The sequence below is a fragment of the Arachis hypogaea genome, chromosome 5 (genome assembly GCF_003086295.3).
Source record: "Arachis hypogaea cultivar Tifrunner chromosome 5, arahy.Tifrunner.gnm2.J5K5, whole genome shotgun sequence".
Classification (NCBI taxonomy): domain Eukaryota; kingdom Viridiplantae; phylum Streptophyta; class Magnoliopsida; order Fabales; family Fabaceae; genus Arachis; species Arachis hypogaea.
In genome coordinates, this window is record NC_092040.1 from 86,795,317 (window position 1) to 86,866,650 (window position 71,334).

General features: G+C 34.4%; 8 protein-coding genes and 1 long non-coding RNA gene across 9 annotated transcripts; 3 read left to right on the top strand and 6 right to left on the bottom strand.

The window, feature by feature from the left end:
- The first annotated feature begins 13,810 nt into the window (after positions 1-13,810).
- On the top strand, positions 13,811-18,144 carry LOC112803638 (serine decarboxylase 1-like). The gene is made up of 5 exons (XM_025847121.2): positions 13,811-14,048; positions 14,134-14,365; positions 16,292-16,485; positions 16,675-16,811; positions 17,555-18,144. Exons 1-5 carry the CDS (start codon positions 13,811-13,813, stop codon positions 18,137-18,139), a joined length of 1,386 nt encoding a protein of 461 aa, XP_025702906.1. The 3' UTR covers positions 18,140-18,144.
- Positions 18,145-19,334: 1,190 nt separating this feature from the next.
- LOC112803639 (13-hydroxylupanine O-tigloyltransferase-like) lies at positions 19,335-23,937 on the bottom strand. The gene is made up of 3 exons (XM_025847122.2): positions 23,346-23,937; positions 20,026-20,480; positions 19,335-19,945 (listed from the first exon to the last, which is right to left on the bottom strand). The coding sequence occupies exons 1-3, from the start codon at positions 23,808-23,810 to the stop codon at positions 19,465-19,467; spliced, it is 1,401 nt and encodes a 466-aa protein (XP_025702907.1). The 5' UTR covers positions 23,811-23,937; the 3' UTR covers positions 19,335-19,464.
- A 3,978-nt stretch (positions 23,938-27,915) lies between these two features.
- LOC112801700 (13-hydroxylupanine O-tigloyltransferase-like) lies at positions 27,916-29,670 on the bottom strand. The gene is made up of 2 exons (XM_072237338.1): positions 28,536-29,670; positions 27,916-28,435 (listed from the first exon to the last, which is right to left on the bottom strand). Exon 1 carries the CDS (start codon positions 29,438-29,440, stop codon positions 28,787-28,789), a length of 654 nt encoding a protein of 217 aa, XP_072093439.1. The 5' UTR covers positions 29,441-29,670; the 3' UTR covers positions 27,916-28,435; positions 28,536-28,786.
- LOC140173221 (13-hydroxylupanine O-tigloyltransferase-like) lies at positions 27,964-28,701 on the bottom strand. Its single transcript, XM_072195999.1, has 2 exons — positions 28,580-28,701; positions 27,964-28,435 (listed from the first exon to the last, which is right to left on the bottom strand). Exons 1-2 carry the CDS (start codon positions 28,699-28,701, stop codon positions 27,964-27,966), a joined length of 594 nt encoding a protein of 197 aa, XP_072052100.1.
- A 540-nt stretch (positions 29,671-30,210) lies between the features above and the next one.
- Positions 30,211-31,594, bottom strand: LOC112803640 (cytochrome P450 704C1-like). Its single transcript, XM_025847123.3, has 4 exons — positions 31,328-31,594; positions 30,914-31,234; positions 30,591-30,794; positions 30,211-30,489 (listed from the first exon to the last, which is right to left on the bottom strand). Exons 1-4 carry the CDS (start codon positions 31,592-31,594, stop codon positions 30,292-30,294), a joined length of 990 nt encoding a protein of 329 aa, XP_025702908.2. The 3' UTR covers positions 30,211-30,291.
- On the bottom strand, positions 31,335-32,825 carry LOC140184711 (cytochrome P450 704C1-like). Its single transcript, XM_072237339.1, has 2 exons — positions 32,498-32,825; positions 31,335-31,939 (listed from the first exon to the last, which is right to left on the bottom strand). Exons 1-2 carry the CDS (start codon positions 32,786-32,788, stop codon positions 31,718-31,720), a joined length of 513 nt encoding a protein of 170 aa, XP_072093440.1. The 5' UTR covers positions 32,789-32,825; the 3' UTR covers positions 31,335-31,717.
- A 1,012-nt stretch (positions 32,826-33,837) lies between these two features.
- LOC140173222 (uncharacterized) lies at positions 33,838-38,511 on the top strand. Its single transcript, XM_072196000.1, has 3 exons — positions 33,838-36,111; positions 36,301-37,488; positions 37,723-38,511. The coding sequence occupies exons 1-3, from the start codon at positions 33,838-33,840 to the stop codon at positions 38,509-38,511; spliced, it is 4,251 nt and encodes a 1,416-aa protein (XP_072052101.1).
- Positions 38,512-60,300: 21,789 nt separating this feature from the next.
- On the top strand, positions 60,301-62,632 carry LOC112803641 (cytochrome P450 704C1-like). The gene is made up of 6 exons (XM_025847124.2): positions 60,301-60,591; positions 61,009-61,224; positions 61,329-61,616; positions 61,713-62,030; positions 62,132-62,335; positions 62,435-62,632. Exons 1-6 carry the CDS (start codon positions 60,301-60,303, stop codon positions 62,630-62,632), a joined length of 1,515 nt encoding a protein of 504 aa, XP_025702909.1.
- A 1,202-nt stretch (positions 62,633-63,834) lies between these two features.
- LOC112801701 (uncharacterized) lies at positions 63,835-65,058 on the bottom strand. The gene is made up of 2 exons (XR_011882190.1): positions 64,480-65,058; positions 63,835-64,396 (listed from the first exon to the last, which is right to left on the bottom strand). It is a non-coding gene; the product is annotated as an uncharacterized lncRNA (long non-coding RNA).
- Positions 65,059-71,334: the final 6,276 nt, after the last annotated feature.

Sequence of the window (71,334 nt, forward strand, 5' to 3'; positions counted from 1 at the left end):
GCATAGTTACTTGTACTATTGCGGGTGCACAATTTTTTGACTGCATGTGTGATTTAGGTGCATGTGTGAGTATTATGCCATTATCTGTATATGATTCCTTGAGGCTCCCTCCCTTGAAAAGGTCGACAGCACGTTTTTTTTTTTTGCAGATAAAAGCATAATCTCGGTGGTTGGAATTGCTGAGGACGTGCTAGTGAGCATTAAGGGGCTAACATTTCCTATTGATTTCTATATTTTAGAGATGCCCCCTAATGAATCAGGAAGACCATCATCCATCCTGCTTGGAAGGCCATTTCTAAAGACTTCGAAGTTCAAGTTGGACGCCTTCTCAGGAACTTACTCTTTTGAGATAGATGGCAGGATAGTGAGCATCAACCTAGATGAAGTTATGAAGCATCCACCGAAAGATCACTCCATCTTCCAGTGCGATCTCATTGACGAAGCCATGGCTACAGTTCATCAAGAAGAAGTAGCAGCGATCAACACGGAGCAAGGTGCAAGTGTGGGGAAACCCTCTAAGCTTACTAAAGATACCTTACCACCACAAATACCTGCAAATGATAAAGTGCCTAGCCAGGAGCAGAAAATGGAATTGAAGCCCCTTCCCCCCACCTCAAGTATGCTTACCTTGAGGATAATCAGAAGCTCCATGATTGCAAGGGAACTCACTTCCCAACAGGAGGAGAAGTTGCTTAGTGTGTTGAGAAAGCACAAGAGAGCCATTGGGTGGAGCTTTAGCAGGACATTACATATAACAGCCAAATTGATGGGAATCAACTAGCTCCTGTGATGATAAAAGCATCAACTGAAACTCTAGAATTCATTCTTAAAAATTTTGAAGAACAAAATAAATAAATAAAAAAAGAAAATTACCTAATCTAAGCAACAATATGAACCTTCAGTTGTCCAAACTTGAACAATCCCCGGCAACGGCGCCAAAAACTTGTTGCACGGAATTGTGATTCACACTTTTCACAACTTCGGTGCCACTAACCAGCAAGTGCACTAGGTCGTCCAAGTAATACCTTACGTGAGCAAGGGTCGATCCCACGGAGATTGTTGGCTTGAAGCAAGCTATGGTTATCGTGTAAATCTTAGTCAGGCAGATTCAAATGGTTATGAGGTTTAGATGATTAAAAGAGAAATAAAACATAAAATAGGATAGATATACTTATGCAATTCATTAGTGGAAATTTCAGATAAGCGTATGGAGATGTTTTGTTCCCTCTGAGCTTCTGATTTCCTATTATCCTCATCCAATCATGCGTACTCCCTTCCATGGCAAGTTGTATGTTGGTGGATCACCGTTGTCAATGGCTACCATCCGTCCTCTCAGTGAAAACATGTCTGCTACGGCTTCCCGCATGGCTAATCAGCTGTCGGTTCTCGATCGTGTCGAAATAAGATCCATCGATCCTTTTGTACACTATCACTGCGCCCAACAGTCACGAGTTTAAAGCTCGTCACAGCCATCCCATCCCAGATCCTACTCGGAATACCACAGACAAGGTTTAGACTTTTCAAATCTCAAGAATGCTGCCAATTGATTCTAGCTTATACCACGAAGACTCTGATCTCACGGAATGGAAGGTTCTATTGTCAGAAGAGGCAACCATGTGTCGTGAACCAGGAGGCCAAGAGATACACACTCAAGCTCTCGCATATATAACGGAAGTGGTTGTTAGGCACGCGTTCATAAGGGAGGATGATGATGAGTGTCACGGATCATCACATCCATCAGGTTGAAGTACGAGTGAATATCTTAGAACAAGAATAAGCATGAATTGAATAGAAAAACAATAGTACTTTGCATTAATTTATGAGGAACAGTAGAGCTCCACACCTTAATCTATGAGGTGTAGAAACTCCACCATTGAAAATACATAAGTGATGAAGGTCCAGGCATGGCCAAATGGCTAGCCCCCAAAACATGATCAAGAGATCAAAAGTGATCCAAAGATAGTCTCAAAAATGATCTAAAGATATGAATACAATAGTAAAAAGTCCTATTTATACTAAACTAGCAAACTAGGTTTACAGAAAATGAGTAACTAAGTGTAGATAATGCAGAAATACACTTCCGGGGCCCACTTGGTGTGTGTTTGGGCTGAGCATTGAAGCTTTCATGTGCATAGGCTCTTTTTGGAGTTTAAACGCCATTTTTGGTGCCAGTTTGGGCGTTTAACTCCAGCTTGGGTGCCAGTTCTGGCGTTTTATGCCAGAAAAGGGGTCTCTGACCGGCGTTTTGACGCCAATTTGGGCCATCAAATCTCGAAAAAAGTATGGACCATTATACATTTCCGGAAAGCCCAAGATATCTACTTTCCAACACAATTGAGAGCGCTCTAATTAGGCTTCTATAACTCCAGAAAATCCACTTTGAGTGCAGGGAGGTCAGAGTCCAACAACATCTTCAGTCTTTTCTCAGCCTCTGAATCAGATTTTTGCTCAGGTCCCTCAATTTCAGCCAAAAAATACCTGAAATCATAGAAAAACACACAAACTCATAGTAAAGTCCAAAAATGTGATTTTTGCATAAAATTAATAAAAATATACTAAAAAGTAACTAAAACATATTAGAAACTATGTAAAAACAATGCCAAAAAGTATATAAATTATCCGCTCATTATTACACTGGCTATTTTCAAATTCATATAGCTCCTAAAGATTAGGAGAAAACTACTTTTAGATGTCCCTTTGGAGCGTATGCATATAAGAGAATGCCTTTTGGCTTATGTAATGCATCGGCGACGTTCCAAATATGTATGATGAGCATTTTCTCAGATCTTCTTGAGACTTGTATGGAAGTTTTTATGGATGACTTTAGTGTGTATGGTGATTCGTTTAACCTTTGCTTGGATATTTTAGCTAGAGTATTAGACAGGTGTGGTAGTTCAAACCTTGTATTGAATTTTTTAAAATATCATCTCATGGTACAACAAGGTATTGTTCTAGGACATGTTGTTTCTAATACTGGTATTTCAGTTGATCCAGCAAAGGTAGATGTTATTTCTGGTTTACCTTACCCCTCCTTCGTGAGGGAAGTCCATTCCTTTCTTGGTCATGTAGGTTTCTACCGGCGATTTATCAAGGACTTCAGTAGGGTAGCACTGCCTTTATTCCGACCGCTGCAGAAGGATGTTGAGTTTGAGCTGAGTGCAGACTACATGGAAGTATTCGATAAGCTGAAGACCCCATTGACCCGAGCCCCTATTGTGAAAGGACCAGACTGGAGCCAGCCATTTGAGATAATGTGTGACGCCTCCAACCATGCAGTAGGAGCGGCGCTGGCTCAGCGCGATGGTAAGGACCCTTTTACAATTGCTTATGCATCTAAGACCTTAGACGTCGATCAGCCTAATTATACTACCACTGAAAAAGAGCTTCTGGCTATTGTTTTTCCTCTGGATAAATTCCGAGCCTACTTACTTGGTACTAAGGTGGTAGTATACTCAGACTATACGACTCTAATATATTTATTAGCTAAGAAAGAGTCCAAACCAAGGCTCATACGTTGGATATTGTTGCTGCAAGAATTTGATTTAGAAATCAAAGATAGGAGTGGTTCCCAGAATTTAGTGGTGGACCACTTGAGTCGCCTTGAACACATTAAGAATGACTCCACTCCTATCAATGATTCTTTTCCATTTGATTGCTTGAACGCAATATCTGAGGTAGTTCCTTGGTACGCATCTATAGCTAATTATTTGGTCAGTCGTACCTTCCCTCCTAATTTTACTAAGCATCAATGGGACAAGCTTAAAAGTGAGTCCAAATATTATATATGGGATGATCCATATTTATGGAGATGTGGTGCTGACCAGATAATTAGAAGGTGTGTGTCACAATCAGAATTCCAGTCAATTTTAGAGGCCTGCCACTCTTCAGTGAGTGGTAGACATTTTGGTCCTCAAAGGACGGCTAGAAAAATTCTGGACTGTGGATTCTAGTGGCCCACACTATTTAAGGATGCCGTTACTTTCTGTGAATCTTGCTTCCTATGCCAGAGGTTCGGAAATATATCCAAGAGGGATGAAATGCCCCAACAACTTATGTTGTTCTGTGAAATTTTTTATGTTTGGGGCATTGACTTCATGGGTCCATTTATGAACTCTCATGGTTTCTTATATGTACTGTTAGCTGTAGATTATGTTTCTAAATGGGTGGAAGCAATTCCTACCCATACTAATGATGCTAGCACTGTTGTCTCCTTTGTTCGAAATAATATTATCTATCGCTTTGGATCACCACGAGCAATCGTGAGTGATCAAGGCACTCACTTTTATAACGGGAGATTAACAGGTCTGCTGAAGAAACATGGGATCGTTTACAAGGTGGCCACAGCTTACCACCCACAGACCAATGGACAAGTCAAGGTGTCAAACAGAGAGATAAAGTGTATCCTAGAGAAGGTCGTCAAGCCTCATAGAAAATACTGGAGCACCAGGCTCGCAGATGCGCTTTGGGCATATCGGACTGCTACAAGACACTAATTGGAATGAGTCCCTTCCGCCTAGTCTATGAAAAGGCTTGTCACCTCCCAGTGGAGGTGGAGCACAAGGCTTCCTGGGCAGTGCGGGAATGTAACATGGGACTCGAGAAAGCGGGGGCTAAGCGGAAGCTGCAACTACAAGAATTGGAGTGCCTTCGCCTAGAAGCTTATAAGAACTCCAGGCTATACAAAGAGAAGGTGAGGGCTGTGCATGACAAGAATATCAAGTGAAGGGAGTTCAGACCTGGGGAGTTGGTTCTCCTTTACAACTCCAAGTTGAAACTCATGCCAGGCAAGCTGAGATCAAGGTGGGAAGGCCCCTACAGAGTGGAAAAGGCTGAGCCATACATACGGCGTCTTCCACTTGAGTCACCCTTCAAGCCTCAATATCCTCAAGGTCAACGATCACCACTTGAAGCTCTACCATGGTGAGAAGATGAAGGACAACAAGGAGCTGGAAATCCTCCTCTTGGAGGATCCACCAACAAAAGTAGACTGAGCCTGTGGACCGTCCAACTTACGGACGTTAAAAAAAAGTGCTAGGTGGGAGACAACCCACCATGGTATGATTGTTCCTTTTCATTCTTAGTTTTATTTTATTTTCTTTTTATTAGTGTTCATTCATTTATTCTGCATTGTCACCTACATTCTGCATAAAAAAAGAGGGGTATTCAACGTGCAAGCGTCTATGACGTGCTGGACGCGTACGCGCGCTGGACGCTTATGCGTCCCTTCTTTCCTACGCAACCTACGCGTCCACGTGCTGTTTGCATACGCGTCGCTTGCGCCGCCTCAATTACCTAGTACGCCACCCAGATTTCAAACCCCACCTAAATCTTAATTCTTTTTCCTTCTTTCTTCTTCCTTCTTCCTTTCTTCTTACTTCTTTCCCCTCTCTCTCTCTCTCTCCATCTTCTTCTTGAGGTTTCTTTTCTTCCTCTTCTCTCCTCTTTCATTCTTCTTTCTTTTATTGCATTTAATTCTTGTTCTCTTCTCTTCTAAATTTTCTTTTAGCTTAATTCTTTATAGTTTCTTTTTCATGCTTTTCTCTTGCATTTTTATGTTGGTATTGGAGCTTTATTTGGATGTTATTTTATTATATTTGAGTTTGTGGATATTATGAGGTGTGATTTGACAATTGATATTTTATTATGGATCCCATATATAATTGGATTACTTATTTTTATTCCTATTTTAACTTGAACACCAAGTGTTTGTAAAAAAGCCAACGTGGTATTTTGAATTATTTTCTATCATATTCTTACTACTTTGATGCCCTTTTTCACAACTCTTGCAATCCACATGTATTGAGCATATCTTTCACAATTGTCATCATACCAATGCTTATTATTTTCTTCCATGTGATACTTATTATTGAACTTTATGCTTGATCTATGCTTCTCATGCTTTTTCCTTGCATGCCATAACCTCTCTTGCATCTAGTTCTTCTCATATGCCCTCATAATCTTAATTGTTGTCCCATATGCATGTTGTAGCTACCATGCCCTCAAGACATTATTTTTTTTTTTGGACATTTATCATCACTTGGAATTCTTCCTTCCGGGTTTTTCGCTATCTATATTTAATCTTTTTCCTTTTTCTTTCTTCTTTAGGATGGGTACCCAGAAAGGAAAGGGGAAAGCTACTGATAAGACACCGGCAAGGAAAGGCACTAAAAGAGCGGCGGCCAAGGCGCAACACACTACAAGCATTAAGCCGCCCATGAAGCGGGTAAAATGGACAATCAAAGTTGATGAGGCGGATAAGGCATTTTCTGCGTAGAACTCTGCACGGTTCACTAACCGTTACTGTGAGCGAATGTTCCCCATCCTGGCTGAGCAAAATTATAATAATGAGCATTTACTCGTTCTTCCAACACACCTTGTTGATTTGGTGGAACCCCACATTGAAAGGAGACAGTAGGGATTCTTGAGGAGGCAGCCGCGGGAGGCCAATTTATCATGGGTAGTTGAGTTCTACTCCAACTTTCACTTTCCAACCCTGCAGTCTGTCTATGTTCGTCAAAAGCAAGTACCTGTCTCTGAAGGGGCCATTCAGAGAGCATTGAATCTTCCACCTGGTCCTGAGGGGATGGATGCCTATCAAGAGGCCTCCCTCAAGCGCCAGATATACCGGTTTGACTGGGATAGCATCCTTGGCGTAATAGCACAACCTGGCAGCACTTGGATCTATGGATAGCATCGGACTCGACCTAAGAGCATCTCAGCTCCTGCACTTACCATGGAGGCTCACGTGTGGGCACAGATTATATCCCACTATGTCTTTTCGAGCACTCATGAGTCCACCTTCATTACGGATATGGCTGTCCTCATTTGGTGCATTCTCATAGAGCAGCCTCTCAATTTACCAAGACACATTCGACAGGCCATGGGGCACGTTCAGATTGCGGGCAACCTACCCTTTTCCGCACTGGTTTCGGATCTTGTCTCTGCAGCTGGAGTTGCCTATAGGGCTAGGGACACCAAAGCCATGATCCCAATGGCTGATCAGTATGTCCCGCATGGGAAGTATATCAGACCCCCAGTACCCTCTGCTAGCCGACCTCCCAGCCTATCTGTAGACATTCCTCCTACTTCCGCCCCACTATCACCTACACCTCATACACCATCCCCTACTCAGATGTTCCTTCAGATTCTTCAGAGGTTAGACCAGCAGGATCGGCAAATGGAGCAATTGGAGCACCGCAACAAGCGCCGATACACCTAATCTCGGAAATTGAAAGAACTATTTCACGTAATTTTTTATCAAACGCGACTAAGCTCGGATCAGATAGTAAACGCATCATTCAATGAAAGAAACATAAAACTCATGATAATAATAAAGAAAATAAAATATGCAAATATGTAAATATAAAAATATGTACACCAACCAATAATTTAGCACACTGTTGCAACTCTCCAGCAACGGCGCCAAAAATTGACATACGAAAAATTACCGATTAAGAATTTATATCGGAAATAACATTGCAAGTACAGTTCTTAACCGTTGAAAATTTTGCGTATCAATTTAAAAAAGGGTTGTCACAAATTTAGAATAAAATATTGGGAGTAGAATTCTCAAGTCGTCTCCCAAGGAGTTGCTATGAGAGTGCAATTTATTGGTCAGGAGTTTTCTCAAAAATTTAGAGTTTGGGAAATGGGCAAATAAATGATTGTAAATTAAAGCAGCGGAAATTAAGAAAAGAATTTGATGTAATTAAAATAAAAGCCTTGACTCGAAGAATATTAATGGGAAGTTCTATTCTTGTTGGAAATTTCCAAGAGTAATAGTAAGAGGTTGTTGTTTTTACTTAGTTAACCCTTACCGAATAAAGAAAAGTCAAGTAATTGAGCCAATTCTTATTCACAAGTACTAATCCTCTCCCTTGGGAAGGATTAGCGTTAGTGACTAGAGAGCCAGCCAACAACGTCCAATTTCAAATTAACTCTTGAGTATTCCAACTCAAGGGTCTCCTATTAATCAACTCCAAAATCAAGTTGAGAGCCTACTCTATTGACATGGATTCCATTTTTGCATGCATGTAAAGGGAGTAGAAAGAAGACATGGTAATTAAAATTGAATTAAGATAATTAAGAAAATATGGAAATTAAATAGAAAAGTACTCCTTGCATTAATAAATTCCAAAATCAAAGATATCCATATGTAACTCTAAACAAAGTAAATGAGAATTAAAAGAGTAAGAAAATAGAAAACAAACTATAATGATAGAGACTTTAACGGAGGTAGTAACTCTTCTCAATATCCAATCCAAAAGCATGAAACTAGGAAATCTACGAATATGAAGAACCCTAGAGAAGGGGTAAATTCTCATTTTAAGATTCAAAAACTAAAATTAAAACTAATGAATGAGAATGTGTGAATGTCCCTTGAGTCCCTGCTTTCTCCTGGCTCTAGTATGTGTTTCTGGGCCGAAAACTAGGTCCAAACTCAGCCCAAAATCGCCCCCAATGTCTTCAGTAATTTCTGCACGTGGCGCATGTCACGCATACGCGTCAGGTACGCATGCGCGTCAATGGTCCTCTGTGCGTGTCACGCGTATGCATCAGGTACGCGTCCGCGTCGCTATGGAATGCGCCAATTTCCGCGCACGCCTGAGCCATCCGTGCGCATCAATTCTCGCTGGTCAGCTCCTTAGTTTCTTGTGTTCCTTCTATTTTTGCCAGTTTTCTTTCTATCCTCTAAGTCATTCCTGCCCTGTAAAGCCTGAAAACACTTAACACACAGATCACGGCGTCGAATGGTAAAAATGAAAATTAAAAATGCAGAATTTAAGGGCTTAGGAAGCAGGTTTTCAACCATAGAACAAAATTGGGAAGGATTTGTAAAATCATGCAAATTGTATGAATAAGTGTGCAAAGGATTGATAAAGACCACGCAATTTAGCACAAGATAAACCATAAAATAATGGTTTATCATGATCCCACTGATCGTCGTTCCACTACTGGTTATTGTTTGTTTCTTGACTACTCTCTTATCTCCTGGCGAGCTAAGAAGCAAAGATTCACTACTCGATCAAGCACAGAAGTTGAATACCGTGCTTTCGCTGACACCACTGCTGAAGTTATCTTGATTCATTGGCTTCTCGAAGACTTGGGTGCTTCTCAATCATCCCCAATTGATATTTTTTATGACAACCGCAGTGCTATTCAGATTGCCCATAATGATGTGTTTATGAATGCACCATACACATTGAAAATGATTGTCACTTTGTTCGGCAACGTATCCTTATTGGTGCTATTCGTCTCGTTGCTATTGGAACACTAGATCAAACTGCTAATATCTTTACGAAGGCTCATCATCCGACTCGTTTCCGGACTCCATTATCCAAATTCAAGATGGTATCCTTAACTCCCACTTGAGTTTGAAGGGGGATGTTAAGAGAATTATTAAAATCAAATTAGATCAATTAGTATCATTTGTATTTATATAACATATCTGTATATTAATTGTAGGATTCTATATTTTTATTACTTTAATTCTACTAGTAGCTATATATATCTATTGTACATTATACTTTTTCTCAACCTGAATAATACACTATTTCATATTACTCTCTTATTCCTAATAATATCTATTTGGCCATGCTTTTTTATTATGCTCTCAACAAAAATGTGTATTAGTTTTTGTATCTTCTCTTTATATTTATTATATTTTTCTTTTTTACTTTGAACAATTTTATCCAATGAAATTAGATCAGATTTAGTTAATTTTGAGTTTTAATTTGAGCTTAATTCTTTGGATTGACTGGGCTACTAAACTATTGGAAGAATCAATCCGATCCAGTCTTTTAATTAGAAATAACAAAATTAAATTAAATTAAAACAAAAAGCAGTGTAAGGAGATTTAGAAATAATATATCTATTATATATTTTTAATTTTACAACAAAAATATACCATATATCATTTTTTTATTGTAATCGGAATTAAATCATTCTCTCCAAAATTAAAAAATTCTCTTCTCTTCCTTATTAATTTTACAATTAAAATATACCACATGTCATTTTCTCATTATAATTGAAATCAAATCTTTTCTTTTAAAATTAAAGAATTACCATCTCCTCCTTACTAATTTTACAATTAAAATGTGCCACATGTCACTTTCTCATTGTAATTGGAATCAAATCTTTTCCTCCAAAATAAAAAAATGCTTCTCTCCTTACTAATTTTATAATTAAAATATGCCACATGTCACTCTCTCATTATAATTGAAACTAAATCCTTCCCTCCAAATTAAAGAAGATGAGTGTTAAGGGATAGCAACTTTTGTGATTTGTAGCTATCAAATAGCCATCAATGATGTTTTTAATGGTGTGAGATTTCATCCGATCCAATGGGGTAGGATTACTCATTTTTCTTTCGCTGGTTACATCCTGGCCAAAATTTAATAAAGTTACTGGACCCTACGTTTTTCCATTAAAGAATTTTTCCCTCCTCCTTACTAATTCTACAACCAAAATGTGCCACATGTCACTCTTTCATTGCAATTGAAATCAAATCTTTCCCTCTAAAATTAAAGAGTTCTCCCCTCTTCCCTCTTCCTTTCTCTATTTCTCTCATTCCTTCAATCAATCAATCTATTTTATATATCATTATCAATGTCAATAACTAATTACTAATTTGATAATCAAAATGTGCAATATGACATTCTTTAATTGTGTTAAAATTAAAATTGAAATATTAAAATTGAAATTGAAATATACATGTATTATGTATTATATATTACTATCTAATTTAACGATCAAATGTGTCACATCTCACATGATACTCTTTTATTAAAATTGAGAGAAAATATTTTTTTTCAAAATTAATAAACTCCCTTCTTAAATTCTCTCATCTATCTCTCTCTATTTTTCTGTTTCTCTCTACTATTTTTACTCATATATAATTTATGTTTTATATTAATAATTTGATAAATCAAAATATGTCATCTGATATTTGTTTACAATTAAAATAAAAATTTTCTTTTAAAATTAACAAACTCTCACTCTCACTCTCATTCTTCATATTTATCTTTCTCTCTCTTTTCTCTCATTCTCTGTTTTTTCTATCTTTCTCTTCTAAAAAAACAAAATTAACAAAATAATATAATTTAAATAAAAAATATTATTATTATTGTTATTATATACATAATTTTTTAGTTTTTTATTTAGTTTTATATTTTCACTACTTATCTTTTTTATTTATTTTTTTTATTTTTTTTTCAAATATTTATTACATATCATTTGAAGAAAATATTATAATTAAAAGTTAGAATCAAGATTCAATTGTTTTAAAAAAATTAATTTTGAGTTAATTTTATAACTATCAGTATAATTTTTTATGGTAATATCTAATTATATTTTTATATACATAGAGAGAAAAGATATTATTTTTAAATAGTAAATATAAAAATTAATTATTTTTATTTCTGCAACAAATTTAACAGTTAACACCTAATTAAATGTAAAAGTATACACATTAAATTGTTTTAAATTTTAGATAACAAATGTTAAAATTAATTATTAATAAAAAATTATACTTTTTATATAAAAATAATAACTAAAAATCTTATTATTTGATTTTTTATCTACAGATATCTTGGTCTTAGCTAGAGACTTTTATGAACTTACGACTTTTTTTTTGTAAAAATAGTTTGATTTTATAAATCTTTTGTGCTATGCATAATCTATATTGTCCGAACAAAATAGATTGTAATTTTAAAAAAATTATATTCCCATAATATTATTATGGGTAAAAATACTAGTTCAAATACTATATGTGGAACAAAAACAGGGAGTAGATACATATTCAAGCAAATAATAACGATTTAATTCAACAAAAAGTTAAAGAAACAATATATACACACACTGTGGGTAGGTTAAGTAGGATCAACTGGGTACAGAGTCAGTGCATCTAAGGGTTCAGCTTGAAAGGTTTTTGAAGAGGTTTTGTGAAGATTACAAGAAAACAAAAAAGGAAATGATAGATCAGGAACTAGTAATAGAGAACAGGGAAGTAGTGATATACATGAATTGAATATATGAGCTATTAGATGTAAAATTGCTAGTAACAGAATGAACCATGCACTACCTATATATAGCAATAGTACAGAGACTTGGTCAATAAGCTAACCAACTACTAACCACAAATAGTTAAACAATCATATCTACCTAACTCTCATCAGCTAATACTGGTTTATCTAAAAGAATTGTCTTCTTTACTTTTACTCTCCTTAACACCCCTCTTCAAAATAGAAGAGTGCGTTAGCTCAACTCGAAGTTTGCTTCTAAGTCTCTCAAATGATGTAAAATACGAAGGTTTAGTAAATATGTATGCAATTTGATCAACTCCAGGTATATGTACAATATGTAGAGCTTGATTATTCAGCTTGTTTCTGATCAATTGCACTTCAAACTGAAAATGTTTAGTCGTGTAATGTAGAATACGATTAGCCATTAACAACATTGTACTCATGTCATAAAATATAGTTGGTGCTGTGTTTGTAGGAATTTTCAGCTCTCCAAGCAAGTTCTTCAACCAGACAAGCTCAGCTTCACATGATGTAAGGCTCCTAAATTCTGTCTCTATGAAAGCTAGTAGCTTATATTAGTAGCTTGTTTTCTACAAGATTAAGAGATAAGATTAGACCCAAGGTATAAACAAAAGCCTGAAACTGAAACTGACCTTCTATCTCGAGATTCATTGCCCAATCTGAATCAGAGAAGGCAAACAATCTGGTGATCTCATATTTGTGAAGCTGCAACCCATACTCTTTTGTCCCTTGAAGATAGCTCAACACCTTTTCAATAGCCTTCTAGTGAATAATAAGGGACAATGTATGAATTGACTTCCCTTGCTCACTGCAAAGGATAATTTAGGGCGATTGATAGTGAAGTACTGTAATGATCCAACCGCAGTCCTATAGAACTTTGGATCTTCGGATTTTTTAAACCTGTAGACATCAAATAAAGAGAAGAAATCATAGGAGTAGGCTTTGGACTTGTCCTCCTATACCAAGTATGGATAACAGAATAATATATTTAGTTTGTGATAAATGAAATTGTCCTGAACCATTCATTTGTATCCCAATTTTTAGAAAATAATTGGTGTTTGATGAATCAACTAAGATGTGTTGATGGTAAGAGTATTAATGTAAGATCAGAGAAACTGAATGAATTAAACTTGACTGAATTCATTACAGCATATACAACGAGAGAAACTATTTATATATAGAACTGAACTAGTTAAGTCTAGTTTAATTTGCTCATTTGCTGTGCATGTGACTTGATTCTTATTTTGTTAAAAAATGATTACTTAATTTTAATCAAGGCTTAGGTTTTTGTCAAATGTTGCTGCTGCCAATTAAAGTTTTTTGGCCGCCGGGTGCCACAACCAATAAATGAATTGAAGTTTAAATGAAGAATGTATAATTAGTTGGAAAAATAACCTTTGAATAATTTGATTATTGTTAAATATTTAAATATGGCTGCTGCTGAAGTGCTGATTAAAGTTTTTAGGCGGGTGCAACTAACCATGCAATAAATGAAGTTGAAAATTATGAATTTTTGAACCTTTGAATGATTCGTGAAACTTGCTAGCACTTAAATTTAACATTGTAATTTTATTTGGTATTTTTTAATTTTCAATTCAGTCTCTTTCTCAAATTTGACATAGCTACTCATCAATTTGGTAACCTCTGAATTACTATTTATAATTTAATGATATTATTATATAATATTAATTTATAATATCCTCAATATATCCAATAGAATATCTTTAAATAGAGGTCCCTCTACTGTTTTACCCACACAGAAACAGATGGCGAATCAAGAAGTGGGAAAGAAGGTGCGAATGGCATTGACTCCACCACCTCATGATGCAACAACAAATCCGTTTCTACTAATAAGATCTATCAGCAGCAGCAATAATGCCATGCTCTCTAAAGAAGAAGAAGAAGAGAAGGAGAATAATAATGGGGAGCCACATACCAATAATTTGTGTGCCGTGATTAATCACTATATCCACACTCTCAATCACTTTAACTTGCGAAACTTGGGTACCCGCCTTTTCATTCTTATTTTAATTTTGGATAAAATATATTTTTTATCTATACAATTTGTCAACTACTACAACTACTGCAGGCTACCCCCTTAATCAGAATTTCAACTACGATGCATTGGCACCATTGCTACGATTTCACCTGAACAATGCGGGTGATCCATTTTTTGGAAGCACCGTGTGCCTAAATTCAACATCATTTGAAGTTAGTGTGCTTGATTGGTTTGCAAATTTGTGGGAGATACAAAACAACAAGTACTGGGGATACGTCACCACTGGTGGAACTGAAAGCAATCTTCACGCCATTTTATTAGGGTCAGTCTTATACATATATATATATATGCTACAATCTACTATGCTTATCGTTGTGGTGTCTAAAAAACTTTAGTAATGTTTAAAAAGTATTGCTAAAATTAATGTCATATTTTTTATAGTTAAGTAAAATTTTTATTTTTATTTTTTAAATTAAAAACGTTTTTAATTATATAGCCCTATATTCATAAACACCATAATTAATATATATATATATATATATATATATATATATATATTTGTTTTTTATTTGTGTATTCACAAAAGATCAACCATCATATCTTTTATATATATATATATATGTTTTTTATATACTTTTAATATAAATTTTATATTGTAATATGTATTTTATATAAATAAATTGACTAATTTTTAGTATACACATAATTAAATAACTTAATTGATAAAACTGATTGATCTTCAATTGAATTAAGTTGGCTAAAAATAAATATTGCAAGTTCTGCTTTTGTAGAAGTTAATTTTAAAGGAGATTTTTTCGTTTTGTCTCATACTCAAAAAAGAAACAGTGAAAGGAAAAAGAGAAAGAGGCCAGCATACATGTATCCTGGTTCGGATTCTAAGTGTCATGAATCTTACGTTCAGTCTCCACTATAATCATAGTGAAAATTTCACTATAATCAACTGATTACGATAATCAATACTATTGAATTACAACCTAATTTAACTAATATCTACCACTAAGCTTTCTTCAACAAAGTTCAACTTTCCAAGTGCAGTCTCAATTTGGAAGGAGAACCTAAAAAGATTCAAACTCACCAAATGCTATCCTAACTTGGCAAGAAAAACTAGTCCTAGTTTAACAACCCAAATACACAAATTTTAGTGGCTCTTTCATGCATCTCTCTTGCCTTTTTCCTCGTGGCTTTTTCATTCATATATACAGCCTTTTCTCAATACAAAAGATGACACAAGACAGCCATAATAAAGAAAATCATAAATGAAGCACTAGTAAAAGAAAAAAAATTTTGCTCGATTGAGAGGATATGCTTTGAGTTTTCTCTCTTTTTCTTACTTTCAAATGTTGAGGTGAGGCTTCTTATGGAATCAGCTTGCTCTTTCAGTTTGCTCTCCATTGCCTCTTCCAATCCGTCGTACCATCAACCCGTTGAAGTTCTCTCTGAGAGCATGTAGTCCTTTTTTCATCTTGCTTCACTAACTCTGCTGGTTGAGGAGCCATTCCGGCCACCATTTCTACTGTCCTTCCATTTACTTTCTTCCTTGGCATGCATTTCTTTCTCCCTTTACTTCATTATTTTTGCTGTCCGAGAAGCTATTTTACTGTTTTTGCTTTTGTGCAAGTTTATGTTTTGTTTTCCCATATTCTAAATGTTGCTTTTACTGATGTCCTTATGTCTTTATTACTTTGCTAGAGTCACACATGTCCTTATGTCTTTATGTCTTTATTACTTTGCTAAAGTCACACATGTCCTTAATGTGTTGTTGCTTTTTTTTTGTTCTAACTGTTCTCCTTTTTTCATGACAAAGACAAACATCCATTTTTCATTTTGCAAATATATATCCTTCTATTTTTGTCGAACGGTGCTTTGTTAAGTGCATTGGATTTGTGCATTTACTTGACATATTAAAAAAATATACAAGCAGCATTGTTTGAGAGTGAAATGAGTAATGAACTTGCATCATTCAAATACACATTAAATCATAATTAAACTTTTTAAGTTTTAACCTAATTAATATTTGTCATCGTATATTAGTCCAAAATCAAACTTAATTCAGCATTAATAAAATCTCATTTTATCTTAATAATATATGAATATATATGAAAATCAATCATCTGGATTTATTAAAAGAAGTAAATGGAAAACCATTTCTCATTTTATTATTTTTCTTTTGTATTTTTTAAATGTATCCTAATCTGACATTTATCTATATATGTATCAATTAATATAGGAGAGAAAAATTTCCTGATGGAATTCTATATACTTCACAAGATTCACATTATTCAATATTCAAAATTGCAAGAATGTACCGAATGCAATGTGTTAAAGTTGGAACTTTGGTCTCCGGTGAAATTGATTGCGCTGAACTAAAAACTTCATTACTTGCTCACAAGGACAAGCCAGCCATCATCAATCTTAACATAGGTAGGTCTTGGTTTAATCTTTGATATATTATCAAATGATACAAAAATGAAATCAATATATTTATGACAAAAAATTGTTAATTTCCCGAAGATCTAATTAATAGCATTGTGTTGAATTTAAAAATAAACTATATATATATATATATATATATATATATATATATATATATATATATATATATATATATAGGTACAACAATGAAAGGAGCTGTTGATGATATTGATCTTGTAATACAAACATTGAAAAAAAATGGTTTCAGTCGTGATCGATTTTACATTCACTGTGATGGAGCTCTATTTGGTATCATGCTCCCCTTTGTCAAACAAGTGAGTTACACTTAATTATTTACACTTAATTATATACATTATCTATATGCTACTCATTAAATATTAATTTAGTCAATTAATCTTTTTTCAATTATATATTATATCTCAAAAAAAGTAATTTATCCAAAATCAATTTTTTAATTATTATCATTATTGTTTAATTTATGGTATGTAATCCATATGTGGAGTAATTACTTAGGATAATTCTATCAATAAATTAGTTTAATTATTTATTTAAAATGAAAATGTTTATAAATTATATATCTTCATATCATTTGCGTGCATAATTATAATTAACGAAAATTTTCGGAGAACAACAATTTTTAGTCAAAAATTGTCAAAATTTATTATATTTGACTTTATTTAATGTATTATGCAATAAATAAATATTAAATAATATAAATTTAGATTGTTTTGGCTGATTTTTTTTCTCTAACATGATCGTATAATTAATTATTTGACACCGGTTTAAAGCTAAGTCAGAGAGAGTTAATTAGTATAGCAATAAAATCAACATGTGAAAGAATAATATTTAGTTTTTTTTGTGAGATATTTAACAAGACTCTCATTTCTTTAGTTGCGGTGGTTATGGACTTATGGTGACTGAATTACCTTAGTAATACTTTTTAACTGTTGCTAAATATATCTAAGGAAAGAGAGTGTGGCTTTCTCAAAAATAAATGAAATGAATCTCATTCCTGATTTTGTCCATCTTAAGAATGTATGGGTAATTGCACATGCAGGCACCAAAAATAAGTTTCAAGAAACCAATCGGAAGTGTGTGTGTTTCTGGACATAAATTCTTAGGATGCCCAATTCCATGCGGAGTTGTAATAACTCGTAAAGAATATATTAATACATTATGTAGAGACATAGAATACATTGGTTCAAGGGATGCAACAATCACAGGTAGCCGATCTGGACATGCTCCAATCTTCCTTTGGTATGCTATCACTAAAAGAGGTTCATTGGGGCTTCAAAAAGAAGCTCAAACTTGCATAAGGAATGCACGTTACTTACATAATCGATTGCGTGAGGCAAGAATTGGTGCAATGTTAAATGAGTATAGCAACATTGTTGTGTTTGAGAAGCCTCTTGACGATGAATTTAGCCGTAGGTGGAGTTTGGCATGCAAAGGGAACATTGCACACGTCGTGGTCATGCAGCACGTTACCATTGAAATGTTGGATTTGTTTGTTGCTGAGTTTCTTCAAAAACGATCTTTTTGGTGGTTCAAGGATTATGGATCTTCTTTTCAGCCTCGCTGCATTGCAGATGAAATTGGTGCTGCAAATTGTTCTTGCTCAATGCACAGTTTGTTATCGTGATTGAGATTGTATCAACTATACAATATTGCTAGCAAATTATATTATGTGTGCACTCAATTGTAGTATTAAATATTAATATATACCAATATGTTTGTTCTTATACATGAGTTTCCCTAGGAACCAACTACGAGTGTAGTCAATTAGTTGAAAAACAGGTTTGTTACAAAAAAAATTTTACTATGCTAATTTTTCGAATTTTAAAATTAAAAATAAAAAGAAATTAACTAAGTTGGCTTATATTATAGTTGACTCCTAAATTTATTTTTTACATATACAAGTTTCCTTGACATTATATTATTGATCAGAGTCAAGAAAGAAACTTTCAGTCAGATCAGCTTCAATCCTCCAATCAAATAGAGGTGGCTGGTATTCACAACTGTAAAAGACTCTAACAATCAAGTCAGTTTAGGACTCAAATGATATTAAGTTTTGGGTTACATGACATATACCTAGAGTAGTGAAGGTTTCGCCTATTATTTATAGTGTTGCACTTGACTATGGAGATATATTTTATTAGCTGATTTCTGGTGGGATATAGTTTGATTTCGATATTATTTTGCCCTCAAGAGACATTCTAGCCAGAGTAGAGATTCCAATGCCATCCTAGATATTGGGCTATAACGAATTCTGAGGTCACATAAGAAATTTTTTTGGCTATGTACAAATAAATATAAGAAGAATGGAACCTAATCAATAAGAAGATGGTTTAATTTTGTATAATTATTAATTAGGAGGACAATTTAATGCTAAATTTTTATGGCGAGTGTTAGAATGCAGTATTAAGTTTTGATTGATTTAATTTACTAGGGTGTGCCATATTTGTGCCTTACAAGTTATACTTTCAGGGTAGCACCTATGATGCACGGACACTGATACGGATACGGGATACTACATGATATGGGACACGTCGTCACGCGAATTTTAAAATATAAGGGACACGTATATATATAAAATATAAAGTATTTTTTAGATAAATCGTAATAATATTTTGATATGTTATTGATATTAATAATTTATACTATATCTAAATTTATTTTAAAAAAATATATTAAAAATAAGATTGGATACGCTGACACATGATAATATATTTAAGTGTGTTCAAGCGTGTCGGTAAGTATCGTGTTCGAAATATATCCGATATACGGACATGAAAACTCAGCAAAGTATCCATACTTCTTAGGTAGCACCAATCTAAAACATATTGTCAATTCTTTATTAAAAGTACATATATAAAAAAATAACACACCCAAACACGACAAGTTATAAAACTAATTAGTTGACATGCATACATATTCAGATATTCTGATATTCATATCAACCATCCACTATAGATTGGAAATTGACTTGATAGGTTTTTGTTTATCTTTGATCTGAAGTATTCCATGAAGCTCTTTCTCAAACCTTTTCATTGCTTCTTCTGGCAGACAAATTAAAACAACTCTCCCGTACTCTCCTTTAGAATTAGTATATGGAATAAAGTAGCTCAAACCAGGAACATCATCTATACCAGCCTTATCTGGTCCAATATACAAAGGCTTACCCCATCCATAATCCACATCTCTTATCTCAGATTTTGTGATGTCTGACACTATAAAGGACCCTGTCAAGGAAAGTGCAGGCCTTCCCTTAATGGCCATTAGATCAGCAGTAGAGTGAACATACTCCTCACTTGCTTCTTTCTTTGCTTTCTTCACCAACTCCAATGCATAGCTCAAGGGCCGCCCGCATAGCTTCGCCACAGTGGAAACTGCCGCAGGAAGCACAAAAGCGTTGCCATAATACCCTTCAGGTAGTGGAGGATTAAGCCTGTCACAAGAATAATGGTATTAGCAAAAGAGAAGAGAGAATCAATTAAAAATTAATCTTCTTTTAATAGTTATTTTAACCTGCAAGGTTCAAAACGTGCATTGGCTACACACATGAAGCGAACCTCTTGATTAGGGTTTTGCCAATGCAGTGCAGCTGTATGACAACGCCAGAGGCATGCAGTGAGGACATCGAAGGTGTTGGAAGATTGAGCAATGTGAGGAGGGAGGAGGAAGCGCATTGCATCAATCTCTTTGGAGCCAAAGAAGAAGGAAGCATGGCAGGGTTTGAAGGAGGCACTTTTGTTGTCGTCTTGAAGGGGTAGTTGGTTGTATTCAGGGTGAATGTACGTGACTCTTGGAGGGTCTCTGGCACAAAGAAGCTCCCTACACCACACTGGGAGGATCGAAGGCTTTCCTGCACCTTGGGCTATTTCTGCTATGCCTTTTAAGAATTGCATAAATCCACTTCCATCACACATTGTGTGGTTCACACGAATAACAAAGATGAAGCCGCCACATTTGAGCCGTGTCACCTGCCAATCCGTTCATTCATATAATATATCATCACTATCTCCGTTACAAATTACAAATATTATTTTTCTCATACCATAAACCTATAAAATTGTTACCCTAAAAAGTAATATTAGACGCCTAACAAAATTTATTATTTTTAAATTAGTTATTAATGTTAAAAATATAGACTAAAAATATGTTGTTAGATTATTAAATTAAAAGAATTAAATTAATAATTAAAAATAGGAATAAGTATTGTTTTGGTCCCTAACGTTGAGAGTTAGAATCGAAACTGTCTCCAACATAATTTTTTATTTAGAACCATTCTTAAGGTTTTTTTCTTTTTAAAATCGTCCTTTTTAGTAAAATTTTTTATTTTATAACTAAACTACTCATATTCTAATAAAAAAAATTATAAAATTTTAAAAAAAGAAAAAGACGAGACGGGAAAGGAGAGGGGAAAGGACGCGAGGGATGGGGAGAGGAAAAGAGGAGAGGGGGAAAGAGAGAGGGAGTGTCAGTGGAAGAGGGGAAGCCACTGCCATAGCCGTCGCCGCCACCATCGCGACACTTACATCATTGTCGGTCCGTCCACGAGCCGCCGCCAGAATCGCGAACAAATGACCGTTCATGCATGCTTCTGCCGCCGTGGAGTACGTCGCCAGGAAGGGGAGCCCGACGCAAAAAGGGCGGCGCACGAAGGAGAGAGAGAGGGATCCGATGCTGAGCTGGTCCGTGCACGCTCCGTCGCCGATCCGCGGGTGATGGGTGGCCGAGGAGAGAGAGGGATCCGAGGGTAGAGTGCACCGCCGGTCCGCGCACGCTCCGTCGCCGCCGCTGGTAATGGGTGGACGAGCTTTCGCTGCCGAAAAACGCCGCTGCCGCTTGAGATGGCTGCTGGATGCATCATCTTCTTCTTCTGCGTCTGTCTATTTTTGCTTCTGCTTTGTTTTTGTTCTTCTTTCGATTTTGATTTTAATTTATTATTTTTTTGATTGATTTTGTTCTTGAATTTAATGCTGAATTTAAATGTCTTATTGTTGATGTTCTTGAATCTGATTATTAGTATTTAATGGAAGGGAAGTGGTGATGGTGGAGTAAGAGAGGTGGTGGTGATGGTGGTAAAGGTGCTGGTGATAGTGGAGGGTATTTTTGTCCGTAAAAAATTAAAAGTACGATTTTAATACGAAAAAAATATTAAGGATAATTCTAGATAAAAAATTATATTGAGAACAGTTTCGATTCTAACCCTCAACGTTAGGGAGCAAAACAATACTTAAAACTTAAATATACTAACAAAAAATAATAAATTCTGTTATTATTCCTTGAGTGTTTTTCTTTTAAAAATTACGATGGACTAATAAAAATAATATTACATATATAAACAAAAAAATCAACCTAATTAGAAAGCCAACACACCAATTGCAGGTAACAAATTCATTTATTCAATTATTTTAAAATTATTTTTTTATATTTTATTTCTTTTTCTTCCTCTCAACCTGACAATTTTTTTATACACTCCAATGCCACTCCTCCACAATTGACCACTAGTACATTTTTTTACTGTCATTCTACCACTACTTTCGATCACGTTCAATCTTAAGTCTTAATCCTCCTAAATTTTAAACTCTTAAATTTAAAAAATTAAACTGTAAATCTTAATTTCCATTCTCTAAATCAGTTTTATTTTATGTTGTTTCACTTTTTTATACCTAAATTTTGGATATTTTATTATTTATATTTTTTTAATTGTTGGCTAATTTTTAAATAGTTGACTGAATTAATGTTAGTTCATCAGATTTTTTGAACAAAAATTAGGGTTGAAAGTGAATCGACCTGAGCCAAATTAGACCGAGCTCAAGTTCGACTCACGACTTGACTCGTTAATAATCGAACCTATTTCTTAAACTCAAATTCGCTTCACTAAAAGCTCACAAGTTGGCTCGAACTCACGAGCTAGCTTAAATAATAGTAACATAACCTATAATTCTATATCAATAAATTATACAACTTATATATTTTAAAAAAATTTTAAAAAATCAATTTTACATATTGTTTATCTATCAATAAATTATAAATTTTTTATTTATATCCTACATCAAAATTATATATAAAAATAAATATAAATTTTAAATAATTAAGATCATTAATATATATAATTATATATTACTATTTTATATGCATATATATAATATTAAAAGTATAGATTATATATATATAATCGAACCAACTCACAAGTTAATGAGTTGAACTTATTCAAACTCAAGCTCAACTCATTTAATTTATGAGTTCAATTTCAGGTTTAAATTTGGCTCACCAGCTCACGAATTTAGCTTATTGATCTATTAACGAGTCAAGCTCGAACTAACTCATGAATTGGCTTGACTCACTTTCAACCCAAACAAAAATATATACACTATAAAAAAAACTAGCTTTCATGGTAATAATATTATGATATTTTTTAGTTAATTAGTTTTTTGTAGTAATGATATATTTATCATTATTATTATATATTATTACAATGATAAATTATTAAGTTTTATGACTATTAAACATTTTTTTATTGCCAATCATTATAATTGTCATTAAAAATTTTTAGCCACAAAATATAAAATAATTATTGATTCATTAAGTATAAATGTAGTATTAGCAGCTATTTTTATGGTTACTAAAAACAAATTAATTACTACCAAAAATAATTTTATAATGTTAGGTGGATAAAAAAAATAGTCAGAACTTGCATTATTTAGTATTTATTAATTGTCGTAACAATTAATGAATGTTAAATAAGACAAATTATGACTATTTTTGGCTGATTTTCTTTGGTTACCAACCATTTTCGTTTTATAATAATAGGACCAGCTTGTGTGTATAATTTAATTAACCTGAAAAAGCAGGAGCGGAGAGTTAATAATTCCATCATGGGAAGATGGAACATCGCAGAGGAGCTCATCAAAGCAAGGAAATGGAGGCAGAAAATCAACACCAAAATGGTCAAGTGTAACATCTGCATCAGCTTCCATGAACAACACACCTTCTCCAGTACAATCCACCATAAGTTTTCCCCTAGGACCTTCCCTAAGTCTCCCAGCAAATGGATAATAGAATACTAGTGCTTTGGACAACGCTTCCCTGATGACATGGGCAGGGTCTTTACCTGCCATTGAAGCCTGATATGGAAAGATCTGAACCACTGTATAGTGGATGCGTAGAGCTTGTTGGTCATCAATGTCGGAGAGAAGCTTAAGCTCATGGGGAGTGGGTCCAGCTGGTGCAACTAATTCTGCTGGCTTCCTTGTTACTTTAAACACCATAGATGATGTTGATGATGATGATTTCTGGAGAACCATTTTGTATTTTTATGTGAATTAAAGTAAGAATCCAAGGTTTGGTGTTTGATGAACAAATTGAGATGTGTTGACAGTAAGAGTATTAATGTAAGCCAGAGAAAAATCAGAGAAGTGAAAACTGAATGAATAAAACTTGATTGAATTCATTACAGCGTATACAACGAGAGAAAGTACTATTTATATAGAGAACTAAACTAGTTTGCTATGTATGTGACTTGATTTTTGTTTTGTTAAAAAATAATTACTTAATTTTTATCGAGGCTTAGATTATTGTCAAATATTGCTGACGGCTTTGTACACACTCCAATGCTACTGTGTCGGTACTCGAATTTACTCAATCTCTTGAGTTAAAACTAAGTCAGCCTAATTCTCAGTACTTAGCAAAAAAATTAAGTATACAAGAGAACACAAGAGAAAAGAAGTTTTAGTGGAAAGAACACTTTATTATTTATGTGTTTGTTATAAATGATTCATACATAACTCACACTAACTCTCACCTCCTATTTATAGTCATCCACATCCTTAATGGATGGTTAGGATTAAATCTAATCAACGGTCCAGATTAATTATCTAGAACCTTCATTACAAAAATCTGTCATACTATAATTTTCTAAATACTTCTAGATTCTTCCATACTACTCTTCATACTCCTATATACATCCACATTCTTCTAGAATACTCTATGACCTTCCAGAGTCTTCTAGAACCTTCTAGAGAATTCTGGGACCTTTTAGGACGTTCTAAAACGTTCCAAAACCATCTAGAGCATTCTCAAACACTTTAAAAAATTATACAAACACTGTTAAATCCAATCTTCTAAAATTTACCGTGACATGCTGTTGATTAAAGTTTTGGCAGTCGTAAAGCATTTAAAATAACTTTAAATAAAAATTTTTGATTTTATTCGTTTAATAAATTATCATGTATTAAATTTTTTACGCATAACATAAATTAAAAGTATTATTTTTATTAAAAAATAATATTGTTATATTCTTGAAATGGTTACTTTGACGTTAAAATACTAATTTGTTAATTTATTTAAAATTTAAATTTTAACAAAAATTTTATTAAAAGATTATTTTATTTTTATTATTTTTTATAAATTTTATAATAATTTTTTCTTCCATTTTATTATTATTTTGATATTTTTTATTTTACGAATTTAATAATTTTTTACAAGTTGAGCTTTTATTTACAATTTTTATAATTTTTTTAATAATTTTTATTTTTAAAGATTTATATTTTAATTTATTAATTCTTATGGTCAATTATTTTATTTTTAGTCTAATAATTTTTATTTATTTTTGAATTTTTTTATTATTCATCTACGTTTTCTAAAATATATATTTTATCTGTGATCAAATAAATAACTTTTATATGATGCAATAAATGAAGTTAAAAATTATGAAGGTTTAGTTGGAACGAACTTTTAAATGATTCGTGAAACTTGCTAGCTCTTGAAAACTTACGAGCACTTGCTAGAAGTTTTTTGTGTGACATAACAAGTGCATCTTCTCCATAACGTATTAGTAATCTAGCTAATCAATTAGAGTTTTGGATTCGCACCTCCATATTTAATTTGTTTTATACTATATCTATTCGTTATGATTTTTTATGATGCTCTTAAAAAAAAGATTTGTATTAGCTTTCGTATTTTCTCTTTATATTTACTATATTATTATTTTTGACCTTACAATTTTATCTGATAAGATTAGATCGGATTTAGCAAATTTGAGTTCGGATTTAGCTAAATTCTTCGGATTGGCTTGGCTATTAAGCTTTTCGAAGAATAAATCCGATCCGATCTTTTAATTAAAATAAAAAATAAATTAACTTAAATTAAAACAAAAAGCAGCGCAAGGAGATCTAGAAACAGCATATTCAAATAGTATATGTAGAATAAAAACAGAGAGCAGATATATATTCAAGCAAATAATAACAAATTAATTCAATAAAAAAATTAAAGAAACAGTATATACACACACTGTGGGTAACTCAACTAGATCAATTGGGGTGGAGAGGTCTATGCTAATTTTCAGCTTGAAAGGTTTTAAACTTGCAAGTAGAAATATAAATATGATCTTAGATAGATTTTATATTTGATAGGATTTAGAGTTTAAACCTTATTTTATTTATTGTCACCTCTACCTCTAACCTAGAGTGTGCTGCACTGTTGTTAACTTTTGTTGTTGATGTTGAACTAAATTGAGTCACATGTTCAATTTAACATAATAAATTAAGTTCTAGTTAGAGTTTAGATTATGGATTTTTAATGAATTTAACTATAAAACCAATAATTTATTAGTCAATTTCAACCAATGTTTTTTTAAAATAAATTTAATTTTACAGGTTAGATCAAATCGAATTGAAAAATTTAAAATGCGGATAAAGTTCGAGTTAAAAAATTTAAACCTATAGATATAATTAAGGTAGAAGTTAAATCCTATCCTACCTTACCTGTTCCTATCTTTAATTTTAACAACACTAAAATTTTATAGCCGATATATAGGAGCTATCATAATAATAACCATAGACTCTACCATGGTGTATTCACCTAAATTATATTATGCCCCTAGACATACATGATAAATGACATTGGGTTGTATCCTCCTTTGCGGGGTAATTAAAAAAAGGCCGCTTGAAAGGGTCTATGCAGGCTATTGAGAGTATAGATATGGAGGACTTATTAGCATAAGCTAGAAAATAAAAACATATTTTCTTGTTGTACACAGTCTTTTTTAGTCTGATAGACTAACAATTAATTTATTGTGAATATTTATTTAATAATTTATTGTTAGTTAATAAATTACTGCATGTACAGTACTAAATTTAAATTCCCACACTTATTTAAACATTTGAGTGATACGACTAATTAAAAAACTTCATTAATGGAATTCTCTAGGATATTGCGCCAAACGTACATCCTTTCATAATGTTCACTCATACATTCGTACTATCCTTTCATCTTCTTCTTAATTGTCACATCATTACAGTTTTTAATTTACATTCTCATTTATACATCTATCATTTTAATGTATCTATGCATGCATGCAGGCACCAAAGATAAGTTTCAAGAAACCCATCGGAAGTGTGTGGTTTTTTGGATACATAAACTCTTGGGAGGCCTCTTGATGATGAATTCAACGTCCGTAGGTGAAATCTGGCATGCAAAGGGAACATTGCGCATGTGGTAGTCGTGCATCACGTTACCATTGAAATGTTGGATTCATTTGTCGCCGAGTTTCTTCAGAAACGATCCTTTTGGTGGTTCAAGGATTATGGCTTTTCTTTTCAGAGGATAGATGTTGGTACTGCAAATTGTTCTTGCTCAACGCACAGTTTGTTATCGTCATTCAGATTTGTATTAGCTATACAATATATTTGTGCTTTAATTCCTAGCAAATTATATTATGTGTGCACTCCATTATAATATTTATTAGTGTATTAGTAGATAGTAATGTACTTACTAATCTATTAAAAATGTATAGTAAGGATCGAGTTTTCTCAATATTATTCGGTAATGCTATGAAGATAAAAAATTAAAAAAAAAAACACAACTTACTTTATTTAATATTCATTAATTATGACAAAAATTAATAAATATTAAATAAAATAAATTATAATTAATTTTTTTTATTACCAAACATTTTTAATATTATAATATCGATCACAATATTTCAATAAAAATAAAAAAAATGTTAGTTGGATTATATGTCTTAATATTTTAACAAAAAGTATTACAAAAAGATATGATAAAAAATAAAAAAATATTGCACAAATTTACTATATAAAATTATAAATATACAACTATGTTAAGTAAATATCAAAATTAATTATTTAAATTAATAGTATAGGATACACATTAAAATATAAAATATATATTAAAAATAAATTAAATTATATATATATTTATATATAAATATATAAGAACTACTTTTAATATACGAATAATATTTTTGATAATTATACTTTTTACTATAAAAATTATTTTTGCAGCAGAATGAAGAAGATATGTATTTGCAGAAACAGAGTCGTCTCATACAAGCCAAGGTTGGCACGCAATGCCCCAACATTGAAATTTTTAATATAAATTGTCTATATTTATATAAAACATATATATTATTATCATCAATTTTTTATTATTAAAACAAAGTTATGTTAGATAACCAATAATTTCATCCTTGATCTGTAGGATTTCGTTAAGCTCTTTCTCAAACCTTTTCATGGCATCTTCTTCTGGCAGGGAAATTAAAACAACTCTACCATGCACTCCTCTAGAGTTAGTATATGGAACATAGTAGCTCACACCAGAAATATCATCTATACCAGCTCTGACTAATCCAGAATACAAAGGCTTACCCCATCCATAATCCACATCTCTAAACCCACATTTTGTGATGTCTGACACTATAAACGATCCTGTCATGGAAAACGCAGGCCTACCCTTAATGACCATTAGATCGGCAGTAGAGTGAACATACTCCTCAGTTGCTTCTTTCTTTGCTTTCTTCACCAACTCCAATGCATAGCTCAAAGGCCGCCTGCAAAGCATCTCCACGGTGGAAACTGCCGTAGGAAGCACAAAAGCGTTGCCATAATACCCTTCAGGCAGTGGAGGAATAAACCTATTAAAGGAGAAGAGAATCAATTAAAAATTACCATTCTTTTAATGATTATCCTTGTTCAAATTAAACAGGAGTATGCAGATGTAATTATTATTTTAACCTGCAAGGTTCAAAACGTGCATTGACTGTGCAAAGCAAGCGAACCTCTTGGTTAGGGTTTTGCCATTGCAATGCAGCTGTATGACAACGCCATATGCATGCAGTGAGGACTTCGAAGGTGGTGGAAGATTGAGCAAGACGAGGAGGGAGCAGGCAGCGCAATGCATCAATCTCTTGGGGGCCAAAGAAGAAGGAAGCTTGGGAGGGTTTGAAGAAGACAGTTTTGTTGTCAAGTGATGATAGTTGTTTGTATTAATGGTGGATGAATGTGACTCTTGGTGGGTCTCTGGCACAAAGAAGCTCCCTATACCAAACTGGGAGAATTGAAGGGTTTGATGCACCTTGGGCTATTTCTGCTATGGCCTTTATGAATTGACCAATTCCACATCCATCACACAGTGTGTGGTTAACACGTGTAGCAAAGATGAAACCACCGCATTTGAGACGTGTTACCTGAATAAGCAGCAGAGGAGAGTTAATCACTCCATCATCAGAAAATGGAACATCGAAGAGGAGCTCATCAAAGCAAGGAAATGGAGGCAGAGGGTCAACACCAAAATAGTCTAGTGTAACATCTGCATCAGCTTCAATGAACAGTACTCCTTCGCCAGTGCAATCCACCATAAGTTTTCCCCTAGGTCCTTCCCTAAGCCTTCCGGCAAGTGGATAATAGAACACAAGTGCCTTGGACAACGCTTCCCTGATGACATGGACAGGGTCTTTCCCTGCCATTGAAGATTGATAAGGAAAGAATTGCACCAATGGAAGGTGGTAACGAAGACCCTTTTGGTCATCAATATCGGAGAGAAGCTTGAGCTCACGGGGGGTGGGTCCAGCTGGTGCCACTGACTCCGCTGGCTTCCTCCTCACTTTAAGCACCATAGATGATGATTTCTGGAGAACCATTATGTATTTTTATGTGAACTAAAGCAAAAAAATGGAAATGTTGGTGTTTGATGAACAAACTGAGAGAGATGTTGATAGCAAGAGAATTAATTAATACAATGTAGAGAAAGAGAAGTGAAAACTGAATAAATTAAACTTGATTGAATTCAGCGGAGCATATAGAAGGAGAGGAACTATTTGTAAATAGAAGTAAACTATTTCGCTGTGCAGCTAGCAGAGTAATAAAGGACGAGTAGTGATGATTATACAGCAAACTAGTTAGAGACGCTGCTGGAGAGATTTTAATGGCTGCCACGTGTAGGAGAAGCTTATCTCTTCAATCACATGAATGGTAACTACCTCATTACACTGTAAAAAAAAAAAAAAAAAAAAAAAAAAAAAAAAAGACTCAGGTGCTATGCTGCTGCCAGCTGGAGTAGATAGAATTTATGAGCAGTTTACATTTGTTGCACAAAACTACCACATGATGATCAAACCAGTTGGAGAAACTATTGATAGCATCAAGTGTTAAATCTTTACACTTTATTATCATTAAATTCCCAAAGAAGAATATGGCTTAATTAATTTAATCTCAAGCCAGCTACTCTCCAATGGAATAATTTCGAAAACCTACAAATACAATTGTAAAATGTACTAGGGTACTCTTCTCTTCTCTTTCAACATATTGATGCTTGTAAAAGGTTGCAGATATATCTTTAAAAGCTAGAAATTGTAAGAGAAAAGATTGATAATAATTTTATCAATATCTTTTATATATTTGTTTTCCCATTCTTGTTATGTAAATACACAGCAATTTAGCACAACTTTGTTTTCTTAGTTTACAATACAATGAGAATAAAGCATTCTGATATCTATGAATTTGAATATCCAAATCTTCTATAAGCATTCAGATGAAGACCTCCATCCAGATGCAGAGTAAGTGAAGTTTTATAATGTATTGATTTGTGTTCATCAACCAACTTGAATTTGTAGCTGCCTAAGAGGATAGCAGAGAAGATTTTCATCTGTCTGTATGAGAAATCCTTCCCAAGACAAACTCTTGGACCCGCCTGTGGAATCAACAACCAAAATATATATAACTTTCTATTCTTTCAACGTTTCTTGTTCGCTAAGAAAACTATTTTGAAGTGATATCATATCAAGCTCTGACCTGGAAAGCTGTGAATTTGAAAGGGCTTTCTTGCTGAAACTTTCCATCTATGTCGAGCCACCTTTCTGGTTTGAACTCTTCAGCATCATCACCCCACAATGATTTCATCCTTCCCATGGCATAAGGTTGGTATGCCACAACATCACCTTTCTTTACATAGAATCCATCCGGCCACACATCATCTGAGAAACAAATCTTTGTATGCTGCCATACAAGCATCAAACCAAGTCGTTAGACAAATCGAATACTAAACATACTATAGAAGAATATATATAAAAAAGAATATTTTCTTTTCTTTCATGTGGTTTTGTTGTATCATTCACCCATGGAACAGCAGGGTAGAGTCTTAGTGTCTCTGTCAAAGCTGCATGTAGATACTGCAGTTTTTCAAGAGCTTCTTCAGTTATATTAGCTGCAAACTCCTCCTCAGGCTTTGAAAAATCTGATAACCCTGTTGCATCTTTGACTTCTTGTGCAATCTTTTCCTGCACATGAGGAAGCTTGCATAGCCGGAAAAGGAACCATGAAAGAGTAGTGGCTGTTGTATCTTTTCCAGCTATGATGAAACTCAAGATGATGTCTTTCAGGTACTTCGGATCGGTCTCATCCAATTCTAGAAACCTTGACAAAAGATCTTTCCTCACCTGTCAAAAGAAAACAACATGTAATGCCAATGAATTTCTTCAATGATTTTCTATAACTATCAGTAAATAAGGTTTTGTCTTATGAATTCTTACAGGCTTATCATCTTGATTATGGACTTGTTCAGTCTTGCTTTTAATCACATTATACACAAATTTATCTACAACTCTGACATGTTTCTTCAGTAAAGCTTCTTCTCCTATGTTCAAAAACCGTTTCGCCTTCCAGAAAACGTCGATATACCTAAGTGCAGTAATTGCACTTGCATCATCAAAAGAACTAGAGAATTTGATGCCTTCTTCATATGTTCCACCCATAGTGTCCAGTTCTACACCTAGTACTATATTAAATACTGAGTCCATGGTTGATTTGGAAAGTAAGTCCTGCCAATAAGAACTTTTCTTACATCACTGTGTAACAAACTCAAATAATAACCAAAGTTGTTTAACTAAATGTTGTAGAAGTATATCTCTCTATTTGAAGACTCATACTTGGATTTCAATTGCCTTATTTGATGTTGCTGCTTCAGATACTATTGCAGCAAGTTTTACAGCATTCGATTGGAAAACCGAACTGCTGTAATCTCTCAAAAGCTTTGAGGAAAATTGATAGCTTGCTGCCTTTCTCTGATGTCTCCACTTCTCTCCATCGACTGTGAATATCCCATCTCCCAATAGGTCCCTCAGAATCTCATACTGATGCCGTCCCTGAAACAAGTTATAGGAACTTTTTAGGCTCTAGCATCCAAACTATGTTACTGATTCAATAATACATTGTATTTTCCACTATAGATTTGGAAAATATGTTCATCACGAAGATATGAAATATTTAAAATGTCTGAATCAATTCAAGATTTCCTTTAGTTCTAAAATTCCAATCAACTAGGAATTGCATAATTTGGAACGTTAAATCTGACTTGTGAACTTCCTCTCCTTCCAGCTTTTTGCTATTACTATGCAAACTGAAATAACAACTTTTCTTTCTGGCCACAAAATTATCACATATCTGAACATGTTTAGTTCTGTTTTTGTATAACTAATTCTGATAGAATTGATTTTGATGCAAGGTATTTATATTTGGTTGTTACTATTCTGAAAGTAAACATATTCATTTTTGCTAGAATCAATTCTAGAGGCTAGAACGGATTTGCAAATTAGCAACAAAACATGCACAAAAATAGCCAAATATTGAGGAAATAAAATTCAAGTGTGTACATGCAAAAGTAGATCCTCACATGATTTAACTTTGTAGAGTTGAATTAGTACCTTGCCATAGTTTGAAAAGTTTGTCTTGAGGATATATTCCACATTGGTGGGGTCTGAAGTATTCACCTGACTGCTTGATAAGCTAAGCAGCCTATAACTGCTGTGCTTTCTTGCAAGATCTGTCATGTAATCATGTAGCCTGTTGAAGTTGACAAGTTGGTGGAAAACAGTTCCGGCAATGGGGTGGCGTTTTCTTCTCCGGCCATGTCTTTCGGCAACTAACACTGCTATAACTAAGGCTAGAACTGCTGCAGCTAGATATTTGCAATCAATGCTAAAGTAATTTAACATTTTGGCTCAGCAGAAGACTATTTACTATAAAATTTTGATCATGAAGAAACTGAAATACCTATAACAACAACAGAATTATTTATAATATTTTTCATAGAACGGTATTTAAACACTATGTTTGTCACCCACTGGTCTACCACCCTGGCCTGTCATTTTATAATATGTGAAGAACTAGTATTATAAATTTGTTATAACATTTTTAGATAATTAAAATAATACATGAGTTTTTATTATATAATTAGCTTTAAAATAATCTGTATATTACTGAGTTCTGCAATTTTGTGTGGGTCCTAAGCTCCACAATAGTTACTACTATCTTTATTGCTTTATTTTAATATATTATTGATACTTTTAGAAAAATCACTTTTAATTATTAGTTATTTTATTTTTAGCAGCAATTAAATATAACCGTTTTATGTTTTATTACAAAAAACTTTTAGCGGCAATGTGGGTAAAGTCTTTTTTTAATGATCGCAACAATTATATAATTGTTATTATAATATAATAATAACGACAAATATATAATTGCTGTAAAAATAAAAGTTAAATAATACATACTGATATGGTCACCATCAATATCATAACTCGTCATTTGCCGTTATTATTCGGCCCTTATGAGCTATAACTCGGCAAAATTAATGCTATTGAGAACAACGCCTCAAACGGTAGGGATAAAGTCGGTTACGAAACTAATCATCAGAAACGGACAAATAATCATCAAAGACGCAACGGACGAATAAATGTCTATAAAAGAGAAGGTAAAATATCTTTTTGATTCATTCTGAACTGAATATCATCTTACTGACTTAAGCATTGGAGTGCCCTTGCAGGTACACTCCACTTCCTCGGTATTACTCGCATTCTCATACACACGACGAACACAGGAAAACCGGACCTCGAAGGACAGGCGTTCAACCTGGTGGTACATAGCTCGGCTAATCTCAAGGAGTTGGAGCCGACCTGTTTACCAGGCAAGATCAATTGGCGCCCACCGTGGGGCCGAAGAAATCATATTTTTTCTTTTGGTCTCATCACTTCCATCTGCATCCATGGCTGATGTACCGCCTCCTTCACTGTCCGAACTCATGCGAATGGTAGCTGAGCTGCAACAAGCTAATCAACGGATGGCTGACGAGAACCAAATAATGGCAGCTCAAATTGCCGAACTGAATCATGATCGGATAGAACACAACGATGCTCGTCAGGAGGGAGACGAGGAGCATCAATCCCAACCGACCCATGTTTCAGAAACCACTCAACACGAAGAGCAACAGCCAAAGGACGAGAAAGAAGAGCCCGAGGACTCTGTAGGCCCTTTTACGGAAGAAGTAATGAGTTTTGAATTGCCAAAGAGGTTCACCCTGCCGTTGACCCTCACGCCTTATGATGGACTCGGTGATCCGAAGAAATTCATAAAGAAATTCCGATCAATAATGATCGTCAATGGTGCATCAGATACAGTTTTATGTCGGTGTTTTCCGAATTATTTAGACGGTCCTGCACTTGATTGGTTGTGTGCTTTGCCTGCAGGTTCCATTTCCCGTTTTCACCAGTTGGCGAAGTTATTTGAAGAACATTTCACCGGATCCGCAATATATTTGCACGATTCCGATTACCTGAACACTATCAAGCAGGGGCCAAACGAAAGTCTAAAGGACTATATGACTCGCTTCACCAAGGTCGCGATCAGCATACCGGACCTCCACCCCGAGGTCCATCTGCACGCAATAAAAAGCGGGCTCCGACCCGGAAAGTTCCAGGAGACGATCGCAGTAGCGAAACCGAAGACTCTGGCAGAATTTCGAGAGAAAGCAAAAGGCCAAATTGACATCGAAGAGCTCAGACAAGCTCGGAAATCCGACAAATCACTTTTTCGTGAAGAAGATAAGAGCTCCTCCCTTAAGAAAAATTTTAAACTAACACCACGTTTTGATTCTTATACGCAGTTTAACACCAAGAGGGAAGACATAATCAAGGAAACCTTGAACTCCAAACTGATCAAGCCGCCAAGAAAAGCCGGCACATACCAAGATACAAAGGACGTGGACAAATCAAAGTACTGCACTTTCCACCAGAAACACGGGCACAATACCGATGATTGTGTAGTCGCCAAGGATCTTCTAGAACGACTAGCACGACAAGGACACCTTGACAAATACATTGGTGGTCACATCCAAAAATGCGGCTCTAATTCCACAACAGCCGACCTTCCTGACCAACACCGAGGAAAAGAAAAGATGTCCTCAAGCCAATACGAACGACCACGAGGTATAATTAATTGCATTTCAGGAGGATACGCAAGTGGAGGACACTCAAATTCAGCAAGGAAAAGATCGTTTAGAGCGATATACTCGGCAGACTTACCAAAACAAAATGTCACAATCTCTAATCCGCAACCAGAAGTCACTTTCACACATGCCGACTTCAACTCCAACATACAAAATTTGGACGACCCTGTGGTGATCACCCTGCAGCTAGGAGATCTACTAGTAAAGAAAGTACTCTTAGATCCCGGGAGCAGTGCCGACGTTCTGTTTTACTCCACATTTCAAAAGATGAAGCTCAGCGACAACACGCTACAATCCACAGGAGGAGACTTGGTCGGTTTCTCAGGAGAAAGGGTTCCAGTCCTCGGGTCAGTGTGGTTACAAACCACACTGGGTGAGCAACCTCTATCCAAAACTAATGATATTCAATATTTAGTAGTTGACTGTTTCAGCCCGTATAACCTTATCCTTGGCCGACCTTTTTTAAATAAATTCGGCGCTATTGTATCTACCGTTCACCTCTGTGTCAAGTTCCCACTGCAGGACCACCAGGTCATTACGATCCATGGAGACCATAGAGAGGCAAGACAATGCTACAACATCAGCATGAAACTCCAAAGTCGCTCAACGCAACAAGTCAACAACGTCGGCCTAAACCAAAAGGAGGACACGCTAGCCGAGCTTGATCCAAGAGTCGATTTCCTCGAGCGCCCAAAACCCTCTGATGACCTACAGAAAGTGTATTTCAACAAGGACCCTAATAAATTCACATATGTAGGCACCTCACTCAATGCATCCGAGTTTCAAGCTATAACAACCTTCCTACAGCAACACGCCGACCTTTTCGCATGGACACCATCAGATATGCCGGGAATAGATCCACAGATCATCAGTCATAGACTAGCCATAAACTCGGCAATCCGACCAGTACAACAGAAGAAACGCAAACTCGGCGAAGAAAAAAGGAGAGCCTCAATGGAAGAAACACAAAAGCTCATCAACGTAGAATTCATCAAAGAGATCAGGTTCACCACCTGGTTAGCCAATGTGGTAATGGTAAGAAAACAGAACGGTAAGTGGCGCATGTGCGTCGATTTCACTGATTTAAACAAAGCATGCCCAAAAGATTCTTACCCTCTGCCATCCATAGATTCTTTAGTAGACAATGCGTCAGGCTACGCTACTCTAAGTTTCATGGATGCATATTCAGGGTATAACCAAATAATGATGCATCCCTCTGATCAGAATAAAACAGCTTTTATCACCGATTTCGGTAACTATTGTTATAAAGTTATGCCATTTGGACTAAAGAACGCAGGTGCAACTTACCAACGCCTTATGGACAAGGTATTCGCCAAGCAAATCGGCAGAAATATGGAAGTTTATGTCGACGACATGGTCGCCAAAACAAAAGTCGGAAATGATCACATCAGCGACCTCACCGAAATATTCGGCCAACTCCGCCAATACAACATGCGTCTCAATCCCGAGAAATGTGCATTTGCAGTTCAAGGGGGTAAGTTTTTAGGTTTTCTACTAACATGCAGGGGAATAGAGGCGAATCCAGACAAATGCCGAGCAGTGCTGGACATGACCAGTCCCAAAACAATAAAGGAAGTCCAGCGCCTCACAGGACGACTCGCTGCCCTTTCCAGATTTGTTCCTTGCCTTGCCTCAATCTCTATTCCTTTTTTCCAAACAATTAAAAAGAAAAATAAGTTTGAATGGAACGACGATTGTGAAAAGGCATTTTCAAAATTAAAAACAACCTTATCACAACCGCCGATTCTACAAAAACCCCTACAAGGGGAGGATTTATTTCTGTATCTATCAGTTACTGATTGGGCGATAAGCTCGGCCCTTGTTACAGAAAGGAAAAAAGTTCAGCATCCAGTATACTTCGTCAGTAAGACCCTCCAACACGCCGAACTCAACTATCCGAGGATTGAGAAGCTCGCACTAGCACTAATATTCTCGGCGCGACGCCTCCGACCTTACTTCCAAAGTCACGTGATCCATGTCAGAACCGATCACCCACTAAGACAAGTATTACACAAACCAGAAATTGCAGGACGACTCATTAAATGGGCAGTCGAACTATCAGAATTTGACATCAAATACCAACCTCGGGGACCGATCAAGTCACAATTCCTCGCAGATTTCCTCGCCGAACTTACAATACCATCAGAAGACGACCACCCAAAACAATGGATCTTGTATGTGGACGGCTCTTCAAATAACGAAGGTTGTGGGGCCGGAATTCGTCTGGAAGACGACGATGGATTCATATTAGAACACTCGATACACTTCGCTTTCAAAGCGAGCAACAACCAATCTGAATATGAAGCACTACTCGCCGGATTACGACTTTGTTTAGATCTTCAGATCTCCGCGATCAAGGTATACTGTGATTCATTGTTAGTCGTACAGCAGGTAAATGACCTTTTTCAGGTAAAAGATCCCCTACTCTCTAAATATTTGTTATTAGTAAAAAAGTTAACAAAAAAATTTTTCAAATTTGAGATAGAACACATACCACGTGAACAAAATCAAAGAGCGGATATCTTATCTAAGCTCGGTAGTACACAATCCGATCTATCCACATTACAACAGTTCACAATAACATCACCCACTGTTACTCTAACAACCGTGTTAAGTGCTTCACAGGAAACAGATTGGAGGAACGACTTTATACACTATTTACAAACAGGTAACATACCAAAAGGGGTCAAGAGCAATAAAAAGTTCCGACGGCAAGCATCTTACTTCACAATACTCAATGGAACCTTGTATCGCCGAGGATATACTCGCCCTCTCCTCAAATGCCTCAACAAGACAGAGGCAGACATAGCGTTAGCAGAGGCACATGAAGGAATCTGTGGCACGCACACAGGGGCTCGAAGCCTAACATCAAAAATCCTCCGAGCCGGATTTTTCTGGCCAACTTTGAAACGTGACAGCGAACAGAAAATAAGATCCTGCAACAAATGTCAAAGACACGCACCACTGATACACATCCCCGCCGAGCAAATGCATCATTCAGATATCAGCTGGCCATTTAACCAGTGGGGTTTGGATATACTCGGACCGTTTCCTACGGCACCGAGCCAGGTAAAGTTTCTTATTGTCGGAATTGACTATTTCTCCAAGTGGGTTGAAGCCCAACCCTTAGAAAAAATAACATCACAGCAAATAATTTCATTCATATGGAAAAACATTATTTGCCGTTTCGGCATACCTCAACATATCACAACTGACAACGGTCGCCAGTTTGCCGATCAGAAATTTCAATCGTTTTTGCAGAATCTCAAAATAAAACAGCATTTCGCCTCTGTTGAACATCCTCAAACAAACGGACTAGCCGAAGCCGCGAACAAGGTCATCCTGCATGCACTAAAGAAAAAACTCGACGACGCCAAAGGACAATGGGCCGAATTAATTCCTGAAGTACTCTAGGGATACAACACCACCCCACAAACATCAACAAAGGAAGCGCCATTCAGACTGGTTTATGGGTCAGAAGCCATGATCCCTCTGGAAATCTCCCAGCAATCCATCCGAACATATATGAGTAATCAAGACGAAACTCGGAGGTCCGAGCTCGACCTCATCGAAGAAGTCCGAGACATCGCAGCTTTGAAACAACGCGCAGCGCAACAAGTCATAGCTCGTCAATATAACAAGTCGGTCAGAAACAGATCGTTCGCTAAAGGAGATTTAGTCCTCCGCAAAACAGAAACTGCTTGGAAGCCAACAACACATGGAAAGTTAGCCGCCAATTGGGACGGCCCATACCGAGTATCCGAAGCACTCGGCCAAGGAGCGTACAAACTAGAATCATTAGATGGTAAACTCTTCCCAAACACATGGAACGTGTCTTCTTTAAAAAAGTATTATAGTTAAAAGACAGGGACAGGCTGGTACTCTTTTTCCTACTACCAAGATTTTATCCCAAAGGGTTTTGCTTGGAGAGGTTTTAACGAGGCCAGCCTACCTGCACCTTTGTGTATACAAGGTTCAAAAGACCTCAGAATATAAATAAGACGAAAAATGTCTTATCTTTGCTACTCTATCAATTCAATCTTATCAATCTGTCAATACAGCTCGAACATATACTGCTACTCGTCTAAAGCTACAAATCAAACTACAAAACCAACAAACTCGGAACACAATCCGAACTATCACAAAACAGCTTTTATATAAAGCAACAAAACAGACTTTCAAACAAGTCATTTCAAACAAAGTTCAAAAAACAAACCGCCATACTGTTATCAAAAATAAATATTTAAACATATGTAAAACAAAAGAAAGTTTCTAAAACCTAAACATTATCAGCCTCGCCTTCTGCATCCCCATCATCGTCAACAAGCTGCCCATCTCGAACAATCTTCCCAGGATCTATACTAGAAAGATCGGCATCCGGAACCAAAAACTTCACTTGCAACCTTGCCCTTTCGAAACCTTCAACAAATGAATCCAAAATCTCATCGGCCTTCTTTTTCTCCATATCCTTAAACTGAGCAGTCACCTCAATCAGACGACTTTGCACGCTTACCAAGTCGCTTTCCTTTTTCTTCAAATCCTCAACATCTTTAGAATAACTTTCCTTAGTCTCTTTCAATAACTTCTCAGTCTCAGTTAAACGACCTTGAAGTTCGGCAGCAAGTTTTTTATATTTAACCAGCTCCTCTTTCAAAACAGGTACCTCCCCCTTTTCCGCAGCAACTTCCTTATATTTCAGCTCCTGACTTCGCCCAAGGCTTGCAAGCCGCAACCCAACAACCTATAGAACAAATAAACTCATAAGACTACTAAATATAAAGAAGCAAAAAACAACAAGCTTACTACCTGCATGTATTGTCCAATAGCCATATCGCCGACCTCCTTTGCAAGAGTTACATCAGCCGACGATTGGCAATACTCATCCACAACAGCCATGAAAGGGTACTCCTTTCCCCAAACTGAAAAAGCCTCACTCTCTTCAGACACCTCATGAAGCCTTTTCTGATTCCCCATAAAGGCATGTATCTCTTCTAGAGGCACGGCTAACTCTTTTTCATCAGAATCATCTGATACCTCCACAAGTTCAGACCTTTTTCTCTTCTTCACAATCACCTTCCTCCGACCTTGACGAGGCTGCGAAACCTCGCCACCCCCAACAACCTTCTCAACATTTGACGAAGATACCTCCTTGTCCAGATTCTTACTCTTAAACCGAGTCCTTAACGATGCAGCAGAAACACCCGGATACTTCCCACCTACAAAAACAATTTATGTTAAATTTCTCAGAAAAAAGGAAAAAGAGGTACATTAACGTAAACCCTAGAAACTCACCTAGATACTCTACAACAGCAACTTTATCCTCCTCCCACTTCAGCAACTCATACATTGATATTAAATTTTTCCGATCAACATTCTCCACCAAATACTCTATCAAACACTCATTCCTTGGTGATATCACCTCTGGGCCGAGTATATTTTGCGGCTCCGAGCACCAAAAGAGAGGAAACTTCTCGGCAAGATTTTCATCAACATAAAACGGGAATTGCTCCTCCGGACTTCTGACCTTAAAATACATCTCTTTGAAGTCTTTAAAAGAAGACTTGTATAGTTTGAAGATTCCAAAACCCGGAGTACTATTGAAATTCACCCACCCCCCTTTCCACACCCCTTTAGCTTGAAACAAAGAAAAGAATAAAGAAACAGACGGCAATTCCTCTAAAAATTCCATCAAAACTTCAAAGGATCTCAGGAAAGCCCACCCATTAGGATGGAGTTGAGAGGGAGCACAGTTAAGTTGTTTAAGAATCTGACACTCAAAAACCGTAAATGGAAGCTTCACTCGCAACTCTTCAAGCACACAACTATGCATGTAAAAGAAATCAAACCCCAACTCTCGATGATAAATCCTATCATCCACACTACACGGCAACAATTCCACCTTCACCCCAGAACCCGCCCTCACTATTCTATTCACATCAACCTCCCTCACCGCCGCTTCATCACAGAAAAGAGACACCCGTGATTTAACATCTTCACTCACCCAATCATAAGACCAATCCACCTTATCCTTTTTCTCTTTCTCAAAACCCATTCATTCAAGCAGCAATATCAGAATAACAGAAGGAAGAAGAAGAAGGAAAGAAGAAAACACAGAAATGGATCAGAAACAGAAAAGGAGACTCATACCTCTCTTACTCATTCTTCAAAGAAGCAAGCGTATATCACACAACCAACAGAAACCCACGAAAATGCTGAGAGAACCCAAGCAACTAAAGGGACAGAAAATAAACCCCAAAGTCACATCAAACAGTAAACCAAAAATTGGGAATCAACAAACTTAAATGCAACCATCACCCTTTCTCTTTCATCAGAAAGTAACGGACACGACTCCCCACGTTCCAAAAAATTTAAAACACTAAGCAATCTTTTAATGAAGTAAGTTGATCTGGGGGCTCATCCACTAACCCACGCAAACCGAGTTATAGCTCATAAAAATTAAAAATAAAGCTCAACCTGCTTCATTAAAATCTTCCTCAGGCTAAACTTGGGGGCTGTGATATGGTCACCATCAATATCATAACTCGTCATTTGCCGTTATTATTCGGCCCTTATGAGCTATAACTCGGCAAAATTAATGCTATTGAGAACAACGCCTCAAACGGCAGGGATAAAGTCGGTTACGAAACTAATCATCAGAAACGGACAAATAATCATCAAAGACGCAACGGACGAATAAATGTCTATAAAAGAGAAGGTAAAATATCTTTTTGATTCATTCTGAACTGAATATCATCTTACTGACTTAAGCATTGGAGTGCCCTTGCAGGTACACTCCACTTCCTCGGTATTACTCGCATTCTCATACACACGACGAACACAGGAAAACCGGACCTCGAAGGACAGGCGTTCAACCTGGTGGTACATAGCTCGGCTAATCTCAAGGAGTTGGAGCCGACCTGTTTACCAGGCAAGATCACATACAATGAACATTATGTTATTATTACTAAAAGTAAATTTTATTAAATAATTTATTACGTATTAATATATAATGAGAAATGGCAGGATTTTGTTAATATAATTCTTTTTGGTTAATTAAACTCATATGTATTATTTGTATTGGTTCCACTAGGAAATCAATTAGGAGTGAAACCAACTTTAATTAATTAGTTGAAAAATCGGTTTGTTATAAAAAAAATAATTTTCTATTATTCTAATTGTTTCAAATTTTAAAATCAGAAATAAAAAAAATTGACTTAATTAATTTATTTTGTAGTCCCTAGATTTTTTCTATTTGTATACATATTTAAATTTATTTTATTAGTTGAGTGAGTTAAGATTTTGAACTTATAATTTTTTAAAATTTTTTTGTGTTATTTACTAAAAATTTATGTGTTATTTCTAACTAAATGAATAAAATGATGTATTTTGTTATTATTGAATTGATTGTGTGGTATTAAACTAAAAAAAAAAAAGAAGAGAATAATGAGTAGTTTTGAATTATATAGAATTTAACAAAAAATAGCACCAAAATTTTTTAATTATGACACAAATTTTTTTAATTTTAACACTGAAAATTTCGTAACTATGACACAGGTTTTTGTTAAAAGAGTGAATCAATAATTATAAGAATGTAAAATAAAAAAAATGAGAAGAAGAGGAGAATTTATCAAGAAATAGCATCATAAATTTTTAAATGTGACACAAATTTTTTTATTTTGATATTGAAATTTCTTAACTATGTCATAAAAATATAATGTATTTTTTTTTATTGTTAAACTAATTATGTAATATTTAACTAAGAAAAAAAGAAGATGATGATGGTGGTGGTGGTGGTAGTGGGGGCGGTGGTAATGAAAGAGTAGGAGAAAAAAATAATAAATCAAATGAGAAGATATCGAAGAGGAGGATGCGGCAGCGATGGCAATGATAATGATAAGAAAATACAAAAATGAGAAAAAAGATAAAAATGCATATTTAAAAAAGATGAAAAAAAATATGCTCATAATAAATAACGCATTATGTGAAAAATAGTTATAACAATTTGGTTAAATTTAATTAATAAATAATTATTTTTGTATAAATTAATATTATATTTTATATTTATTTAGTAATAACAATATCTTTTAATTACAAATAGTAATTGAAAAGTTGGAGACCGATTGATGAGTAACTATGTCAAATTTGAGAAATACAGAATTGAAAATAAAAAAAAACAAATAAAATTAGGGGTGTTTAAATTTAAACCGATCTAAATTAAACTGTTCATCTAATTCAATCCAAACCAAAAATCGATTAAAACCACACTAATTCGAATTTGATTGGATTTTATTTTTTGTAAACTGCTGGATCGGATCAGATTTCGGATCTACTTTTCACAACTGATCCAATCCAATCCAAACCGCACAATGTGTTATAATAATATTATTTTATTATTATATTTACAATTATACTTATAATATATACAATTTGTTATATATTTTTATATTTTTTATGTATTATTATTATTTAATAAATATTTTATGTTCAAAATGTAATTTATTTATTTATTTTAACTTACCTATAATTTTATTTCTATTGTTATGTTATCATTAGTTTTTTAAGATATTGTTAAGACTTGCTATGTCATTGTTGGTTATTTAAAATTTGATGTTGAGACTTGATATATATAGTTAATTTTTTTAATTTATAAAACTGCAAATCCAATCCAATCCAAAATGCTCAAAATTAGATCGGATCGGATCGGATTCTTTTAAAAAAAATCATCCAATCCAAATCGCACCGCAAGTAAATGTAATATTCGGATCAGATGAATTTTTTACTCAAAACCGATTCAAACCGCATCGCGAACACCCCTAAATAAAATTACAATGTTAAGTTTAAAAAAATATTTTACATCAATTAAATTAATACTTCCAATTCCTTCATATTTCAAGGAAGATAAGTGACACACTGACATAGCCACATACGTAATTACGTAGGTCCTGGGCTTTAGGTTTCACCAGCAATTCAAGTTCTCGTTCTTCATTAAAAGCCAAATACAGCGGATTAATTAGCCGACGTCAAAGATATATACGTGTTATGATGGATGAGAAACAACAAAGAAGCTAAAATTAATTACAACCGTATTTGACTATTATAAATTAATTTTTTTAATTTTTTATAAAATATAATCTTTTATCATATATTTTCTTAAATATTTTTAAATAAAATAAAAATATATATAAAAAAATATTAAATAATAAAAAAGTATATTTTATAAAAAAATTTTGAAAATATTAAAAAATTCATTCTCGGCTATCCGTCGATAAATTAAAGAGTCCCAAACAGACTAAATTAAAAGAAGGAAATTTTTGAGTAAGTAATTAAGAATTACGGCGGACTATATATTGTCATACTTTTTTATCCTATTGCCACTCATTAACTCATTCTTTATTGTCTTAGCCTCATGCTAATTAAACTTTTAATTTATCTTTTAAAATTTAAATTTAATGTATTAACAGTATAAAATATTTTTATAATTGTTCAATTATATCTATTTTTTTAGATGATTATTTACGCAGTTAATATAAAAGATAGTTATTTTTACTAACGTGATATATTACCTAATTAGATGCACATATAAAATTACTTACTTTACACAAACAGTATACCAAAATTAAATTTTATTTTTTATTCAAATAATAATAATTAAGTAGAAACTCAGGTGTAGTTAATTTTCTGTAAAGTTAATAGACAAGAGTCATTAAATAATTTGATAAGTTTAACTAAATTATCATTTAATAATTTTCAACTATCAACTTCATATAAAATTAATTGCACATAAATTTTTATCAAATAATTATTATTAGTGTATCCACTAAATGAAAAGCAAAAGAGCGACATTTAATTTACGGTTTAGCAACAACATTAACCGTGGTTAAAACTTCACGTAACGGTTTCGTGGAACTCGACATTTGATATTAATAAACACAATATTAATCCATTATTTTATTAATCATATTTCTATAAAAAAAAGTAGGAGTAAAGAATCCATGCTCCGAATATGTATACAAATAATATATGAGTTTAATTAAGAAAAAAACGTTTTAGAAAAGAAGAAAAAGATTCTATTCTTAATATATAAAAGTATATACATAGGTTTATCCACATTCTTTTTAAATTATTTCTCTTCTTCTACTAACGCCATGTTAGTACCAACACTTACTTGACAAAATTTTAGAATCCACCACTCAAATCTTGTCAAATCAACTTTTATTTTCATATTAAAAAAACACAAAAAAATAACTAAAAAACACAATAAAAACCAACAAATTAACTTTTTTCAAATCTATCCTTATTTCTAAAACAACAAAAACACAAAGTAACATTTACTCCAATAAAAAGCTCTCAAAACCAAAGAACTTATTACCTTTCTCAGACCCTCACCTTCTTAGCACATCTCCGTACCAAGATCCTATTTCCTCCATCCTCTTCCGGTCCTCTTCCGGTCCCATCCTATTTCCTCCATCCTCTTCCGGACCCATAAGCCATTGTTTTTTCCTCAAAACAAATTGTACATCGCGATGTCCATCTCCGGCAGAGTCGCATTGCATAAATTGCAGAAACAAGGCAAACTACATTCCTCCTCTTGCGGTTTTTCTGCCAGAACTCGATTCTAGGTCTCAGACCAACATCACCATTCGGCGCCGCCAACGTAGAAAATTTGTCTCAGGTATTTTCTTAAAGATTTTCAACTTTGCCGTTTACTCTTCTCATTGTTCAATATCATTTTCAATAGCCCTATTTATTTGTTATAAATAATAATATTTTAATTGTGAACTCATTGCAAATAGCACAAGTTTATGTGTTCCTCTTTTGTAAACGGTTCTCCAGAGCTCGATTTTGGGTCTCAAACCAACGTCACCATTCGGCGCCGCCAATGTAAGAAATTTGTCAGGTATCTTTCTAAAGATTTTTAACTTTGTCGTTTACTCTTCTCATTGTTCAATATCATTTTCAATGGCCCTATTTATTTGTTATAAATAATAACATTTTAATTGTAAACTCATTGCAAGTAGCACAAGTTTATGTATTCCTCTTTTGTAAACGGTTCTGTCCAACACTCACAACCAAAATTAATGTGCATTTAAAATTATTGCTCCCTATATACTATCGATTGCAATATTTCATCATCAAATTATAAATTGTTATTTTACATGTGGAGCACTTCTTCTATAATTTATATTTACGTGTTCCTCTTTTTCAAATTGTTATTCCACATGTGCAGTATTGCTTCCACAATTTACTTAGAATGGATTATCATTCTTTGACCATGTCTTATTCTCTTTGTTGTAGAAGGATTTGCAGTGGTAATGACAGACCGGAAGAGTTAATACCCAAAATTGCTAGATGAAAATCAACCAATCACTATTTAGTAAAATATTTTAAAAAAATTAAAACAAAAAACTCTTATCTATTATTATTCATCAAGTACTAATTAAATGCAATAACATACATTAAAAGTGTCATAATAATAATAATTATAAAAAATTTCAGTTACAAATATTCAAATTCTACAACTTATACATATTAAGACTCTTACTACTCTTCATTTCTTAATCTCTTATACTAATTGTCAAAAATTTCTTAAATTTAATATAACATTTGTATATATTTTTCATTCTCATTCATTTATTTTTTTCATTATTTACAAACAAAAAAACCGCAAGAAAAGACAAAGTGTAGCCATTAATGCAAATCGAAAAATGAAAAAAATGCAGTTTTGTATAACTCTAATATAAATAACCGATGTCTTTTTTAAACATAAATTTAAAATCTATTTATAATATGTTCTCTAAAGTATTTTTAATATAATATTTATTAAAATATACTATATAATATAAATAATCTATCTCTCCGCGCATTGCGCGGGTCTCACTCTAATTATATAACTGTTCTCGTAAGATGGTTGAGATATAGCTCATCTTTTAGCAGTCAATTTCGAACTTTTTGTTTGGGAAGAATTATACCTTAGTACAGAAAGAACAAAGAAGAGAAGTATATGCAAAAGGTACGTCAACATTCAAGTCAATGAGTATGTCAAAAATTATGTCTCTTCTCTTACTTTATAAAATGTCTTACCTCCTTTATATGTGAGGTGAGAAACTAACAGTTACGTTTGAGAAATAATTTGTATTAAAAAAATGATATCATATAAAGACATTATAATATTCGTTTTAGTGCATAGAGTCGAGTTATAATGTTTGACTGAGTTATAACGTACGGAACTGAATTATAACCGTCATATAAATAACAAAATTCTACTATTTCTAATTATATATTAATATAAATATTAATGGGTTTTGTTTTTTTGACTAATATTAATGGTTAAAATAATACTTTAATATATAGATACCTAAAATATATAGTAAAAATCATATCATCGGATAACAAAATTTAATTTTGATGGCAATAATATAATGTTTATTATATGTCTTATTTAACTTTTATTTTTAATTTGGTGGCATAACAATTGATAAGTTTGGAAAATTCTAATTTAATTTGATGATGAACAAACATTATTAAAAACAATTAATTACAAAATTATTAATTTGATCTTAATTCATACTTGCTTAATTAATAATTTTGTTGTGCAGATTTTGTGTTGGGCCGAAAATAAAGAAAATCTACAGCAAGCCAAGTTTGATTAAAAATTATTCAGCATTCATACAAATAGTTTTAATCATTGTGGCTGAATTAGTTTGGGCCAGATTTAAATGTGCAAGCCCAAATCTATTGTTGGTGTATAACCAACTTGCTTGGTCCGAAATAAGAAAAAAAAGGGAGATGGGACACAATATTGCTTTATCCATTTAAACAAATAAAACCCACTCCTTTGATCATGTTGTTGCATGCTCCAACGGATATCACTTTTATTCCTTGATGGAATCCAAATTTTATTAATTGGAGTTATTGTAGACCTTGGAACAATGAGAGAGATTATACAATTGATTTGATGGCATTTATTGAGATATGCACGTTACAAGGCAAAAGCATGGGAAGTGGGATTAATTGATTTTAATTGATTATAATTTATATCACACATTACTTCCATTGCTTTTCTTCTTTCTACTCTCTCTTCTCTCTCTTTGTATTTGGTCACCTCACTGTCAAAAAAGAAAATGGTAGAAGCAAGTAAAGGAAGCAGAGACTAGGCATGAGTAAGTAAACTTAACTCATTTTCATTTTCTTTCTTAGTTACATAGCAAGCTTTTCTCTGTTCTCTCTCCTCTCTCTTTCGGTCTTGTCTCGCAGGAAAGGAGGAATGAAGCAAGCTATCAGTAAAAATCACAGAGAAGCTAGGACCAAGAAAAAGAGCCATTGTGATGATGGCATCAAGAAAAAGAAAACATAAAGTATGTAGTGGTTGAGATTCTTATCACTTTTGGTAAGATTTTGTGATGAGATCTTGGCTTCTTCATACTCAAAAAGAAAGAAGAAGATTTGGCCAGCAAGGAAGATCTTTGGAGGCATGGCTTGTCTCTGATTCTACTCAACCACCACAGGAAGTAGCTAGAGTGGCGAAGTGATGGAAGAGGCAGAGATTGGAGCAGATGAAGCCATCATCATCATGAAGCATCAAGGGCCAGAAATCCATCTTGGAGAGGAAGCCAAGGATGGAGCGCTCGGATTGATGAAGATTGATGACCAAGGAAGGACTAGAGGTATTTGCATGTTGGATTTTGCATGAGTTTCCTCTTCTCTCTCTGTGGCCGAACCGGTTTATTTTGAAGGAAAAGAATTTGCATGAGTTTCCTCTTCTCTCTCTGTGGCCGAACCGGTTTGTTTTGAAGGAAAAGAAGCTAAGCTCGGTTTTGTGTTTCAACTGTGAAGGCTTCACTTCTCTATAAAAGGGGTGAACAGTCATGGTTTGATTCAAGGAAAGAAAGTGAAAGTGCAAGGCACAGAAGTCTCATAGCTACCTAAGCTTACTGATTTTCTTCTCCTTCAATGTTTTCTATTTTGTAATTTTTCTGTTTAATTTTGTCATGTCTTGAGTCTCATGGAAAAAGGCAAACAGTGAGGTTTGTATGAAAAAGCCATAGAGCGGAAAAAGGCAGAGAGTGCAAAATAAAAAGAAAAGGCCATAGATGTCCTTAGAGTTCCTTTGTACATCTATGTTGTGTTCCATGATTCTGTGGGAATCCCCTTGTAAGTTGGGTTAGCACTTTACAGTTGAAAGCTTGGCAATGACCAAGTCAAGTTCAGGATTGGGTTTAGAATTCTGGACTTGTCCCAGATAGGAAGGGTAGTTCCTAGGGAGAATTGGTGTATGTAATCAAAGTTGATTATATTGAAATTCCATCATTGTTGTGATGGAGACTGGATGTAGGCTGCACTGCACTTAGCAGTTGAACCAGGATATATCTTGGTGTACTATTTCTTCCTCTTCTACTTAAATTCTGTTTCTGCTGCCCAGGAGATAAAGCCGAAAAATATCTCGTGACAAGTGACGAGACAAAACGAAAAAGTCTCGTGGCTTGGGACGAGACAAAAATCAAAAAGTCTCCTAAAGTTGTTACAAAGACCAGCAAGTGTAATTGAAAGAAAAAGGGGCTAAGATTCAACCCCCCTTCTCTTAGCCACTGAAAACCATCAATTGGTATCAGAGCTTGGTCTCAAAGAGATCAAGCTTTGCAGCTTGGAGAAAAGATTCTCCTGGCAGAAAGCAGTGGCTCAAATTTAGTATCGTACAATCTCACAGAAGGGCAATCAAGCAACAGGCCGCCTCTTTTCAATGGAAAAAACTATACCTATTGGAAGCAGAGAATGAAGATCTTTGTGCAAGCAGTAGACTACAGATTATAGAAGATCATCCTAGAAGGCCCTCAATTTCCAACTGACACAAGTGCTGAAGGAGTAGTCACCCTTAAACCAGAAGCAAGCTGGACCGAGGAAGATAGAAAGAAGGTGGAGTTAAATGCCAAAGCTGTTAATCTACTCAACTGTGCTATCAGCTTCAAGGAATACCGATGGGTATCACGTTGCACAACAGCAAAGAAAATCTGGGACAAACTACAAATCACTCATGAAGGAACCACCATTGTAAAGAAGACTCGGACAGATATGTTGAACAGAGAGTATGAAATATTTGCAATGAAGGAAGGAGAGTCCATTGATGAAATGTTTGAAAAATTTAACAACATCATTGTTGGCTTAGATGCTGTGGAAATAACATATTCTGATTCTGTGCTAGTGAGAAGAGTGTTGAGATGTCTCACAAAAGAGTGGGAAACAAAAGCTTTAATTATTTCTGAGAGCAGCAGTCTTGATTCCATGACTTGTGATGATTTGAGAGGAAACCTTCTTGCTTTTGAAAACACCTATTTGAAAAAAGATTCAAAAAAGAAAGGAATTGCTTTTTCATCTGTGACTAACCTCTGGATGAAGAATCCAGTGATAACTCCTCTAAAAATGAGTTTGTTTTGTTTGCAAAAAAATTCAGGAAAATGGTGAAGTTCAAAGGCAAAGGCGGCAGCTCAAGAAAAATGAAGAAAAACCTTAGCAAAGTAACCTGTTACAATTGCAAGGAAATGGGACATTTCAAATCTGATTGTCCCAAGTTGAAGAAGGAGGAGAAACCAAAAAGAGGAAAGAAGAAGGGTCTGATGGCATCATGGGAAGATTTAGAAAATGACTCAGATGATGATGATGAAGAGATCGAAACCAAGTCACTACCATGTCTCATGGCAGATCACATAGATTAGGTAGTCTTTCATAACTCTGACACTGAAGACCTTCATCTTATGATAGATCATCTTTCTGAAAAAATAAGATGTTTTCTGCTTGATAACCAAGATCTTGAACAACAAATTACCATTCTTAAAGCTGAAAATAGTTTTCTCAAAGAAAAGTTAAGGGAGGCCAAAACTGCTTGTGATCTTGTGGAAGAAAATAAGCAGTTGAAAGCTCAACTTAGAAGTTGTGAAAGTGATCATTCAGTAGTTGCATATGTAAACTGTTTTAAGGATAATGAAGAGTTGCTAAAAAAGGTTAGAAGCCTTGAAAATGACTTAGCCAAGTTCACTCAAAGTTCTGAAAATTTAAATCAAATATTGGCTAGTCAAAAACCACTCTTTGATAAAGCTGGTTTGGGGTTTTATAAATCGGATGAGAAACCTTCTTTTGAAAATAAAGCTTCATCTTCTAATGACACAAGGTTTCAAGATCCCACCTATTTTAACAAAACAGCAACTCCAAGGTTTTGTAGGCTATGCAACCGAAAGGGTCATTTTCCCATTCAATGTTTTTTTGGTGAAAGAATGATTGGTGATAAAGTTTACAAAGTTATTTTTTATTACAATAGTTTGGGACATAGGAGATGGTTTAATGTGAAAGGATCCAAGAAGATTTGGATACCAAAGGTCACTTGAGTTCATTTTGTAGGTATGCCTAGCATCCAAGAGGAAGGAAAACATGTGGTACATGGACAGCGGATGCTCTAGGCACATGACCGGAAAGACAACCTTCTTCATAAAGCTTGATGAGTATGATGGAGGACTTGTCACTTTTGGTGATGATGGGAAAGGAAAGATAGTGGCTGTTGGCAAAGTTGGTAAAAGTTTCTCTTCTTGTATAAATGATGTTCTCCTTGTAAATGGTTTGAAACATAATTTACTTAGTGTAAGTCAATTGTGTGATTTAGGTTTTGAAGTTATTTTTAGAAAATTTGTGTGTTTGGTTGTATGTGAAAAAAACTGGGGATATTTTGTTTGAAGCTAAGAGATGCAACAATGTGTATGGATTAACTCTAAAGGACTTGAAAGAACAAAATGTAACATGCTTTACTTCTTTTGAATCTGAAAAATGGCTATGGCATAGAAAGTTGGGTCATGCTAGCATGTACCAAATTTCTAAGCTAGTCAAAAAGAATTTGGTTAGAGGAATTCCAAACATCAAGTTTGATAAGGATCTTACTTGTGATGCTTGCCAATTGGGCAAACAAGTAAAATCCTCTTTTAAATCAAAAGATGGAATCTCAACCAAAAGGCCATTAGAGATGTTACATATTGATCTTTTTGGTCCTACTAGAACTCAAAGTTTAGGAGGTAAACACTATGGTCTTGTGGTGGTAGATGATTACTCTAGATTTGGTTGGGTACTTTTTCTTGCTCATAAAAATGATGCTTTCCATGCTTTTTCAACCCTTTGCAAGAAAATTCAAAATGAAAAAGATTTAAAAGTAGCTCATTTGAGAAGTGATCACGGAAGAGAATTTGAAAACCAAGACTTTGAAAAATTCTGTGATGACTTTGGAATTTCTCATAATTTTTTATGTCCTAGAATACCTCAACAAAATGGGGTTGTTGAAAGAAGGAATAGAAGCCTTCAAGAAATGACTAGGGCTATGTTATGTGAGAATGAAGTTCCTAAATTTTTATAGGCTGAAGCTGTAAATACAGCATGTTATATTTTGAATAGAACAATAATTAGAAAAGGATTAAAGAAAACCCCTTATGAGCTATGGAAAGGAACCCCTCCAAATCTTAAGTACTTTCATGTTTTTGGATGCAAATGCTTTGTACTTAACAATAAGGAAAACCTTGGAAAATTTGATCCAAAATCCTATGAAGGAATGTTTGTTGGATATTCCACCACAAGCAAGGCCTATAGAGTTTATCTCAAAGAGCATAGAACTATAGAGGAATCCATACATGTTATTTTTTGTTATTCTAACTTAATTCCCAGTACTGTGATAGATAATGATTCAGATGGTGAAGAAGCTGGAACAAGCAAAGAAAATTCCAAATTTGTACAAAATGAAGAATCTGCCAGTCCAGTTTTGTCTCGTCAGATTGGAGGAGACATTTCCATTTTGTCTCCTGAGCAGGCACGAGCAACTGAAATAGTGAGACCACCAGAAGTTCATCAAAGCTCTACACCTGTCCGAAAGCCTAGAGAATGGAAGTCTATGAGGGGTTATCCTCATGACTTCATCATTGGTGATCCCTCTCAAGATGTAACAACAAGATCCTCCACCAAAAGGCAAACCGAACCTAGCAACTTTGCTCTCTTGTCACAAATGGAGCACAACAATGTCAAACAAGCTCTTGAAGATCCATCATGATCAAGGCCATGCAAGAGGAGCTTGCTCAATTTGACAAGAATGAGGTTTGGACATTAGTACCTCATCCGGATGGTAAGAAGGTAACGGGTACTAAGTGGGTATTCAAAAATAAACTTGGTGAGGATGGACAAGTTGTTCGTAACAAGGCTAGATTAGTGGCCCAAGGTTATGATCAAGAAAAGAGTATAGATTTTGATGAGTCTTTTGCTCCGGTAGTTAGAATGGAAGCAATTAGGTTGCTTCTTGCCTATGCTGCCCATAAGGGTTTCAAAATGTTTCAAATGGATGTCAAATGTGCTTTCCTTAATGGCTTTATTGATAGAGAAGTGTATGTGGCTCAACCCCCCGGTTTTGAACATAAAGATTTTCCAAATCATGTTTTTAAACTCTCAAAGGCTCTTTATGGCCTTAGGCAAGCTCCAAGAGCTTGGTATGAAAGGCTTAGTGCCTTCCTATTAGAAAATCAATTTCAAAGGGGTACCACGGACACGACTTTATTTATTAAAGCATCTAATGATGATATTCTTCTAGTTCAAGTTTATGTGGATGACATTGTGTTTGGTTCGGCCAATGAGTCCTTGTGTGAAGAGTTTGAAAAACTCATGACTAGTGAGTTTGAGATGAGTTTAATGGGAGAGCTTACTTTCTTTCTTGGCCTCCAAATTAAACAAACTCCTAGTGGTACTTTTATTCACCAAGGAAAGTATGCAAAAAAAACTTATCAAAAAGTTTGGCCTAGAAAATTCTAAACCAATGGGAACACCAATGCATCCAAACAATAAACTTGAAAAAGATGATGATGGCAAAGATGTGGATGAAACACGGTATAGAGGAATGATTGGTTCATTAATGTATCTTACATCCTCTAGACCGGATATTGTTCAAAGTGTGGGTGTATGTTCAAGATTTCAATCTCACCCAAAAGAATCCCATCTTTCGGCTGTTAAACGCATCATTAGATATATTAAGGGAACATGTGATTATGGCTTGTGGTATCCAAAATCTGATGATTTTTGTGTAGTAGGGTTTTGTGATGCAGATTATACGGGAGATAGAGTGGATAGAAGGAGCACCTTCGGCATGTGTTGCTTCTTTGGAAGCTCACTCAACATGTGGTCAAGCAAGAAACAAGCCACAGTAGCTCTATCCACAGCTGAAGCTGAATACATATCCGCTTTTGCGTGTTGCTCACAATTAATTTGGTTAAAAACGCAGTTGGAAGATTACAAATTAAAGATCAATAGTATACCATTATTTTGTGATAACATGAGTACCATAAATATTTCAAAAAATTCTGTTTTGCACTCAAGAACAAAGCACATTGAGATTAAATATCATTTTATTAGAGAACATGTGCAAAAGGATACTATTGATATTCAATTTGTAAAATCTGAAAATCAACTTGCTGACATTTTTACAAAACCCCTCTGTGAAGACAGATTCTATTCACTAAGAAAAAGCTTGGGAATGTTTGATTTAAGTTTTGTTGAGAATTTGTGAAATTCTGATTCTGTTCGGTTTTGTCTCGTAGGAAAGCAGGAGACAAATTTCAGGATGTGTTGAACGGGCCATGATACAGGGGGAGACTGAACTGAAGTTAATTATTTTGGGCCCCACCAAATCTCTTTGACCTCACTCTGACCCGTTCCTCATTTTTTTTAAATTATACTTTTGGGAAGTTGTCAAATCAAATCTTTATCCTTCCCCCATCCCTTGATTCTAGGAACTATTTTCACTTGTCTTGAATTAGTATGGACTGCATTGTTTTTTCCTCATTTTTTGCAGGGTCCCTCCTTGATAAAAAAAAAAGAAAGGCTGAATTGAAATTGTTATGTTTCAGGCTGAATTGAAACTGTTATGTTTCATTGATTTGTTGTGCTATTTTGCAAACCTGTTTTGCTCTGTTTTATGCTTTGACCTGGCTCTGTTTTAAGCATTTTGTGTTAGTGGATTAATTTCGAGTTAAGCCTTGATTGTCATTTGCTCAAATGCATGTGTGCTGACTGGACCATTGTGTTTTTGGTGAAAAACAAATACTTTGCCTTTTGTATGTTGTTTTCACTTATTTTGCAGTGCCCCTTGATGCCAAAAGGGGGAGAAATGGTGCTGAAAATTGAAATTGAGAAAGAAAGTGCTGAAAAGTGAAATTAACAAAACAGGGATGAAATCCTTGTTTGGAAGGATTTATGATCTCCCTCGTTTTAAGTTTCAATATTTTGTTATGATTATGTGTTTGATGTTAATAATGCATCTGATTGATGCTTGCTATTTTGGATTGATGCTTACATCTGATTGATGCTTGCTATTTTGGATTGATGCTTGCTGTTTGATGCTTGCTGTTTTGAGTTGATACTTGATGCTTTAATTTTATCTTGGTAAAATATTTACTGTGTTGATGATATAATTTACTTACCTTGATAAAATGATTACTGAATTTTCTTTGGCAATTTCTTTAAACTGTGATTTGGAAATTGTTATGGTTTGAAAGGATCAAGCTTGATTAGAAATATTTTCCTTACCATAATTACTTTGCTCTGATTTGTTGATTGGAAAATATTTTTAAAACAGATTGAACAGCAATTTATTTTTCAAAAATATTTTGGTTGATTGTTATTGAGCAGAAAATCAAATTATTGATAACAAATGAGTTTTGTATATCATTCAAAACTGCTCATAAATCAAGCATTCAGTGTCATGTAATGGATATGCTGAATAACATTGTTACTTTAGGCTTGATTAAAATTGTTACAGGTTAGTACTTACCTTGGTAAAAACATCATATATTAAGGGAGAGCCATGTGACAATCAGAAAGGGAGAGAAATTCAAATATTCAAAGGGAGTATTCTATACTCTAATCTTTAATTTCTTTCCATTTCAATTTTTAATAATGTTTGTCATCAAGGGGGAGATTGATGAGTTTGGAAAACTCTAATTTAATTTGATGATGAACAAACATTATTAAAAATAATTAATTACAAAATTATTAATTTGATCTTAATTCAAACTTGCTTAATTAATAATTTTGTTGTGCAGATTTTGTGTTGGGCAGAAAATAAAGGAAATCTACAGCAAGCCCAGTTTGATTAAAAATTATTCAGCATTCATACAAATGGTTTTAATCATTGTGGCTGAATTGGTTTGGGCCAGATTTAAATGTGCAAGCCCAAATCTATTGTTGGTGTATAACCAACTTGCTTGGTCCGAAATAAGAAAAAAAAGGGAGATGGGACACAACATTGCTTTATCCATTTAAACAAATAAAACCCACTCCTTTGATCATGTTGTTGCATGCTCCAACGGATATCACTTTTATTCCTTGATGAAATCCAAATTTTATTAATTGGAGTTATTGCAGACCTTGGAACAATGAGAGAGATTATACAATTGATTTGATGGCATTTATTGAGATATGCACATTACAAGGCAAAAACATGGGAAGTGGGATTAATTGATTTTAATTGATTATAATTTATATCACACATTACTTCCATTGCTTTTCTTCTTTCTACTCTCTCTTCTCTCTCTTTGTATTTGGTCACCTCACTGTCAAAAAAGAAAATGGTAGAAGCAAGTAAAGGAAGCAGAGACTAGGCATGAGTAAGTAAACTTAACTCATTTTCATTTCTTCCTTAGTTACATAGCAAGCTTTTCTCTGTTCTCTCTCCTTTCTCTTTCGGTCTTGTCTCGCAAGAAAGGAGGAATGAAGCAAGCTATCAGTAAAAATCACAGAGAAGCTAGGACCAAGAAAAAGAGCCATTGTGATGATGGCATCAAGAAAAAGAAAACATAAAGTATGTAGTGGTTGAGATTCTTATCACTTTTGGTAAGATTTTGTGATGAGATCTTGACTTCTTCATACTCAAAAAGAAAGAAGAAGATTCGGCCAGCAAGGAAGATCTTTGGAGGCATGGCTTGTCTCTGATTCTACTCAACCACCACAGGAAGTAGCTAGAGTGGCGAAGTGATGGAAGAGGCAGAGATTGGAGCAGATGAAGCCATCATCATCATGAAGCATCAAGGGCCAGAAATCCATCTTGGAGAGGAAGCCAAGGATGGAGCGCTCGGATTGATGAAGATTGATGACCAAGGAAGGACTAGAGGTATTTGCATGTTGGGTTTTGCATGAGTTTCCTCTTCTCTCTGTGGCCGAACCGGTTTGTTTTGAAGGAAAAAAAGCTAAGCTCGGTTTTGTGTTTCAACTGTGAAGGCTTCACTTCTCTATAAAAGGGGTGAACAGTCATAGTTTGATTCAAGGAAAGAAAGTGAGAGTGCAAGGCACAGAAGTCTCATAGCTACCTAAGCTTACTGATTTTCTTTTCCTTCAATATTTTCTATTTTGTAATTTTTCTGTTTAATTTTGTCATGTCTTGAGTCTCATGGAAAAAGGCAAACAGTGAGGTTTGTATGAAAAAGCCATAGAACGGAAAAAGGCAGAGAGTGCAAAATTAAAAGAAAAAGCCATAGATGTCTGGTGGACGAAATTGTGATCACTATTCTTTAAGTTGTATTTATCAACTTGGTGCTGTAGTTGCACGTAATTGTAAAATTATGGAATTTGAAATTGGCACGAGTGGACACAACTCCGTTCAACTAACCAGCAAGTGTACTGGGTCGTCCAAGTAATAAACCTTACGTGAGTAAGGGTCGATCCCACAGAGATTGTTGGTATGGAACAAGCTATGGTCACCTTGTAAATCTCAGTTAGGCAGATTAAAATTGGTTTATGGGTTTTAGAAAATAGAAATAAGAAAATAAATAATAAAAGGGATAGAATACTCATGCAGCTTCATTGGTGGGAATTTCAGATAAGCGAATGAAGATGCTGTATGGCTCAAGGACTCCTGCTCTCCCACTGCTTCAACTCAATCCTTCTTACTCCTTTCCATGGCAAGCTGTATGTAGGGCATCACCGTTGTCAATGGCTACATCCCATCCTCTCAGTGAAAACGTTCCTATGCTCTGTCACAGCACGGCTAATCATCTGTCGGTTCTCAATCAGGTTGGAATAGAATCCCTTGATTCTTTTGCGCTTGTCATCACGCCCAGCCTTCAGGAGTTTGAAGCTCGTCACAGTCATTCAATCATAGAGTCCTACTCGGAATACCACAGACAAGGTTTAGACCTTCCGGATCCTCATGAATGCCGCCATCTATCTAACTTATACCACGAAGATTCTGTTGGGGAATCTAAGAGATACACATTCAAGCTCTTGTTGCATGTAGAACGGAAGTGGTTGTCAATCACGTGCGTTCATAAGTGAGAATGATAATGAGGGTTACTTATCATCACATTCATCATGTTCTTGGGTACGAATGAATATCTTGGAATAAGAATAAGAGAGAATTGAATAAAAGACAATAGAATTGCATTAATACTTGAGGTACAGCAGAGCTCCACACCCTTAATCTATGGTGTGCAGAAACTCCACCGTTGAAAATACATAAGCAAAGGGTTCAGGCATGGCCAAATGGCCAGCCTCCCCAAAACGTGATCCTCAGATCTAAAAGTGATCAAAAGATGTCTAATACAATAGATAAATGTTCTATTTATAATAAACTAGCTCCTAGGGTTTACATGAGTAAGTAATTGATGCATAAATTCACTTCCGGGGCCCACTTGGTGTATGTTTGGGCTGAGCTTGATCAATCCACGAGCTGAGGCTTCTCTTGGAGTTGAACTCCGAGTTATGACGTGTTTTGGGCGTTCAACTCCGGATCATGACGTTTTTCTGGCGTTTAACTCCAGACAGCAGCATGAACTTGGCGTTCAACGCCAAGTTACGTCGTCATTCTTCGAATAAAGTATGGACTATTATATATTTCTGGAAAGCCCTGGATGTCTACTTTCCAACGCCGTTGAGAGCGCGCCAATTGGAGTTCTGTAACTCCAGAAAATCCATTTCGAGTGCAGGGAGGTCAGATTCCAACAGCATCAGCAGTCCTTTTGTCAGCCTTCTTCAGAGTTTTGCTCAAGTCCCTCAATTTCAGTCAGAATTTACCTGAAATCACAGAAAAACACACAAACTCATAGTAAAGTCCAGAAATGTGAATTTAACATAAAAACTAATGAAAACATCCCTAAAAGTAGCTTGAACTCACTAAAAACTACCTAAAAACAATGCCAAAAAGCGTATAAATTATCCGCTCATCAATGTCCTTAGAGTTCCTTTGTACATCTATGTTGTGTTCCATGATTCTGTGGGAATCCCCTTGTAAGTTGGGTTAGCACTTTACAGTTGAAAGCTTGGCAGGGACAAAGTCAAGTTCAGGATTGGGTTTAGAATTCTGGACTTGTCCCAGATAGGAAGGGTAATTCCTAGGGAGAATTGGTGTATGTAATCAAAGTTGATTATAGTGAAATTCCATCATTGTTGTGATGAAGACTGGATGTAGGCTGCACTGCACTTAGCAGCTGAACCAGGATATATCTTGGTATACTATTTCTTCCTCTTCTACTTAAATTCTGTTTCTGCTGCCCAGGAGATAAAGCCGAAAAATATCTCGTGACAAATGACGAGACAAAACGAAAAAGTCTCGTGGCTTGGGACGAGACAAAAATCAAAAAGTCTCCTGAAGTTGTTACAAAGACCAGCAAGTGTAATTGAAAGAAAAAGGGGCTAAGATTCAACCCCCCTTCTCTTAGCCACTGAAAACCATCAACAAATATATACTTTTTACGATCATTAAAAAAAAATTTTATCGTCAAATGTATAATTGTTACTAAAATCTTTTAGTAATAAAATATAAAAATGACTATATTTAATTGCTGCAAAAAATAAAATAACTAATAGTTAAAAGTGATTTTTTTTAGAACTATCAGCAATATAGTAAAATAAAGCAGCAAGGATAGTAGTAACTAACTTAGGACCCACACAAAACAGAACTCAGACAGATTATTTTATAACTAATTATAAAATAAAAACTCATATGTTATTTTTAATTATCTAAAACTGTTATAAAAAATTTATAATATTAGTTTTTATCATATTATAAAATGACAGGGTGGTAGACCAGTGGGTGACAAACATAGTGTTTAAATACCTTTCTACGAAAAATATTATAAATAATTCTGTTGTTATAAGTTCAGTTTCTCCATGATCAAAATTTTGTAGTAAATAGTCTTCTGCTGAGCCAAAATGTTAGATTATTTTAGCATTGATTACAAATATCTAGCTGCAGCAGTTCTAGCCTTAATTATAGCACTGTTAGTTGCCGAAAGACATGGCCGGAGAAGAAAACGCCACCCCGTTGCAGGAACTGTTTTCCACCAACTTGTCAACTTTAACAGGCTACATGATTACATGACAGATCTTGCAAGAAAGCACAGCAGTTATAGGCTGCTGTGCTTATCAAGCAGTGAAGTGAATACTTCAGACCCCACCAATGTGGAATATATCCTCAAGACAAATTTTTCAAACTATGGCAAGGTACTAAATCAACTCTACAAAGTGTCAGAGTTAAATCCTCAATATTTGGTTATTTTTGTGCATGTTTGCTAATTTGCAAAATCAGTTCTAGCCTCTAGGATTGATTATTTTGCAAAAGTGAATATTTTTTACTTTCAGAATAGTTACAACCAAACATAAATACTTTACATCAAAATCAGTTATACCAGAATTAGTTATTCAAAAACAGAACTAGATATATGATAATTTTGTGGCTAGAAAGAAAATTTGGTTATTTCAGTTTGCATAGTTGATTCCTACATTTTAAATATTTCATATCTTCTTGATGAACATATGAAATATCTATTCCCCAACCAATACTGGAAAATACAATATATTGTTGAATCCGTAACATAGTGTCGATGCTTGAGTCTAGAAAGTTCCTATAACTTGTTTCAGGGACGGCATCAGTATGAAATCCTGAGGGACCTATTGGGAGATGGGATAATCACAGTGGATGGAGAGAAGTGGAGACATCAGAGAAAGACGGCAAGCTATCAACTTTCCTCAAAGCTTTCGAGAGATTACAGCAGTTCGGTTTTCAAATCGAATGCAGTAAAACTTGCTGCAATAGTGTCTGAAGCAGCAACATCAAATAAGGCAATTGAAATCCAAGTAGGAATCTTCAAATGCATACACTTCTATAACATTTAGTTAAACAACTTTGGTTATTATTTGAGTTTGTTACACAGTGATGTAAGAAAAGTTCTTATTGGCAGGACTTACTTTCCAAATCAACCATGGACTCAGTATTTAATATAGTACTAGGTGTAGAACTGGACACTATGGGTGGAACATATGAAGAAGGCACCAAATTCTCTAGTTCTTTTGATGTTGCAAGTGCAATTACTATACTTAGGTATGTCGACATTTTCTGGAAGGCGAAGCGATTTTTGAACATAGGACAAGAAGCTTTACTGAAGAAACATGTCAGAGTTGTAGATGAATTTGTGTATAATGTGATTAAAAGCAAGACTGAACAAGTCCATAATCAAGATGATAAGCCTGTGAGTAAAAGAATTGATAAGACGAAACCTTATTTGTTGATAGTTACAGAAAATCATTGAAGAAATTCATTGGCATTACATGTTTTCTTTTGACAGGTGAAGAAAGACCTTTTGTCAAGGTTTTTAGAATTGGATGAGACCGATCCGAAGTACCTGAAAGACATCATCCTGAGTTTCATCATAGCTGGAAAAGATACAACAGCCACTACTCTTTCATGGTTCCTTTTCCGGCTATGCAAGCTTCCTCATGTGCAGGAAAAGATTGCACAAGAAGTCAAAGATGCAACAGGGTTATCAGATTTTTCAAAGCCTGAGGAGTTTGCAGCTAATATAACTGAAGAAGCTCTTGAAAAAATGCAGTATCTACATGCAGCTTTGACAGAGACATTAAGACTCCACCCTGATGTTCCATGGGTGAATGATACAACAAAACCACACGGGAAAAAATATATTTTTTCTATAGTATGTTTCGTATTCGATTTGTTTAACAACTTGGTTTGATGCTTGTATGGCAGGATACAAAGATTTGTTTCTCATATGATGTGTGGCCGGATGGATTCTATGTGAAGAAAGGTGATCTTGTGGCATACCAACCTTATGCCATGGGAAGGATGAAATCATTGTGGGGTGATGATGCTGAAGAGTTCAGACCAGAAAGGTGGCTTGACATAGATGGAAAGTTTCAGCAAGAAAGCCCCTTCAAATTCACAGCTTTCCAGGTCAGAGCTTGATATGATATCACTTCAAAATAGTTTTCTTATCGAACAAGAAACATTGAAAGAAAATATATATATATATATTGGTTGTTGATTCCACAGGCGGGTCCAAGAGTTTGTCTTGGGAAGGATTTCTCATACAGACAGATGAAAATCTTCTCTGCTATCCTCTTAGGCAGCTACAAATTCAAGTTGGTTGATGAACACAAATCAATACATTATAGAACTTCACTTACTCTGCATCTGGATGGAGGTCTGCATCTGTATGCTTATAGAAGATTTGGATATTCAAATTCATAGATATCAAAGATGCTTTATTCTCATTTTATTGTAAACTATTGCTCCTGGCTTGTATGGAACTAGTTGATCATGACTCACCAAAAATAACGTAGATTTATGCAACAAATTAAACTGCTCATAAATTCTATCTGTTCCATTCGTGGTGCTTATATCAGCAAGTGAAAGAGCTAGCTTTGTACGAAAAGGAAAAGAATTTAAATATAAGATAAAAAAAGTATATTTATGTTTTATGCTTTTTAATATATAATTATTATCTCTATCCAATTTAAGCTTTTGGTTTCATGATAAATATACTTGTATCACACAATAATCAAAGCCCTCTTACAAAATATAAAAATCAAGTTACCATGTGAAATTCCCTACTCTGAGTGCAGAGTGGTTGTAGTGAATGAGAAGATTTGAGAGAGAAACAAGAGCTGGTGAAATATCAGAAAATGAAAAGTGAATTTTGATGAGGAATCACACTCATGACTCATCTAATGAGTTACAAAAAAAAACTATATCCACGGAGGATTGGCTGGGATCCGGTAAAAATATATCTCCAATAAAATCCAAAACTTAATATCTACTTTTGAGCCCTAAACTCACTTAATTATTGAAATAATTTACAACTGCAAGTACCACTTCTATTCAGTTAGAGAACTGAAGCTGACTGAAAAAAATTTTTCTTCACTCCCATCAGATCAACACAGAAATAATTACGACTGAACTCAATTCAATTAAAACCTTTTTTTATTAAACAAAAAGTATGATCTGTGGTGACTAAGAGTTGTTGGTGGCTAAAAAGTTTCATCCAATGCAGGAACGACATGTGTGACCTTTGAACCTACGGGGGCAGCGTTTGAGTATGCTAATGACACGGTAACGACTAATGAAGAGCAGTAAATCATTTGGTACACAAAATTAGATTAAGTAAAGTGCAAAAAATCCATAATGCAATGGTGGAAGTTTTGGTAACGGCATTTGGAAAAAGTCGAAAGATCTCCAAACCATGTGTTGAAAGCTTGGTTCGAGCTGTGAGGAGTGTATGCAATCACCCAAACGTTCTTAAAATGGACAAAATCAGGCATGAGATTTTACTTATTTTTGAGAAAACCACACTTTCTTTCCTAATAGATATATTTTGTATAATTATTATTCTTTGAATCATATATATAAGCAAATGTTAAATAAATGAAGGAAGAAACAGAGGTGTTTTAGGCTTAGAGACAATGAAAATACTTTATTCTCAAATAAAGACACATAAGACAAGTTATAAAAACTAAGTTGATATATATATGCATGTGTATTCAAAACAAGCATCCTCTTAAGATTGGACATCAACTTGATAGTTTTCTCTTCATCCTTGATCTTGAGCATCCCATTAAGCTCTTTCTCAAATCTTTCCATGGCTTCTTCTGGAAGGCAAATTAAAACCACCGTACCATGCTCTCCTTTAGAGTTAGTATATGGAACAAAGTAGCTCTCACCGCTATCAAGAATGTTCTCTGAACCACATGTAGTGTTAGCTGGCCCAGAATACAAAGACTTACCCCATCCGAAATGCACATTTTGTGATATCTGACACTAGAAAGGACCCTTCCAAAATAATGTTAGGTCTTCCTTTAATGGCCATCAGATCGGCAACAGAGTGCACATACTCTTCAGTTGCTTCCTTCTTTGCTTTCTTCACCAACTCCAATGCATAGCATCTCCACAGTCGAAACTGCCGCAGGAAACACAAAAGCGTTGCCATAATACCCTTCAGGTAGTGGAGGATTAAGCCTATGATAAAGTTGGTACGTATTAACAAAAGAGAAGAGAATCAATTGGAAATTATCCTTGTTCAAATTAAAGAAGAGTGTGACCTGCAAGGGTCAAAACGTGCATTGACTGCACACATGAAGCGAACTTCTTGATTAGGGTTTTGCCAATGCAGTGCAGCTGTATGACAACGCCAGAGGCATGCACTGAGGACATCGAAGGTGTTGGAAGATTGGAAGAGGCAGCGCAATGCATCAATCTCTTTGGAGCCAAAGAAGAAGGAAGCATGGCAGGGTTTGAAGAACACATTTTTGTTGTCATCTTCAAGGGGTAGTTGTTTGTATTCATGGTGGATGCATGTAACTCTTGGAGGGTCTCTGGCACAAAACCAGAATGGGAGGATTAAAGGCCTTGTTGCACCTTGGGCTATTTCTGCTATGCCCTGTATGAATTGCACAAATCCACGTCCATCATACATTGTGTGGTTCATACGCGTAGCAAAGATGAAGCCACCGCATTTGAGCCGTGTCACCTATCATAATGAGTTAAACTACTTGATATCAATCGATTTCTTTAAATGATAGCGGATCTAATCCACACTCTAATATGATCATATGGCAGATATCACTTCTTTATCTATGGATTTGATCCGTATATCTATATATATATTTCAATGGTTAAGGGTGGCTTTCTTTTGAGACATGTAGAGCAGGCATTCAAACAAAAGAGTGCACTAACTTTCAGTCAAAACTTGTAGACAGCAGTTAATGCTAAGTGCCGTGACATTAATAGTTTACTACAGGAGCATGGGCAAGATTTTGGGTTCCAAAAACAACACTTTGACATGTGCCAAAGTTTTGGTATACGTATAGTTGAAAAATTAGTTAGAGGTCCAAAAGATTTTTAGACAATAACTAAAGTTTATATTTTATAGTCCAATTTATAAATAGTCTTATTTAATATTTAATAATTATTATTAAAATAATTATATAATTTTAAATGTAATAAATATGTAATTATAGATGTATAATAAAATAATTGATTAAATTAAAACTTTTTAATATTAAAAATTTTTTGTTATTGTAAACCATAAATAAACTTATGTTTTAATTTAATTGGTTTAAAAATTTTATATTAGTAAAATTCAATAATAATCAAGATTTTTAGGATAATACGCACGTTTTTGTAATAATGAAATGTTGGCTTAAACCAGAAGCATACGCACTATCCAAAGAATCTTGATTATTGTTGAATTTTACAAATACAAAATTTTTAAGCCAATTAAATTAAAATTTAAGATTATTTTATGGTTTATGATAACAAAAAATCTTTAATATTAAAAAATTTTAATTTAATTAATTATTTTATTATACATCTATAATTACATATTTATTACGTTTAAAATTATATAATTATTTTAATAATAATTAATAACTATTATATAAAATAATCTATAATTATTTATATTAAACTAATTTTTTTATTATCTCAGAAATATTATTGATATAATTAATACGACTAGTAATTTGTCTCTTAAAAGCAACAAAGGTTCTTTTAGAATTTTAGCTTTTAACTCAATAAAAAAATTCTTATTGTCAAAGAAGTACTTTAAAATTTAAAATTACAACGGTGAATTATTATTTATCAATTGAATCTAATACTTATATTAATATAACTAAATTTTATTCTCAAACTTTTTTTATGATTTTCATTTCATACCTTAATTATGCTACATAGAATTTATAATTAATTTGAGTCAGCAACTCAACAATCGAATATCATTATTAAAGTTTATCCTAATAACATAATAAAAAATTATTGAATGATTTTTCCTTTTCTTTGTTAAATCAGACATACAAAAACCACTTTCATCCTTTTTTTCTAAATTTTGTCTACAATGAAATCCATAATTTGTCTCTCCTTTTGAGCTATAAACCTTAGTTATTGTCTAAGAATTTCTTGGATATCTAACCAATTTTTTAACTATAATTTTTGTCAAACTCAAACTTTGGCTCCAATCAAAGTCTTGTTTTTGGAACCCAAAATCCCATCCATAACCCTAGAGTAAATCTTTAACGTTACGGCACTTAGCACTAATATCGTATATATTATATTATATTATATTATATTATAATTACTAATTTTATTCATATATATTATATTATTTTATTTTTATTATTAACAAAAAAGTTGATTTAACAATATTAAAAAAGTTTAAAAGAGTACAAAAGAGAGTTTATTAGAATAAAAAAAATTTATTGATTTTTTTATACAAATATAATTTTTTAATATATTTTTTCAAGGATGCTACACATCCATATAACCATATAACCAAGTTGGTCCAACACAAAAAAAAACTCAATACTATTAAATGAAATGTGAAATACACGCGCCCAACACACACGAAATACTTCTTCTCTTCGTCTTCTCTTCTCCATCACGCTTCTTCTCCTTCTCCTTCTCCAGCGCTTCTTCTTCTTCTTCTTCTTCTTCTTCTTCTTCTTCTTCTTCTTCTCACGCTCGTTTATGCACGGAGTGTCTTCTTCTTTGCCTTCTTCTTCGCGTTCCTCCTTTTCCTCCTTTTTCTCCTTTTTCGCGTTCCTTCTTCTTCACGTGTTTTCTCCTTATCGTCATTCTTTTGTTGTTGTTGCTGTTGTATTTTTTGTCTTTTCCTCCTTCTTTCTGGTGAAAAAGCAGTAGAAGGTGAGGAAGAAGAGTTTTGAATAGTGCAGAATGAACCAAACACAGTATTCGTGGTGAACTGAACACAGTACTCATGGTGAACCGAACATAGTACTCATGGTGAACCGAACATAATACAATTGTATAGTACTGAGTGAACAAAATAGAATCCATTATATAAAATCAAGATGGTGAACCAAGCAATGCTTCTTTCAAATACAATTGTATAGTACTCATGGTGAACCAAACAATGCTTCTTTCAAATGTATATATGGCAATGTTAATGTATATATCTATTCTTAATATCAATGTATGTATAAATTGTTAATATTTATATCTGATTTAAGATGCATTACTCATCTGAGATATTAATTTATATATATGTTGGCCATGGAACCGTCTGGTTGCTGTTTTATTTCAGGTTCTTAGTGATTGCAATTACTGTATTTACCAATACATTTGAACTCCAAAAGAACATAGTGAACTGAAATTAATACACTGGGTGAACCGAAAGGTAGAAACACACTGAACCCCTAAACACTAAAACCAGAACCCTGAACACTGAATCCTGAACCTATAAACCCTAAATCCTTAAATCCCTAAAACCTAAACCCTAAACCCTACACCTTAAAACCTAAACCCTAAACTCTAAACCCTGAACCCGAACCCTGAACTCTGAACTCTGAACTCTAAACCTTGAACGCTAAACCCTAAACCCTAAACCCTGAACCCGAACCCTGAACACTGAACTCTGAACTCTGAATGCTAAATCGTCATGGTGCACCGAACATAATACTCATGGTGAACCGAAATCTTAATTATGATAAACCGAAATCTTAATTATGGTGAACCAAATAGACATAATACTATTTATTCTTAGATAAAATTTACATGCTTATTACTTGCTATTTAAATTTAATCTAATTTATTTTTTATAATAAATTTTAAATATTTAAAAATTATTTATTTTATATTTTTTAAATTAAATATTAATTTTTAATTTGTTTTAATAAATTAACCGTTATCTTATAAATACCATAATAATCACTTTATTCTTATATACTGAAAAAAATATTTATTTTTGATAAACATTAAAAAAAAGTATCTCTAATAATTTATATGTGGCATTAGTGTGTGACTGGACCTGATAAGATATGATGTAGGTGAAACAACATATAAAATATTTTTTTATTTGAAATAAAAGTTTCTCAATTTAATATTTGGCACATAAATTATCCACTAACCTGTATATTAATAATATTTATACACAACACCACTCAAGTCAGAGCTACTCACCATCCATCGTCTCTAACCGCTTTCATTCTCTACTGAATCGATCACAGTTCGTGCGTGGTAGTTGATATTGGAATGCGATTTCTCATTGGTAGTTATTGTTTTCGGTTCACCACACCTTATAAGTTCGGTTTGGTATGCAAAGTTGTACGAGGATCGGCATATATGGAGAGAATTTTATGGTGAAGCGAAATCTTAATTATATGGTGAACCGAAATTTTAATTACGGTGAAACAATTATATAGTGTTTAGGGAAAAAAACAGAACATATTGGTCTAATTTTTGTTAGACTCCTGAAGGTTGTGGTAGGCGTAGAGAAGGAGGGTTGAATCTATGCCTTTCTTTTATGTTATTGAAATGACCCTTTAAAACAGACTTTCAATTATGATTTTGTTTGAAGTCAGCAGCAAAAAATTTATGAGACAATTTATTTTTATCTCATGAATATTAGAAAATAGAACATTGCAGATAAGAGAGAAACTAACACCAGCATGTATCCTGGTTCGGTTGCCTTGTGCTATGCAAACTACATCCAGTCTCCTCCACAATAATAGAGGAATTTTCACTATAGTTAAAGTATTACATACATTAATTCCACAGGATTGACACAATCCTTTCACACTCAAGTTCTAACTTAACTAGATATTGGCTATGCTAATACCAAACTCTTCACTCTTAGTGCTCACCCAACTAAGAAAGGGGTACCTCACTGGTATAGGATACAAGACTCAAACTTACCTAAAGAAATCTGAAAATAACTCTAGCCTTTTCACTCAAGTGTATCACTCGACCTTTTTCCACTCATGACTTTTACTTAAACTCTCTCATTATGCCTTTTCACTCAAGAAATTACAGAAAGATAAACATTGAAAAGTAAATTACAATCTGTAAAACATGAAAGAGATTGACTTCATCAACAGCCTCTTTGCTATGTAATAAACCAGACTTGTACGTCTCTGAGTGAGTTCTTCAATATTGGCCGAATGCTTCTTTGAAAGAAAGCATTATCCAAGTAGAGGAACTTCTTCAGGAAACTCTTCACAGAACCCAACTTACCAAACTCTGGTTTTCTCTCTTTTCCTTCTGAATCAACAGCAAACTTCTTTTATCTCCTTGCATGTTGCTGGGCTGCTCTCCCTAGGTCAACTTCTTGAGCTCTGTACTTCACCAACCCACCATCTCACTTTTTTCCATTTTTACTCAAATTATGGACTTTGCTTCTGACCTCCTAGGTTGACCGAAAGTCATAGAAAAATAGAAAATAGATGTCCTCAATGGTAAATCCAGATCTTAACCATTGAGAAATTATTTGGTCCCCAAGACATATTTTCAACCGTAGAACCACAGCAGTAAAGAACAAAAATCCTCTTTTCCATGTATCTCAATATGGAGTTGTAGAGAGTTGAAGATGAAGAGAAGAGAAAGAGATGCATGTAGAAGGAAATAAAGTTACCTTTGACTTCTGACCTCTTCTTGACCCAGATTGATGTGGGTTATTAGACTTCACCCTTTCTTTCTTAATCTTTCTCTTTCTTTCTTCTTTGGTGATAAGCTTATGGAAGAAGCTTTCTCTCTCTCTCTCTCATTTTTTTCTGATTTCTGACCAAAGCACAAAAGTGAACGTTGCTTTTGGTGTGAGAGCAATTTGGAGCAATTTGTTACTAACGGGCTTGGATCGGATATCCATAAGGCAACCCGCGCGTTTGATTTCTTTGGCTTTGTTTCTTTTGGATTTCACTTGATTTATCAGCCCACCAGCCTTGTTATTTTATTTTCATTCCAATTGGGCTGCTAAACTAAATTTTGCCCTACAATATTTAATAAATAATTAGCAACATACAATTATTAATATTCAACACTAATTATTTATTTTGCCAAAAAATAATGTTTGTCATCATTAATTAATTTTGTTAATTTCTTAACCAACAATTCCTTTATGCGGACCAAACCGAAAACATGAACGTGATGAACCACCTCTTTAGTACTTACCGAACCGAAAAGTTACTCACATATATTGAGAGTTACTCACAGTTACATATTATCAATTCAATTCAATTCAATTTAGATGTAGATCACCTCAGTCCATTCAATTCACTTCAAATAAAATTAGCAATTTTATTCCATTAAATTTGATTCAGAATTCAATAATCCAAACCTCGTCAAATTGACGCGTTTCAAAAGAATCATCAAAATCGCACTCATTCAACTGATTTGAAGTTAATTCAATCATTGTTTCAATTCAAAAGTGCAGATCGAAGAAGAAAACGAAGAAGATGAACAACAAAGCTAATTGCGTTGAATTAATCCAGATCCATAATGTAGAGAAGAAAAACGCGAAAGAGGAGAACAACGAATTTAATTAGGCTACGTTGTGTGAAAAGGTTTATATTGAGAAATGTTGATAATGCAAAATAAAGATTCGTTATATAAATTATAAGAGGCGCGTGTAAAACAAACAGGGAAGTGGGGCGTGGAGTGAAAGTTGCTTAGATACCATCCATGTAATTTTTACATGGATGTAAAGCTTTTCTGATATTTTTTATTTTACAGATATATCCTATCTAATTCAATTTGCAAATGTGGATCAAATTAAATATATAGGATTCAAACAAAAAATATGAGATATTAGATTTAATTCCATAAATTTAATGTATATCAAATAATCATTTTGACTATATCTAATCCAATTCGATCTACAAACATCTTATTTTAGATCATATCTTTAAATCTTACATTTTTCAAAAAAAAATTAATAAGTTAATTTTACAATAAAAAAATTATTAATATTAACTAATTAAAAATTAATTTCTTACACTTATTCGATTTTTAATGTTATTTTTGATACGATAAAAAAGATAAAATTGTTTTCATAAATTATGATGTACTAATAAATACAATATTACATATATGAACAAACATATACGATACAAGAAAAACTTAACTAGTTTGAGGAGTAACCATATGATTTATGACTAATTTCTTTT

Bases quoted from the DNA above. Each gene is read 5' to 3' on its own strand.
- LOC112803638 (XM_025847121.2), top strand. From the start codon at position 13,811: ATGGCGAATCAAGAAGTGGGAAAGAAGGTGCGAATGGCATTGACTCCA. The intron at 14,049-14,133 runs GTACCCGCCTTT...CAACTACTGCAG, and splicing joins CTTTAACTTGCGAAACTTGG to GCTACCCCCTTAATCAGAAT. The intron at 16,486-16,674 runs GTAGGTCTTGGT...ATATATATATAG, and splicing joins CATCATCAATCTTAACATAG to GTACAACAATGAAAGGAGCT.
- LOC112803639 (XM_025847122.2), bottom strand. From the start codon at position 23,810: ATGGTTCTCCAGAAATCATCATCATCAACATCATCTATGGTGTTTAAA. The intron at 20,481-23,345 runs GTTAATTAAATT...ACGGATTGGCAG, and splicing joins CTCCGCTCCTGCTTTTTCAG to GTGACACGGCTCAAATGTGG. The intron at 19,946-20,025 runs GTTAAAATAACT...TTCTTGTGACAG, and splicing joins GCACGTTTTGAACCTTGCAG to GCTTAATCCTCCACTACCTG.
- LOC140173221 (XM_072195999.1), bottom strand. From the start codon at position 28,701: ATGCATTGCGCTGCCTGCTCCCTCCTCGTCTTGCTCAATCTTCCACCA. The intron at 28,436-28,579 runs GTTCGCTTGCTT...CTCCTTTAATAG, and splicing joins GGCAAAACCCTAACCAAGAG to GTTTATTCCTCCACTGCCTG.
- LOC112801700 (XM_072237338.1), bottom strand. From the start codon at position 29,440: ATGGTTCTCCAGAAATCATCATCTATGGTGCTTAAAGTGAGGAGGAAG.
- LOC112803640 (XM_025847123.3), bottom strand. From the start codon at position 31,594: ATGGACTCAGTATTTAATATAGTACTAGGTGTAGAACTGGACACTATG. The intron at 30,795-30,913 runs GTGAATGATACA...CTTGTATGGCAG, and splicing joins TCTACCCTGCTGTTCCATGG to CATACAAAGATTTGTTTCTC. The intron at 30,490-30,590 runs GTCAGAGCTTGA...TTGATTCCACAG, and splicing joins TCAAATTCACAGCTTTCCAG to GCGGGTCCAAGAGTTTGTCT.
- LOC140184711 (XM_072237339.1), bottom strand. From the start codon at position 32,788: ATGTTAAATTACTTTAGCATTGATTGCAAATATCTAGCTGCAGCAGTT. The intron at 31,940-32,497 runs GTACTAATTCAA...AACTTGTTTCAG, and splicing joins ACTTTTCAAACTATGGCAAG to GGACGGCATCAGTATGAGAT.
- LOC140173222 (XM_072196000.1), top strand. From the start codon at position 33,838: ATGGCTGATGTACCGCCTCCTTCACTGTCCGAACTCATGCGAATGGTA. The intron at 36,112-36,300 runs GTAAGAAAACAG...CCCTCTGATCAG, and splicing joins GGTTAGCCAATGTGGTAATG to AATAAAACAGCTTTTATCAC. The intron at 37,489-37,722 runs GTAAATGACCTT...AGTGCTTCACAG, and splicing joins CATTGTTAGTCGTACAGCAG to GAAACAGATTGGAGGAACGA.
- LOC112803641 (XM_025847124.2), top strand. From the start codon at position 60,301: ATGTTAGATTATTTTAGCATTGATTACAAATATCTAGCTGCAGCAGTT. The intron at 60,592-61,008 runs GTACTAAATCAA...AACTTGTTTCAG, and splicing joins ATTTTTCAAACTATGGCAAG to GGACGGCATCAGTATGAAAT. The intron at 61,617-61,712 runs GTGAGTAAAAGA...TTCTTTTGACAG, and splicing joins ATAATCAAGATGATAAGCCT to GTGAAGAAAGACCTTTTGTC.